Genomic DNA, 72,089 nt, shown 5'->3' with positions numbered 1-72,089 from the left:
GCCAGTAATGATAGTATATTAGAAAGGTCAATAATAATCCTGAAAAGGTTAAAGAATATTTTTTCAGAGCTTGTTAAATGTGTACAAATCTAAAGTGTGAAACCTCCTCTACCCACAATATACTGGGAACCGAGAAATAAGATCACACAGATTCCAAAATTAATTAAAACCCATTAAAATGTTATGAAGGCTAGTGTTTCACAGCAGCACAGAAAGGAAGCTAAATATTTTCCACAAATTCAGAGCATGTAAGTCTGCTCCTTTCATCTGCAAAACATCAATCCGAAAAAAAAGGAGTGGAGAAAAGGAGGTAAACGCGCTGATACCATTTCCAGTCACTGCAAAACATAATAGAAAAAATATAAATGAGTTAAAATATTATTTGAAAAGTGCCTTCAAAAGGCACCTTGAATCACCTGTTGCACACGAAGCCTCTCACTAATCTAATCTCTAGCTTTGACAATTCGGGTTTCCAGTTTCCACCTCCAGTGAGCTGTCATGCCTAGACCTTTGGCCATTGCTTGCTGGTTTGGTGTGGACACGAGCATGGAATTGGAAACAGAGAGCTCATCCAGGCATCAGTGGACTGATTAGGCTGGTTCTCACTGCTACTGCATCTCTCGCAAGTGCTCTTAAAAGAGCTGAGGCTGGAGAGATTGTCCATACTACTGGCCACTAGGCATTCTATTCCTCTCTTTGCCTGTGGAACCGTTTGCTGATCTTTGTAGTTGAGTAGGTTGGAGAAGACTGTCTTTGGCTCATTATGTCCTGATTTTCTAGTCTGTTACGCCCCTGAATCAATATGATGGTCAGTTAGTGCAAGGTGCAATTTTACTGGGCCTTTTGCAAGATGGTGATGCAGGGTGCTCTATTCTTTCTCACAGACCCATTAGATTCAAGCTGGAAGTTTTTACAACCTTTGTTTACAATGGTGAGGAAATTTATCCAATCTATTCCTCCTAATTTGCAAAGTTAATCTAACCCCACGCTGAGCCTGCCATTTCTTTCGCTCCTTTATTAAAGCACAGACTGAAGGTTTCTCATACACTGCTGTGTCACATCATGTAGCTGGTTCAGCTGTGCCTTCGCTGCTTTGACATGTCTAAGTCATTTTAGCATCTCACACGTACAGTACATTCAATGTTGGGTGGCCAGGTCATTTAAGGCACCGAAGCAACTCTCTCATGTAGTTCTCTCTCTCTCTCTCTCTCTCATATATATATATATATATATATATATATATATATATATATATATATATATATATATATATATATGAAATATTTTCAGAGCCACTTGACAGTACTGCCACAACTGCATTTTGCATAGAATTCGTATTATCAGCTATTGTTTTTCCCAACTGCTTCAGTATCAACTGTGCAAGGCTCTTATCCCTCTCAACTCTAGGGACGGTGTACAATAGATGACCCTGCGCTCTGACCCAAGCTTCCATAGAAGCTGGGATATGCAAAGACTACATTTTGTTGTCTTGTACTTGTACTGAGCAATGACAATAAACTGAATCTTAATCTTAATCATCAGCAATTTTGACCATGGTGTTGGTGATATTTGTGGGACGACAGCCATACTTTGTTTAATATTCTGGTATATAAAACAAAAACATAAAATAAAATAAATAAACAGATTAAAAAAAATAAAAACATTGTAAACGTTGTGCAACTAATGTAGATTAGCACATTTTAGACTAGCACAGTGTAAAAGGAGCCTCTAAAGGTTCATACACCTTGATGATCTGACTTCAGCCAGTGAATAATTAGTGGAACTAAGGCAATGTAAAATCAGGCCTTTTACCAAATTACGTTCTAGCATGCTCATGATGTTCTAATGTTCTAGGACACTAATGGAATCCAGAATTCTACTTACAAGCAAAATTTTCAGAACAGAAATATAGCTACTTTACTGCAGCCAGGCTCTGAGGTTAGGATATCGTGTACAAGCTGTTATATTATGATGTTATGTCAGTATGTTATGAGAGACTAGAATGGAGATCGTTAATTTGCAGAATGCCATTTTAAAGAGACCTGAACCACAGAGACCTTGAGCATAACTCTGTGTTCATAATTACCATGTACAGTTTCTCCCCTCCTGGCCTTCAGTGAGATGTAGGTCCACCATTCCCCACCCTCATTCATTTTGATTACTGGTGTTTTGATTACTGGTGTTTTGATTACTGGTGTGTTTTCTCACAGTACTGGTTTCAGCCCTAAAATGAGGATAAATGACCTACTTTTTTCTTTATATTTGCACTGTGCATTAAAGCCAAGCTCATCCTAGTCAACTCATCAGCATTCATATATTTCCAGAATCTTTTCCACTTTTTGCACTGGTAAACCTCTGTAACTGTACGATCTTGCATCTGAGCACTTGTCTCCATGCAAGTGCCTGCGAATGTGCAAGCATGCACGTGCACGCACAGCTCTGGGGCATTTGAGCAAATATCCACCATTTCTCAGATAAGGACCTCTACTAACACAAACATGAATTGCCATCACTCGTGGCTCTCTGCGGTGAAGCAGACAAAGGCACCCACCTTCCCACACAGAAATGAGAAAAGGAGAGAGAAAAGGCTTATGAATAAAAGAGCAGGCATGCAGATCAATAAGACTGACGTGCTTCCTAAATCTCATAAAACGCCATAGCCACACAGCCAAAGCTGGCGCATGAATAAAACATTGCAGGGACTGAGTTGAGAAATGAGAAATGTTAATCTCTAGGGATGTTATTGTGGGCTCTCGCCATCTTTCTTCTCCACTGACATTGAATGTTTGGCAAAGGGTAAAGGGGACAGCAAACTGAATGCAAAATGATTGGAGACAGAGACGTTAACCATGAAACATGTAAGGCAATGTCCTAATTGCAGATTAAAGATAATGAAGAAGAGAAACAGTTCATCTCTATTAAATGGGATGTTGTGTTTGCATGTATATTTGCCAAAAAAAACAAAAACAAACAAAAAACCTTTCTTCTTGGAAGTTTGCCTCTTCTTGATTCTCTGGGATTCATTTGTCTCTGAGAAGGTAATTGAGATGTCATATCTGTGCAGTGTACAGCTAAATAATGTAAACTACACTGCACAGTCCTTAAATCTATGAGCCTATGAATACATGTATAAATTATGCATCTATCATGAAATACTTTCATGTTGGTCCCATCTAAGGGATGAGAGCAAATAAAATCATATCTGTATCACTTATTCATTCTTTACTGAATAAGCCGCTGATTGTTCTGTGTAATAGGGCTAATGTGGGAAAATCAGTTTGTCACATCACTGACCTGAGCATGTCTCCCTGTTAACGCAGTTAAAAATCAGTGGCTGTGCTTTTAGCCTTTTATTTTATGCATGATGGGCGAAATTCTGTGTGACGCTGATCCTTCGAGCCAGGTGGTTGCCAGAGCTAAATCGAGCAGTAATGGAGAGGTTGTATACACAGCACAGGTCTCTTGGGAACTCTGTTTCAACTTGCTGTATGTGGCATTTTTCATCTTCTCTTTGCCCTGGTGTGCCTGGTTTACCTTCAGCACTGACAGTTGGGATATTCCATAATGACTAAAAACATCTTGCATAAGAGAGTGCCTGTAGTTTTGAGAATGTAAGTGTATTTAAGAGAAATGTTCACCTAATATATGCAGTTTTATTAAGCTGATATTATTCAGCTTAATATATAGTATTAATTAACCTGCTATTGCACCCGCACCCACTAACGAGCCCGATCTGACATGCTCAAATAAATCACTTGATAGCATTGAATATTCTTAAAATATATCCAGATAAAATTTCATAGAACTAATATATGTACCTGCTAACTGATTTTCAGCCATCTACGTGCAACCAGAATTCCCACTCTGAATACATCATGTTTATTTTGTTTATTTCCATAATGATCTGTAATAAGTGTGAAACATCTGATACACCTATTGTCACCCACATAATGTAGATTCCTATACTATATGTAGATTCTCAGAGTATAGTATTTAAGTGTGGTTCTTAATAGTCCTCGACTAAAATTAGCATTATGCAACGAGACCCCACCTACAACTACATCAAATAACTAAACTCCATCTACATCCATTCATTGTTAGCTAGGTTTGCAATTCTGAGGGAAGAACTCCTTTTATATGAGACAAGTGTTACTACTGAGGTAATAAAAAAAGAGTTTACAGGGAAAAGAGGTTTAACAGTGGATTATACATGTTAATAACTTAAAACATAAGGGAGTATGGAAATTCTGTGTCTTTTCAGAGTAATGTGTGTACAGGGCAGAAGCCACTGTAGAGGCCACTGCAGGCTTCTGCAAAGCAACCTGGGTAGGCTTCTGCAGACCTCAGTGTAAGATATATGATCTCTCCACCAGGATCAGGACCATATAGAAAAACAATCTTCTTTAGGATAAATTCAAGAGAAGTCTTCTCTTGGAATGTAGTTGTAGCAGATTACAACTGGTGTGGGTATACAATATCAGTTTTTATATATTGATTAATGTATGGTTTGGAGAAAATGGTAGCGAATGCAAACATCAATATGCAAAAGAAGGTGAGGTGAATACATAATCATTTCTGACAAATGTATAAAAATGTGTGTTCTTTGTGTGATTGTTAGACATTCTCCGAAGAATGCCCAATAATGCTTGTTAACGTTAACCTGCAATAAAGGTCGGGACCAGATATTCTCTTCTACTAATACTGAAGTGTGCATCTTTATTTTCTATTTGGAGATTTAGGAACGACACTATCACCCCACCCCCAACACTGACACCACCATCACCACTGACCATGGCTGCCTTAACCCAATATTGGCAACAAAACCTCCGACTCAAATGTGACCATTGTCGTCATAATCTGATCTCAGTAGTGGCACAGAAGACAAAATGTCTTGTAGTCAGACTTACTTTGTGTGCTTTTAATCATCGAAGAATCAAGAATCTGTGAAGTGTGTTTAGGTGTTGTGGACAGGCGCTCCCCTGCATCAAACTCTTGACACTGATTGAAGCTGGCAGCCTTTTGAGCCAACCAGTCTGCCTCTACCCCATACACAACACTTCCCAATTAGGCAGCAGGAATCAATTTGCAATTTTATTGGGTTGACCCATTCAGGCCAGGGTGGATGTGTCAGGCATGAATAAATTGCTTTATCTATAATCTTGGATCCCACAAATTGAATGAGATCTATGTGCTGATGACAGTAAATTAATTTTCATTATTAAAATGTCTCCTGTCACCACCTCTTTTCAGAATGTATTGTTAGGAAATGCATCTGAGCAAGTGGGGGGCTCCCTCATCGAAGTTCTACATAATGTTCAGGTTTATTTTGTTCAGTTCGAGCCTCCTTAGGGAGTGACTCCCCAGTCTACAAACTCCAAACAAGAAAAGTGAATGCATTTTTCCCCAGCTTTATTTGCTAGGATGGGGAGAGTTATGGCTATCCCTGATCTAACACAATTGGTGTAGTTTATTAGCATCTGTTCTCGAAGGAAGGATGTCTGGGATATAAGCACAATCGAGAGCAATAACAGCACACTGTATTTATGTACGGTGTATCACCAGTTCATGTTTTGAATCTCTGACTCAGTGGTTCCTATGTTTCAACATGGAATGTAACCTTGGTAACATGTTTGAGATGCATATTGCCAGTAGTTATTTTCTCATAAAAGGATATGTGTGTGTGTGTGTGTGTGTGTGTGTGTGTGTGTGTGTGTGTGTGTATGTGTGCGTGCGTGTGTGTGTGTGTGTGTGTGTGTGACGTGCATATGGATATCAGCTGCCGTTGCACTATATGTTAGACATCATGTATGTATTGAAGTATGTACTGAATGCGCCATCCATTACAATGTTTTGCAGTCTGAAGTTGCTGGCACAGATTTGTTTGACTGGATCAGGTTCAGCTCAGCTGTGTTGTGTAAAAGAAATCACCACTTAGTAACTTTACTTCTGAAACATGAGCACAAATAAGTATGTGTGACTGGGATTTTTGAACAAGAGAATTGCTTGCCTCCTTATGAATCTCTGTTGCATGTAAACTGACAGTTACAGAGGAGAGGCCACTGGTACTGGGGTCCCTTATCATCAACCCTGTCGCACATCCTGCATCCCTTGATGCTCTGTCACTGTCTCGTTGGATGAAACGGAGCTATATTTAAGCCACTCTCTGAAGACTAACCAAATATTTAGGTTGACAAATGTGCCAGTTGGGCTGCATTTTTATGAAGTAGCCAAGTCTTCAAGTCATGTATATTTACATAGCATAAAAACTAGACCCAAAGTCTTTCCAGTGGAGGCAGATGGATTAACACTGCATAAAAAAATACGTTACATGTTAAAACTAAAAGAAAAACAAAAGCACTAGGACAAAAAGAACAAGAAAACATGAAAACCAAGGTAAAACTAAATTAAAATTAAAAGGCATAATTAAATGAAAACACAATAAAATCAATGGAAAACTAAATAAACTCAACAGATTAAAACACAGTAAGGGGACTAAATTAACTAAATTAAGAGTGGAATTGACAAAAAGCCTCGTGCCAAACATACTGAAATAAAAAGCAAGCAAAAAAAGGTGGGACTTTAAATTTGTTTTAAACTTGTCATTGGTGGGAAAGGATTTAATGTGGGAAGAAATACTATTTCAGAGCCTGGAAGAAGCAACCCAGAAAAAAACAGTCACCTTTGGTTTTGAGATGCGAATTTCGAACTGTGAGGAGTTGTTGAGAAGATGATCCAATAGACCTAGTGGGAGAATATAGGATAAGCAAACTGGTAATCTATAGTGGAGTTAATGCACTGAAGGTTTTAAAAACAAATAGTAAAACCTTTAAGTCAATTCTGTATTTTATTGGTAACCAATTTAAGTGAGCCAGAACAGTAGTGATGTGCTGTCTTTTTTTTTGTTCCAGTTAAGTCTGGCAGCAGTATTTTTGAACCATTTGTAAGTAGACAGAATGGGTCAACCCCATACTGTTTTGAGGTCTTTATGAAAAAAAAAAAAAAATTGGCTATGGTTCTAAGTTTATAAAAACTGTCCCTCACCCCACTACAGACTTGTTTGTTAAAATTCAAAGAAGTGTCTAAGAAGCTATTGATATTTTTAACAATACTAGGCAAATTTGCAGACAGAGGACTAAAGGCATTGCTTAGGCTAGAGACTGTGTTGGGGGACAAATATAATTACTTTGTTTTCATTTTGTTAAAAGGTGTTCCTTGCAATCCAGTATTTGATGTCATCTAGACAGTTAAAAAGGTTCTCCAGTGAGCAAGGACTGTCATGTGTAACTGGGAGATAAAAAATGTGAGTCATCCACATAGCAATGATACAGAACATTGTATTTCTTAATGATAGAGCCAAGAGGAAAGAACCAAAAATAAAAGAGACCCTATGTTGAACCTTGATGTGATGCCACATTTAATGGGAGCAGGTAATTAGTTCTATTCTGACTAGAAGGATTCTGTCACTCAGGTAAGATGTAAACCATTTTAGCACAAGGCCCTGCAGAGCAACTGTGCTTTACAGATATTTTAAAGAACGCCGTGACCACTTGTATCAAATGCTGCGCTGATTTCTAGCAGGACTAAAATGACACAAGAACTGGGGTCAACAGAAAGAAGGATGTCTGTCACGGTTGCCCATCCTCTGGCATCATGATTCCCATGGTGACACTCTGACAAGTGTTCTTTTGTTTTGGTAGTGTGCTTTCTGTTTATTTTGGTTCTGTGCTCCATCTTAGCCACATCTCCAACCCGTGTCTGCCTTGTAGTCCCTCCTCTGTTTAATCAGCCCCAGGCAGCTCTTCTTAGTATCTTGTGTATTTAAGTCCTGTGATTCACTGTCTTGTCACTGGTCATTGTTTGATGTCAGAAGTACCGTTCTATTTTAGATGTTTCTTGTACTGAGTTTATGTCTGTGTTTCTAGTATTCTTGCTTTCATTTTTAATTATTCCCTGGTTTCTTTGTGTTTTTTTTTTAGCCGTCTTTTTTTTTTTTTTTTTTTAGTTTCTTTGCCATGTAATCCGGTTCTTCTGGTTTCTTTGACTGACTCCCCTGGCTTTTCGACCTCGCACCATTCCCTATGACAGTATTTATGGATTTGCCCTCAATAAATGTCGCTTCTCTCAGCATTTTCATCTTGCCTCTAATCCCTCAGCATTGCAATGTCATTATATACCTGCAACAGTGCAGATTCAGGTCTATGCTGAGGTCTATTGCAATTTGTCAAAAATGTGAAATGTACTAAAATAAGAAGAGACCTGGGATAAGACAACTTTTTCCAGAATCGTCTAAACAAATGGTAACATTGAGATAGACCTATAGTTTTTATGATCATTGGGGTTTGTTTAGGCTAGATCTCTTTAGCAGGAGTTGCACAATTGCATGTTTAAAGCTCCATTTGTTAAGGAGCTATTAATTACAGCCAATATAAAAGGGTAGATTATGACAAAAGCTTCCCTGGAGATGCTTGACAATGGATGGGAGTCATGTGTGAGACCACCTCAGACAGCTGGGAGGAAGACACTAGTTGAAATTGCTAGATGCAGCTAACTGGATGACATGTCCCTGAGAGATCAGAATCTGGGGGTATGATGTGAGATCTTTTATTGTCAGTTTTATAAAGAAATTAAAAGAAATTCAGAAATCAATAATGAAATTCATAAACCTCTTACAGGTTTCGGTAAAAGCATGTGGTAACGAGCAGCGGCAGCAGGATTTGAGATAGATTTAATTCTGCTGAAGAGTATTTTAGATCTGTGGGCAGTTTTATCCATTAATGCAGCATAATATTGCGTTTAAGCACATTGTGTCTTAACAGAATTATGAAAAAGCTTTAAGCAATCTCTTAAGCTTTAATAAGTGCGCTGCCCTTCTACAGACTCGTCTAAGAGCACAAGTGTAGTCATTTAGCCAGGGGGTTCCAACAGTGATGCCCTTGTGGTTTTTTAATTTTAAAGGAACTACACATAGTGTCAGAGCAAGTTGAGTTAAAAAGACTAGCTCCTCTGTATTGGTGCAGGACATCTGAGATGCAACGTAAATGGGTAAGCATAAAAGTGATTGAGACAAGTATGACTGGTTGAATTTCTAGATCAAGTGAGGGACTGGGACTAGGATGGGAGGAAATGTATTTGTAATACATTTATCTCTGGTTCTCAAGATTCTTTACTGTTGATCATTCCCCTCTTTGGTGGGAAGGGCAGCTTTTTCACCTCTCCTTGTTGTTTACAGTAATGTTATTCCATAGATCACAGGATGGAGTCACTGGTGCTCTTCTCCAGTCCACTGAGCTGTCCTGCTGTGGTAAGGGAGTGGCAGCTTTAAAAACATGGAGAACATATATCCTGAACGATGCACCTGGTGGTCATCACTATAATCTGAACACTGATGCTGCTGCTCAGACAATACACGGTCCCTGGTGGAGTTTATGCTTATAATAAGGAATATATGATTTTTTTGCTAGATTGATTTTTGGTTTATATTTTGCTTATAATAAAGAATGGATGACATTTGATGTTTGCTATATGTTTGCTTCTTATTTAAACAACTGTAAGAATTAGGAGTTTCTTTTTTTGGAGAGTCCTATTAGGAAGGAACAGGGCTTTGGGTTCTACGAGGTGACTCACAGTTGTCATGGCGATGAGTTTAATTAGTGTGCACTGACACTCAAACGGCCCTTCCTCTATGTATGTGTCTGTATGCTGGCATGCATGCATGTGACTTATGTTGATTTTTAATGGGAAATAAAAAGAATTGTCATGACTATGTGACTATGCAGAATCTATGTTAAATTGAACATACTGCTGTCAGTGTAGAGTGGTACCTTTTATCAGAATCCAGTCTTAGAGAGTCACACCACTGCACACAGCTTAGTCTTTCCCCCAGGGGATGAGGTTTTCTCAAGCTATGTGTCATCCAAGGTCACGAAGCCAACATCGCCACTTTAGACAACCATACAATGGTTGAATGCACAAAAATACTCCAGCACAGAGACACCTACCGTAGAAGATAAGAAACCCAGCACTGACACAGAATAACATAGCAGCATTTCTGTTATCTCTCGGACCATCTTCAGGAAGCTGTCATTCCATTAACATAATTACACATAGTGACATTAACCTGTATTTACCCACTGTTCAGTGCACCTCTGTGTCTGAAGTAGACTTGGGGGAGGGAGTGGTCTTGAGACCAGATTGGTGCCAGACTGCTGTAAGATTGAGATTAATACGCCCCCTGCTTTCTTCCAGCCTGGAGTGCAACTCTCAAGCATGAAAAATGAGAACAGGCTGGCTGCAGACTCCCAGAGCTTCCAGTGAACACACATCAGCAAGAGGAAGGCAGTGGGAGGGCTCGAATTTGCAGTGTGAGCAACGAGAGCTAAGCAGATTTAGTGCAGCAACCAAATGTGCATGTTGAAGGTCCGAACGCGAATCATGAATAATTAAAAACAATTTCTGAGCATTGATTTATGAGTTAATGCTGATGAGCTTAGGGATCCATTGGGGAACTCTTTGGGTTTCTAATCCCTCCTCTACATTCAGTCCAAATATAAAAAAGAAAAGGAAAAAACATCTCAGAAAATGCAGACCTATCTACATCGTCCAGACCAAGGCATGATATGTAATACCAGCTGTCAAACGGAATGAGACGCGTTCGGCTTTAAATGGAGTTTGCACGACTGCTGAAACTAAAGGGAAGGTTTATGCCAGAAGCACCACCTCTCAAGCCATAAAACATATCTGAGTGTGTATGTCCCCTCTGTCAGCCACCCACACAAAACTGACGCGCTTCGTGTTCTCACACCTGCCTCCTCCTCTTCTCATCCATATTTCTTTCTGATTCCTTTATGGGGCCACTAAGAGATGTCACTGGGTACTTCAAAAAAACGGCTTCGTCACCATTAGAAGTTGGATAATCAGATTCATATGTAACTTTCACATATTGTGGGCTACATTGGATCTAAAAACTGGATTCTCTTCAGTCAATATGCCACTGAGTCACGCCCTCTCTGGCTGAGCTAAATTATTGCTTCCATTATGCCTTAAAAGAAATTAAGAAATGCAACTGATGATGTGTCAAAAAAAAAAAAGCCAAATTGTTTTAATAACTCTTCGTTTAGTGTTTTGTAATTGTAATGTACAGTAGTTACAAGTGATTCTTACAAGGTTCTCCTGATAAAGATGTTCTGCACTTCAGCCTCTTGGTGATTGTTTTACAATCCAATGTGTTGGAGAATCAAGCTAAAACAACAAAGAGTGTCACCTGCTGATTACAGGCTGCTCTATATACAGTTGATGCCCTTGCACTGATGTCCCATCCCTTTCTCAGATGCGTTACACCATTCAGGGGCTTGCCATTTTTCATCCTGACAGCATCTGCAGCATGCCTACATGACACAGGTTGCAGAATAAGGCGTGAACCTTGGCGGCTGCTGTGTTAGCAGGAGGAGGGGGAGCCAGGGAGGGGCTTGTCGATGAGCGCTGCTGCGATTACTGCACAGCAACCGAGTCTGCCTCAGGCGCACTGCAGCTAACCTTGTAACTGCAACGAGACAAAGAGAGATACAGTGTGTGTGTGTGTGTGTGTGTGTGTGTGTGTGTGTGTGTGTGTGTGTGTGTGTGTGTAAAATAAATAATGAATAAATAATGAAGCAGAGCTTTATTTTGGCCCCTGCTATTAAAGTTTCTGTTTGAAGTGAGTTCGCATGGCCCTCAGCTGGTAGTGGGTGTACCATCTCTGGCAGAACAGGAGCTCGCTTTGAGGAATTCAGCATCAACCTGACATCTCTCTGCTTATATGTGCCGCAGCCAGCCAAACAGATCTTCACCATACACTCGTTCTCGGCAGTGCAGTGATGTGGTTAATATATTAAAACAGAATTCCCCACTGAGAAACAAGCAGCAACAATCTCCTACTCTTCCTCCTAGTGAGGCTGGCATTTTTTTGTGGTAAGTGTTGATCTGAAAATGTCTGGGTTTCAACATCTTTACCAAGAAAAGGCCACACATTTCTTTCTGTCTAGTCTTTCAGATGTTGAAGTGGGTGCTGTATTTCTAGTAAAATATGTGAAGGGATAATGCAGTGATTTTCCAATCTAGGCGCGGACACAATGTGAGAACGGAGAAACGAAGAGGCGTACGTAGCCAGCAGGGGTTAGAAATATGTGGTCTGGATTACAGAGCTAGCAGGAAGCTGAGAGAAATAGAGAAAGAAGGCGGGGGGGGGGGGGGGGGTGGGCATGACTTGTTATCTACAGGATTTCTGTGTAAGCAGTACCTGCAATTACTGCAGGATTTCCAATTATCAGTTACTATACAGCACAACAATGTCTACAGTGCAAACATTTTAAAGAGACCAAAGTGAAAGATTATTAAGAACCCAGGGAACCTAAATCTGTGAAATCTGTTTTTTAATTATGTTACGTTGGTCTTGCGGGCCTACAATAAGCATTATGTTTGTCTTGTGGGCCGACACACCATTTCATTGCTTACATTTGAATTTCTCGAGAATGTATCATCTTTTAATGCAACTGGGTAAGGCTTTACTTCAGCAATCACAAGCATTGCTCTTTGAATGGGCTTTTCAAGTCCAGAGAAAGCAAAGTAGCAAGTTAAAATTATCCTAGCGTAGTCTGCAGTGATAGTTCTTTTTGTTCTAAAAATTAGTATGGATTAGATGAAACAAGTAGAATTGTGCTATCTCTATATCTAGTATTCAGGCTACTAGGACCAGGCCTGGAGAGTTCTGATGTTGGTCTAATCAATAAATTCAGGAGTTTGAGCCTTATTTTATTATATTGTAATCTTTAATCTTTTTTTTTTTTCCATTTAGCCAATGCTATATACTTAATACTGCAGTTAAGTATATTTATCTCTGATGGAACTGTAATCTGAACTACAATTTGCGATTATTAAATGAACTATTATATGAAGTACAATTTTAAAAATTTGAATTTCTAGTACTTACAGTAGATACATTTATACTTTACTGTAGTTTTGTAGATACATTGCATTGACACAGCATACTTTTACAGTTATGTTGTAATATATTCTTATTTAAGTATGGTATACTGAAGTGTATAAAAATAGTATTATATTTTGACTTGATTTGTGATAAGAATATAAGGTACTTATTTGGTAGCAGTGCTTATTTTAGAATGTGTTTATGTACTATAAAATGAGTTTAAATACACAAGCATTTTTGCTTCCCACATTTAGAACATTGTAATAATCTCTAAGGTGCTACTTAATGTGGTCAACTGCCTTTATACATATTATACTTATTATACATTATTTTCCCACACAACTTTAATAAGTCAATGCTATTATTAATATCATTGCTATTTTTATTTTGCTAACGATGACAATTATTTGGTTGTCAGAGCGCTTCACTAATATACAATTAATTTCATGGTTGAATGGTGAGGTAGGGCTCCAGCTCAATATTGTGCAGTATTATTGTGTTTTATGTTTGCACCAATTGTAAGTCACATTGGATAAAAGTGTACATCACTGTTAGCTGCTAGTTTTTTGTTGACTGGTCAACCATTTCCACTGAGCAAAGAACAAAAGACATCATGCCTAGTTCCCATGTGAGATTTAAATACCTATTTTTGGTGCAAAGAAGAACAACATGAAATGACATCAACTCAATAATGTTTACAAAACTGTGACTTATGGGAGGTTATCGGCACATTCCTTTTTCAGCTGCTTGAGCTTTCTTGGTTGCTAGCTAAGTATCAACACTGCAGCAGACAGCAGCAAAAGAAAACTTAGGGAGAGAGGTCTTAGATCATATGAAACCCTCTTACAGAGTTGCTCTATTCTTGCTCAAATATGTTTGTTTAATTTAACTTTGCGGTCTCAAGTGGGCTCCACGCTTAAACAGAAGAGGAGAATAACTGCCCAAAGTAGTCATTTTGAGTATGTACTGTTAACATAGCAATAATCTTTCACAGCATCTGTCCAAAGAAGCATCCCAGAGAAAGTAAGAAATGCTGCCCCCCAGCGCAGCCCCACTCGCTCACCAGCAGTCTCCATCTGCCGGCAACCGCATGACTTCTGTGCGCATTGTCTCTGTTGTTTCACATGCTTTATGTTTTGTTTTCTTTTGTTTTCGTACATTCTTAATTTTCCTTTGTCTTCATTAAACTCATCAGTTAGAAACGCACGCTCGCTCGCTCGCTCGCTTCCTTTTCTGCGTGCTCTCTGCCAGGGACAGCAGAACAAGTACAATAAAGGAGAAATACCACGTAGCTCTCCATTTTCAGCTCTGCCTTGTCATCACCCTGTGACGTGGAGTTTAAGTAGGATGCGGGGACAAATCGCATAGAAGAACACACCTTTTATTTGGACATATAACACTCACGATGTAGCGTGCAGGCTGTTGGGTTCAAACACCGACAACACAGACACGTAAACAATAGACATTTATACACGTATACTAATGACACAATGAGGAGCAGATGTGAGACACAGGAAGGATGGGGCCACATTGACGAACACACACACACACACACACACACACACACACACACACACACACACACATGAGGAGACGTTTGGGGTGAGGGGCCATACTGTGACACATCCCATTTCAACACACTTATTATTCTCCATCATTGTAGAAAGTTTAACTATAAAACTGTGGTGAATTTTTAAAAACTGTAGAATGTAAATTACTGGATTGAAATAGTTGTTTTGGTTATTATGGATTTTTGAAATGTGAGAAAATAAGAATAATATGCATTCCTACATTTTATTGAAAGCCTTTATTATGGAGGAATGTGGCTCTGAAAATCATTTGGTTTCATTAAAAATTCAGTGGGCATGAGAACCTGGGGGTTCACTGTGGGCCCAGTGGACTGATTAGTGTTCCTCTGTAGGCCAATTCAAAAAGTGGCTTAACTGTGGGCAGACAATATGGGCCCTGTTTAAGCCCACATGTACTAGCTCACAGTAGTCCCACTAATGGCAAGTGGATGGAGGGGGATATATATATATATATATATATATATATATATATATATATATATATATATATATATATATATATATATATATATATATATATATCTCCCCCTCCACTTGCCATTAGTGGGACTACTATACACACTCATAACGTGTCCCCCAAGTTTGTTTTGGGGATTATAGGCTTAGCCATTTGAACAAAAATCTTGGATCAGTGTTTTGTGTTATTTATTTCCTTTTCTTAATTTTCAGCACAACTTTGGTGTTTGTTATTCACTGAAACACTCTGGAAAATTAACAGAGAATATGTTACATAGTGATATCAAACATACATGATTTAGAAGTTGTATGAGGCTGTCTAGATTCTTCCTGCAACAGCTCTCTGGAGTAATGAAACTTGAAAGACCAAACAGAATCAACGAAGAGAGGATATTAAACAGGGAGCAATAGCAATATGCAAACTGACTCACCAAACACTCCTGAAATGGTATATGGAGCAGAATTTATTTTAGCGCAGAATTTTTGTGGAATGTTTACAGTTTAGAGCTGATCCTCAAGGCAGTGCATAGGAGACATAAAGGCATGCACCTTTTTGTTCAAAATTTAATAGGAAAATTGACACATAAAAAAAACATGTATAGGTCTACAGATGATGAAGATATTCTCTCTGAAGAGGACATGACAGTGTGTGAATAACAGGGGCTGTAAGTGCGAGGGCAGTGTGTGCACTGTGTCAACCCTGATAAAGAAATCTCTCTAGTGTTTTCCCCCAAGGATCAGCTTGCCTCACTAAAGGACCATAATTGATAAGTACCACTGGTCTATTTATACAGTCACCCTGTAGTTTCTCAACCCACTCCAGACAGCTTAGCAATAAGGAAGCACAATAGATAAGCTACTCTAAAAAAAGTAAAAAGTCAGTCCTAAATTTGCTCAGTAAATCTACAGGTTGTATAATAATATGAGGTTGTGGGTAAGGTAAACAGAGAGATAATAGTGATGGTTAAATTGTCCCTAATTTCAAAATTTTGACTGTTATTGCCATCAGTCATGGTATGATAAATTTTTAAATATAAAGATATTCCAGTATTCCTCATCTTTCTTCTTCATAATTAGGAATAGCCTAAATATAGAGAGTCATGTAAAAAGAATGCATGCTGACCTGTGTTTTATGAAATCTGAATAATTTTGCTTGCACATTTTATTCATGGAGAGCCACATTGCTCAATATTCTTACTCCAAGGAGTATACCCAAGTCAGTTCACACAAGTGCGTTTACAAATATGTTTCCATATTTGGAATTAATGAACTAATTTAAATATCCCTTTCTGCACCTAATGCTTCTGAGGAATTTACCCAGCAGTTGTGCTTAATCACTATATAGCACTAGTCCATGCTCCAATTGTAATATCTTATTGCATAAATATAATATCTAATAGCTTAAATCACATTCTTGTGAACATATCACCTTACCACTGCCTGTAGGATGAGCTGGACTAGACCAAGCTTCAGTGGCCTTGAAATAGTTGTAATGTTCATAGTAACAATCGTGTGATTTAGAACATTTCAGGTCTAGCATTTGATTGAATTTCATGATCATCCTATTTTAAAGCCCTGTCTAAATATCTCTTACAAAGAACATTACATAACTATCTTGCATATTCACTCTAAAACAACTGTACATAACAACAGCTACAACAACACTAATAATAATAATGATGATTGTGTTATTATTATTATTATTATTATTATTATTATTATTGTTGTTGTTGTTGTTATTGTTATTATTATTATTATTATTGTTATTATTATTAATAGTTTCTCTGCTTTTGCCGGTGGCCATGTCCTAACTAAGAACATAGGGCTTTATCTTAGGACTTTTCTGAGGATGTGTCTGGTCCCCATGAGTGCGAACTTCTGTACCTCACAGGCATTCTGATGGCTTGGGAGCTTTCTAAGGTGCTTTTCAAATCCTTTCTTGATGGTACCAAGAGCTCCTACCATCATTGGCACAGCTCTGGCTTTGGTGCTCCACATTCTGCTCACCTCAATCTCAAGGTCTTTGTACTTGCTGAGCTTTTCTTCTTCTTTTATTGCAATGTTCTTGTCATCCAAAACTGTGACATTTATAAGCAAGCAGCATTTTTTTCTGTCATGGAGCACAATGTTAGATGATTTGCGGACACTGTTTGATTGGTTTGCACTGCCATGTCACACACTATTAAAGTTTTATTGGTATTTCAACTTTTTCAGGCAGGTGCTCATTCCCTTTCACAGGGACTTGACCACCAAGTTCTTTGCAGATCAATCACAGCAGATAGCTGGTTATTTTGTTGTATCAGTTCGTATATTCTTTTGAAGCCAGCACTGTGCAGCCAGAAATGACTGATGGTCTCCACTGCCTTGTTGCACATTTTGCAATTGCTGTCGACTTGATGCTTTAAGTTGTTCTTTTGGTGCTTGGCTTTCTGTCTCTCCTTTATCCTGGAACTACTCAACCATGCAAGACTGGCATCCATGTCGACAAATGGTCTGGCAAGACTTTTGAAGAACTGGCCATGCAGTGGGTTGTCTTTGAAGAGCTCGATCTTTTCTGCTTCAATATTTATTTTAAGCACTTCCTTAGTAGAAGCTTAGTAAGTGGGTTGTGGCAGCAAGTGCTTGATTTCCTTGGCCCCCGCAAGGAGAGAGCACTTTACCTTTCTGAGCTCATGTACTTTCACAAGCTTAGTGAACTTGTCCTGGCTGAGATCTATATAGTCTCCAAGGCCAGAGATTGCCATATTTTATGCACACATGAGTTCTATTTGTTCACAGATACCATTTCATCTCTTGATATACATTCTCTTCACATCAATTATAGGATGGTTGCGCTATCTTTTTCAAGTCTTGTGATCCATCCTCTCAAATTCTGTCTTAAGCCGGTTGATAATTCCAAAGCTGTATATTGGAACTAGCACAGCCAAACTGCTGATTGTGCTGATCTTGTTGTGTAAATTCAGCTCCGACCTGAAGACCTGGTGTATTTGGCAACAGTATTCCCAAGAGATCTTCTCCTTCATCTTCACGTATTGAATACCATCACTCTCATTGATGCCAAGGTATTATTAGGCACCGTCATAGTTGAGGCTCTGTATAACTGCTTTGATGTCCAGCTGGATGTTTTCGCTCTTCTCTTGTTTGCTGTGTTTGAAGATCACAGAGGTGCACTTGTCCAAGCTAAACTCTATTTTGATGTTGTCACTAAATGCATCACAGATATGAATGCCTGCTTCAGCAGAGTCTCATCTCTGGCAAACAACTTCAGGTCATCCATGTACAGCAAATGGCTAATTGTATGCTGTTTGTTGACTCCATATCCAAGACCCTCTCTATTCAGCATAGTGGAGAGTGGTGCAAGTGTGTTGCAGAATAGCAGGAGAGACAGGGAGTCCCCCTGGAAGATTATAGAGGATAGAGGATAAAGGATTTTTAAAGCTGCTTTACAAATTGGCATTATATGTACTATAGAAATGCTATGTGTATTATATATTATCATGATAATTTACACACTGCACAGAAAACTACAACTCCCAATAATTCTCCAAATCATACCAGCATATGGATGTAGTTTCCTCATTTCTTTATTTGCAGTTTCCTAGTTGCTGTGCTGTCTTTGGCATTTATTAATCTTTTCTTGTTGCTATCTCTCCTTTACATGTTCAGACTCTCTGTAATACCCTATGTTTTTTTCTGAGAACCTTTTTCACACAGTCAGCCATCCTATACCTAACCTGTTCATTCCTTGCTGTTTTCAATAACCTACCATCCTACACTTCACCATTCATGCTGGCTGGCCTTCACTGATTTGTTATTCATTGCCTCATCACTTATCATGCTGATCTCATCCACTGGGCCACCCTTGGCTAGAACGGATTGGTTAATTAATTAAAAAATAATGGAGAATCCTGATGTACTGGACTCAGCAAGTACTTAACAAGTCCTAACTGTCAAAGCCACTCATGCCAGGAATCCAACTTTGGCCACACATACAACAGGGTTACTTGATTTGTGAATATATAGATGTTTTGCAGGGAGGTTTTTTTGTGCTTCTGAAATTATGTTCATGTGATCTCTACATTTACCTTTGACCGAATGCTTACATTTCTAGAGAAAACTGACAGCAGAAGAAAAAGTAAGCAGATGGCTCAAAAATGAACTGCTTTCTGCCATCTTGTCTATGATGTCATCTATGTCCAGTCCAATTACTGACTTCAAAAAGAAAGCTTCAAGGTTCTCCTGGTTGCTCTCAGATGATTTTTCCTAAATTCTAGAGTAGTGAACATCTTCTCACATGTAACTTGTGCAACAGATAAAGCGAGGAGGAAACTGTATGCCATACCAATAACATAGATGGTATTGGTTGGTTGTTACATGCAGAGCAACTTCTTTTGGGAAGCTCCATAATTTCAAGACCCTCCGAGCTTTGCCCTGGTGTAACGTGCAGTGGCCCGAGTGCCGCAGGGCGAGAGGCAGGACGCACAGATTCCACCGACTGGGACAAACATTTCTTTACATTTAACATAAAACACTAATGGCACTCACAAGAATCACTCACGCGTAAAACAAACAAAAAACGATTAACATTAAACACGTACGGTGAACACTAATACAATGAACACCGACTGTTACATCCATACATTATATTGACAATAACCAACACCTTGCACTCTTTGCCACGGGTTTATATACATTTAGACAGACGAGGTGTAGGTGTGTGCAGGTGTGGTTACAAACAAACAGCCCTCCCACTGTACGTGGGGGGCCAACCATGAGACTTGGGGGAGGCAAGCGTTCCATGACAGAACCCCCTCCTAAGGGGCGTCTTGTACACGTAAACACAAAACACACAGCACGGCAGTGCCTGGCGCCCACCCAGTACCAGGCAGGCTAGGTGCTGCCAGTAAGGGAGACCTCGTGGCGAGAGGGAGAAAAGCAGCTTCCCTGCCTCTCTCGGGGCAGTCCGGTACGCTCCACAAAACGTTGCGCCTGTAAACACAAAGGCGCAAACATAAACACACGATAGCGCCAACACAAACACAGAGGCTGTGACGTGGCGCCCGCTGTCCCCGCAGGCACCTTGACGTGTCCGTGCCCCCCCCCCAATAATTTTCGGGGGGGGGGGGGGGGGGGGGGGGGGTGTTCCCCTCCGCCTCCGGAGAAAACGCAGACAACGGTCATGGTTCTCTTCCCAATATCCTGGGATCCAGGCATCGGTGCAGGGGGTGTCTATGCACCTCCCACTAGGAAGTCCATTCTTTGTCGAGGGAGAATGCGTCCTGTAGCGGTTGGTTATTCTGTAGCGTGCGGTGGCCCGAGTGCCGTAGGGCGAGAGGCAGGACACACAGACTCCACAGACTGGGACGAACATTTATTTACATTTAACATGAAACACTAACGATTAACATTAAACACGTACGGTGACCACTAATACAATGAACACTGACTGTTACATTGACAATAACCAACACCATGCACTCTTTTCAGGTTTATATACATTCAGACAGACGAGGTGCAGGTGTTTGTAGGTGTGATTACAAACAAACAGCCCTCCCACTGTACGTGGCGGGCCCAATCACGTGACTTGGGGGAGGCGTTCCGTGACACCTGGCACATCAGTGACCTCTCTAATGTTATAGCTGTCCCAAGGGGGGCAACTTCAGTCTCTTCTAATGTGTGGCAATGTTTATCATTTCTTCTTGTAAGGTCTCAGCTGTCATGATCAGTCCCTCCCAGCTTCCGTGTTCCATGGTTTCCCTGTCTTGTGGTTTTTTAGTTCCATTCCATAGTTTTGTTTTCTCCAACCCTTGCTTGATTTTCAACACCTGTCCCTTGTTTAGTTGATAGAATTTAAACCCTGTCTTGTTCCCTTAGTTTTTGCTGTTCATTGTGGTTATTTATTGACTCTGTGCATGCATGTATATTTGAATAATTGTATTTGTTAAGTTTGTACTTTGTGCCTTTGTATTTCTTAGCCCTGAGTTTTCCTAGCTTCTTTTGTTATAGCCTGCTTCCTGTTTGCCTTCGTGTGTTTTTGTTTGTTAATCATGTATTCCCGTACTCTCCACATTGGTAATTTGACCTTGGACCTTTATACCGACTCTGATTATGGATTTGTCCTGAATAAATCTCGCTCTTCTCCACACACGCGTCTGCCTCCTTAGCGCTCACCGTTACATCAGCTGTGCCACACTCAATGAATTTTAAAAGGCATTTGCTGAGCTCCTTCATAGTTGTTTCTGGTAAAACTTTTCCTATTTCCTATTTCTGTAAAATTGTTTGGGTCCATGCAAGCAAAATCAGAGCACAGTACTGCATATCGATGATGAAAGTGGTCAACAATATATAATAGTACTTTGTATACCTTGTATTCCGTCTCAGCATCTTTTATAGACTCATCATCTACAAACTGGTTTTGTGTCCTCTTTCCTCTTCACTTCTGGGGGAGACCAGTTTAAACTGCTGCATTGAAAGTTATGCTGCTCCTGTAGAATGCTAGTTGCCTAGTTAACAAAAAACTACCTTCTGATGTTATCAAAGTCCGTGACACACTTAAGCACTGAGCACTGAGCATTTAATATGTTCATGCTACTTGTTTGTGTGTACTTGGACATAGGAGAGTTCTGCTCAAAATTCCGAGAAAAACCTCATACTTTAGGAGGGCATCAAGGTAATCTCTTGCTGTGACTCGAACAATAGGTTTGATAGCTTCATTGGTCTTCATCATTATGATAATCATATCAGTGTAAAGTGCATTGTCTGCTTCTCCAAAACATCCAACACTTTAGTTAAGGCCTAGTCCTTGGCCCACCAGCTTGTCTCTTGGATTGCAGCAAGCGGTCTGTGCTGCATATCCTCACTGTCTTCCTCCCATAACTTCATGTGCTTATAGGACTCATGAATACAGCAATATCATCTAGCAAAGAGAAAAGGCATGCACTAGCCACTACAGTTTCAGTGACATCAGTTAAAACTAAATTTAGAATGTGTGCGTGCATAACACCATATGTGGACTGCAATTGGTGAGTCTTCTGTTTACATTGCAGAGAAGCCCCTGTCCCTGCCTTGCAGGTTTGCAGCTCCATCTGTTGAGTGGACACCACATTGCTTGAAGTCAGTGTCAGCTTTCTGCAGAGACTGTTTAAGAATCAATGACGATCAATGACATTGATGAGTCTCTCAGGGATACCATCAGTGACGTGGCATAATACTTTGCACACTGATCTTTGGTTGTCACATCTTTGGTTGTCAGTTTGATCTGAGAACATCCCTGCCTCCTTCACTTGAATGATAAAAGTCTTTTGTATGATGAATCTCAGTATCCTCAATCACTTTGTTCAGTGTTGTTTTAGAATGCAGTTACAAGCAACCCTCTTCCTTTATTTTTTCTCTTGTGCTGTGTCTTATTTGTTGATGCAGTCCTCGACATGTTCTTATAGGCAAATGTCATATTTGCTAAGCAGCAATCATGTTTTCTGATTACCTTAATTACATCAGTTCTACATTCTAGAATCTGCTTGGAAAATTGTCACAGTAGTAGTAGCTGCACAAACTAGACCACTTTCATAAAGTCCTCTTTCAGAATGTGCACTAAGACGTTTGCTTGTTTCTTTCTATTTGTGCATGTTGCTCCATGATTGGGTAATTGCAATTGTGCCATTTGATAAGATTTGGTGTGAATTTGTGCCTCTAAAACACACACAAGACATGAAGGACTCAAGACTCAGAATCAGAATAACCAAAATTTTCTGCTACTGCAAAAAACAGCCACACACACGTCCTGGTAAGAGTTTAAGATTTAACTATTTAACTGATAATTCAGGACTAAACTTCAGCTAAATAATTTACATGATTTTACATGTTATCCTTTTACATGTTATATTTTGGATTTGATTTGACATAACAGACATATTACACATGCACAAAAATTACTTTTACAAGTGTGTGTGGGTGTGTGCGCGTGCGTGTGTGTGTGTGTGTGTGTGTATGTGTGTGTGTGTGTGTGTGTGTGTGTGTGTGCGCGTGCGTGCGTGTGTGTGTGCGTGCGTGCGTGCGTGTGTGCGCGCGTGCGTGCGTGCGTGCGTGCGTGTGTGTGTGTGTGTGTGTGTGTGTGTGTGTGTGTGCGTGCACGTGCAATAAAAACTTTCACAGCCAACTTACATGCTGCTCCAGTTATAGCATACTTCCCTACTCTCCCTTCAAATCCTGGATTATACATTAACATTCTGGTCATGCCAGAAATCCTATTAGGTGTTTTGAGAATTGATTGCCAGTAAAGGATTTGTGTTATTATCTGCAGATGCTTTTAGCTTTGTATGCTGATTAAAGATCATGTGGTGGTGAGCAAAACAACTTAATGAATGTGTGACAGTTTGTTGGAGATGATATGTAAACATGAAAAACAAGCCAACAATACTAGCTGTATTATGAATTGCCCTAACCAAAATTTCACTATAAATAAAAAGTCAATTAATAATGCTATTTTGTGTTGTTTTGTGAAAATCCTCAAAAACATATTTGTATTTTCAGAAAAAAAGAATTACATTTTCTCCAACTTTTTCCACCGAGACTCCTCATTTTTGAGTGAATGCTGGATATTGGTGAATATTGACAACTTACCTTCTAAACGTCTTGTTAAGGTGAACATTTTCTTTTAAATGCTTTTAAACCCTCTTAAGCTTCAGGCGTTTCCATTACAGCCAGTATGTTCTCACACGCCACTCTTTTATTTCAAGATTTTTCTCTGTAGTTTTGGTACTTTGTTCACCCCTATGACTCTGTGACACGCCCGGGATGTTCTTTTGCTGTAGTGCATTGCTGATAAGCAACAAATCTACATTTCCCCAACAGTCCCTATCTTGCATCAATAGGAAGTTAAGTTTTGTCAGAATGGGGGCTTGCTCTGAACTGCTTTTGTGTTCTCTTGTCTTTGGAATTTCTGAAACCTTTGTCAAGACTAGAATAAGTGCACATTCCCTGCCATCAATACAAAAGCATAAATTGATTGTCTGTCTGTCATGAACTGAGGGTTGTAAATGATCTTGCACAATTATGTATTCCCTTCTAAAACAATTGGTGTCGCAGTCCAAAATGGACATGTGCAAAATTCAGTCTGTGCAATCCTGACCTATACACCTTCTTGTGTATATTTTTGGAAGACACAGAATATCATCTCCTGCCTTCCTGCATTTTAAACTTCTCATTGTGTTTCTCTTCTCTATTATAGATCTTCTTTAGTCATCAGGTACTAATGTTTTTATTTATTTTTGTGGTAACTGAGTTTACTGCATTTTCTGGCATTTTACTGTCTATATTCATTCTCTGAAAATACTAAGCATTGATGGGGCATAATCTAAGAACACTGAATCCAAATTATCTCTCGGTCACATTCCCAAGGCAGTAAATCAGTGAACTCCTAGACATTATTCCCACAATGACATGCTTGTCTTTAGTTATTTCCTTTAGTAATGACATGCTAATAGATGAAATTAAAAGTTCCACTAAAGACTGCCTGGCATTAATTAATTGGTTTTAGGTTTCATTCTTGGGAATATTAAACAAAACAAAACCACTCCTTAAAAGAACTCTTTGTTCATTTAGTCACAATGGATCCAGTGCTCACAGGGAAAAGCTTCAAAAACATTAAAATACACATTCAAGTATCTGTCAGTCGCCCACTCAGTACGGTCACATCACATTCCTACAGGCTCACTGGCTCCCATTTGGCCTCGTGTCCATGCCTCAATGGAAGTCTATGGCAGTCGATAACCAAAGAAAACTTTCAATTTAAAAAAAAAAGAAAAAAAAAAAGATTGGGATAACAGATCAAAAACAACATGCATGAACACAGTCCCACATGCACAGCAAATGAGCATGGATTACTTTATTTAATGAACAGACAGCTTCTGACCACAGGGCAACATCGTAACATGCACCAGCCCAGATATGTTTGTGTCATTGCTGTTTGTTTGTGGGGAAGTTGCTTAAAAACACACTATCCCTTAAGTTGGTTAAAATAACACATCTAATTTTTTAATTGCAAAAGATAGTATTACCACAAGAGCATAGTTCTATCATTACTGGCTTGTTTGTGATATAGGTTATCTAGTAAAAATGCTTTCAATCAGAATATCAAAAAAGGTGACTGACGTGTGAAGTACATTTGCCAGATCATTCAAAGTAGCAGTTAGAGACAAAAAGAAATGCTGTGGATTTTCAGTTTTATTCAGTCTTGTTCTTTTTGAAATTGCAGCTGGCATACATAGTTTGTCTGAAGAATGCAAAAATATGCTGAAATAACCATTTTTAGCTCTACCAGCCCTTTGGTCTAGCAGCCCTGACCAATGTGCCTAATACTTGGTGGCACTTCACTACATTCCCCAGAATCCTCTGGGGAGATCATCATCCCCTGAATACTAATATTATACACCTATTAACCTCAGGACAAGATCAGAGCATCAACCTTAGATGATCATGTGTACTGTATAACCGCAGTGTGAAGCCACTGAAAAGATCCAACATGTAGAAACATACCCTGCGCTTTCTACCAGAAGATATTTCATGATAGGTTAAAGTACTTGACTTATAATCAGAAGGTTGCTGGTTCAAGCCCCAGTGCTGCTAAGCTGCCACTGTTGGGCCCCTGAGTGAGACACTTAACCCTGAATTGCACAAGTTGTACTCAGTCATAATTGTAAGTTGCTTTAGATAAAAGCATCAGCTACAAGCAATAAATTTAGCCCCAATTTTTTATGTAGTGCCACTGCCAAGTCTTCTCATTTACCCTTAGAATGTCTTACAGATCTTACTAATGTCTTACAGATCTTACTGATCTTTCTTCATTTTTCAGCCCTAAAACGTTTGTTCAAACCTACTGATCTGTGGTGCTGTCACAAACAATGAATCCTGATCCAAGGATACTAAAGCCTCCTTGGCCCCCATAGGCCTGGAATGGATGGACTGATTGGGTGCTGTAAATCTCAGTGTGTGTTTGTGCCCAAAGCTAGATGTCTTACTACCCAACACATAGCAGGAGCACAGAGATTTGTGGGATAATACACACTCAAAAGGCACAGGGCACACAGATATTTCTTAGAAGCAACGTGGGACATTAGCTGTTGGGTGGATTGATTTCCTAAGGTGCAAAACTACATTGCTTTCTGTGTGACACAGTGGGGACACTGATTCTAATGCATCTTTTCTAGGCATTTTTCCTTATAATAAGGGGTATCATAAAGAGACTTATGAAATTTTTTACATTTCTCTATCTCTCTCTCTCTCTCTCTCTCTCTCTCTCTCTCGCTCTCTCTCTCGTACATACAGATGCAATAAATGGGATTTCATCTCTCATCTCTCATCTGTCATCTTTTACATGTAAATTTTACATGTTGCTTACTGAACTGGTTGTTTTTGTTCCGCACTCTCATTGACACTTAAATTAAACAGTGCCTTCTATGAATTGTAGAATGTCCGTTTAATTCAAGATATGTACGTCTATACTTAGTGCTATCCACATAGGACTGACTCACTTTTATACTTTTTATTTACTGATAAACTGAACAGCAAAGCCGAGCCATTTTCTCACTTGCTATTTCACATAATATGGTGTTCATATGGACTGTTTTAAGCTTGGGATGTATATGAGACTATTATAAAAGGTCACTTCACTCTATGGACTCACTGGTAGATCGGCTACTTGGGCAATAGGTCTTATTTGCACTCAACTCAATAAATGGTTTTGATATGGACCCATCAGGAACTTGTTCAGGCATGGTCTTCAGACAGAGTACTTATAGAACGGTGGATAATACGTGCTTCGATTGCAGGAGTCTCTTGTGAGTTAATAGAAGATAATTACTTGTTCTTGGCTTTTAATTAGCATGTGAGGATCTCAGTGTTGGGTACCGTAGCCCTCTACACGCTTGAGTATTTACATTTCATGCCTGGTTATTTAGAGCTACTACATTTCAGCTGAAGCAGGAACTTGCATCCAGCACTGCTCTCAGGATTTCATGAGGACGCTGTCTTCTGAAGCAGGCTGTTGGTGTGTCTCAGCAGGTCATGCCACCATGTTACATCAACTCTTCAGTGTTCAGGGCCTAGAGATCGAGGGGAGAAGGAGAAAGAGGTGATGGAGAAATCAGGTTTGGTCTGCTTCAGGCAGAGCTCACTTCCAGCAGAACTCATGCTGCTCGCCTGAGGGAGTGAACACATCGTTCCATTAGGTTTGTTTTTTTGTTTTGTTTTTTTTTGTTTCATGCAGCACTCTATTGTGCCGCTTCAGTGGTTGGGAACATTTCAGGTTCATTTATGGCTGTCCCTGATCTGTTCATAGTGAGGTCTGCCGAACGAATTGTCCTTATCTGGAAGAATAAGCAGTCAATTAAAAAAGTCAAGTAAAAGAACACTTTTGAAAAACAGTTTCAGTTCGTTTGAATAAAGTGAGAGTAGTCATTATACATTTATGTAACATTGTGTGAACATCATTCCTACACAAATGTGTACCTTGTAAATCTTCTGTCTTGTCAATGTGTATCCTTCCTTGAGAAACTTTTTTTATTCTGTATACTTTTTGATCTTTATACTTCCAAAAAATATACCAGTGTGCAGCTCACACAGAAACACACACAGGACACCTTAATGCTCTCTATTTCTTTGGTTATCGCCGACAGACACATTCTCTCAGACAGGATGTGTGTCTCTCCAACAGTAAATCAATAACATTGATTTTATAAGAGTGCAGGCGCCAGGACATGATTGAGCTTTCTGATTGGTTCGCCCACATGTTTGAGTATCTGGCTTGATGAGATGGGTACCACATGGTCTTTAATTTGAGCAAAAGGTGACAGAGTACTAAAAATTTAATAGTAGTCAGTTTTGGTGTTTGGCATATGGCATGAGGCTAAATTGAGTGTTACAGTGTCAACTGCTGCCAAGCTCTTTAGATTTAGTACATGACCTTCTGCATAATCATGGAACAAGGAAAATGCTGAAACCAAGACAAGATCAGATTAGACTTTGGGTTTAGGGGTTTTCTCTGTTGACAACTAAAAGGAAGGTTCTCTCACCCCAAACCCCAAGCCATTTTTTCCTCTTATGTATAGTGTTGACATTGTTTAAACTAATACATTGTTGTTAAAATTCTTTGTAAATATGGACACTTAACAATATTATGCATTTACACGTGACTCAGTTATAGTAAATCATACAGTATCATTAGAGAGAATATAAGTCAACCAATTCAAAGTAGAGACAGAGAAGATCAATATAACTCCCATTATAACTCCCAATCCTCTATTATTAATTCTAATAGTTATATTATGTAGTTGTCATGGAAAGCTCGCCTCCCGCGAGTCACATGGTTTGGCCCGCCACGTGAAGCGAGAGGATCTTTTGTTTGCGGCCACGCCTGCACACACCTGCACCTTGTCTTGTCTTTATGTATATAAACCCTTGTCCTTGTGTGCAGGGTAGTGGTCATTGTACTTGTAGATGCTAATGTAGCGTATTAATGTTAATGTTAATGTTAAATGTGCTTTGCGTTGTTGTTAAATGTATCCATGTTTATTTCATGTTAACCATGTTGTGTTCATGTTCATCGTTCATAATACATGTAAGTGCCGTTGTCTTTATGTTTTAATTAAATGTTCAGCCATGCCAAGAGAGTCTGTGCATCCTGCTCCATGCCCTGCGGCACTCGGGCCAACACGTTACAGTAGTAACATAATTATACATTATTTATTGAGTGCTCCACATGGCAGTGCAATGGAACTGCATTGTTGATATTTGACTGCTATGTTCAGGGTAGCATGTCACTGATTCCTATTTACATATGCCCAGTACTGTGTACTGGACTAAATAATTGCACTGTCTACTCATTTTGTATTTGTCCTGTCCTGTATTTATTATTGTTTATTTAATGTTTATGTAATGACATTTTTGCACTATATTGGACTGTTTGCACTTGTGTAGCATGTTGTCTGTTGCACTGTTGTTTTGTGTTGCACCATGGTCCTGGAGGAACATTGTCTTGTTTTTGTTGTGTACTTGTATATATCTGAAATGACAATAAAACCTCTTTGAACTTTTAACTATTTGTTTGGTTTTCAACATAACCACACTTTGACGTAACAATCACAGAAAAAATAAGTAATGGTTTAGGCATTTACATTTTCGCACTTTCAATCAATACATCTTTGCATGGCCTGCCACATCTGGGATGTACCATTGAGATAGACCATGGGGGACACAAATCAAACGGTTACTTTGTGCATTGACATGCTAAATGTCATCTCGGGGAGAAAACAGAAAAAATATGTTTGACCCGAGCTGTGATCCACTGACAAATGCCGTGGGTCAAAATGTCAGAGTATCTTGGCGCTCTGTACAAAGAGTGCTTTTATGTGCGTCTTGGTACTTTGTACTCTTTACGTGACTATATATGAGATTCAAACAAAAATCTGAAATTTAAAGAATAAACGAAAAGGAAAAAGTCAAGCCAGGGTTTTAAACTGAGTTCCCTCCCATATTCACTGAACTATTCCTGGATAATCTTGGCACTGTGGGCATTTTCCATTTGCAGATATGCTGCTGCAGCGATAGGATGTATATGGCAGTGGTGTTCAAATATCTTATTCCACTGAAATACTGCTAGTCTTCCATCTCAGGGGTCCAGTATCTTCCATCAACTCCCTACCCACACCCTCACGTTAGCAGCCTGTAATGTTGACACATGGCATGCTAAATGTAAGCACTTCACTATGGACTTCACTTCTATACTCATAGTCCTCTCACCAGTCAGAGAGTAAACACTGCATTGTGCTTTTTGTTGAGAGGAGTGCAACTCTGTAAGATTGTGAGCCAGGGTGACTTTTCTGTTATAGGACTGTTATATCAGTGTTGTACTGGACTGTCAATAACCATCTACTGATGTGCACACAGCATATCACACTTCTACCAGTTCATTCATCAAGACTTTTTTGGCCTGCTGTTTTATATTCTATGTGCATTGAACTATACTAGATACTGAAGGGAAACTGAAATTGAATAACCCAGAAAAATTAGGATTCTTGAAATACCTAAACCAGCATGTCATAGACTAAATGTGTATTTTTTGTTTATTTTCTTTTTTTTTCCACTGTAGACACCACCCATATTTGAGCTAAGGTTATTTGGAAATGAGAATCCTTCCCTGCAGCAATTTTTGGAAAATCTATAATTAACTATACTAATATTACATTATATCAGGTCATATTATTAATATTAACTACCACTTTCTTTCATCTGGTAATAATTAAGGTGTAATAAAATCTTATACAAATACTCTACCAAGTCTTTTAACCTTTAATACAGTTTTCGACGGATATATTAAGTGTTACTGCATTCTGTACTGGGTGCATAACAATGTTGCCTGTCAACTAACATTCTGGGTTAGTAACGTTTTTTATTTCTCATGTATTTTAGAGGGTTTTTTTTTTTTAGTTTACAATGGTTTGCCAAAGACAAAACAATGGTTTGTCTATTTCCTCTTAGTGTAGAAAGGAAAGGTGGTCAAGGATGATGAAAACGCTGATATGATCAAGTTTCATCTGTCGTCAGTAGCCATTTCAATTCTGAGGGTAGTGTTTTTGTTAAGGGTTAAGCATAAAACTGTTTAAGAAGATAATGGAACAGAAGCTTTTATTTCTCTTGCTAACAATACATACATAAAATATTTGTATTGCCACAACCATTCATTTTAATAAGCTGTATGCACAATGCAGCATATAACTGCTTAATAAATCTATATAACAAAGACATCTTACATTAGTAAGACATAAACACATTAGTAAGACAGAAACACATGCCTAGGTATCCTAGGTGATGTTCTTGTTGGCCTTTACCTACAGCCACTCTTAGTTCTGGCTTGGATCTGAGCCCTTAGGTCTTTTGGTCTTATGTGTAGTGGATTTAGATCAGGTAACTGACTAGTCAATAAAGCCTGCCTCGTTGCCCATGAAAAACGTATTGGCTGCCAGCAAAAAGAAACTCAAGTGACCTTCTAATGTTGGGCCTAAGTCATTTTTCAAAGTTACATCTTAAAATCAGTTGTTGTGCATGTTGACATTTTGCACGTAGATTAATATGCATGACTGTCTTGTTTATATGCCTGTACATTTATTGGTCGAGCCATTTGATCTTTACCTCTATTGATGTCTTCTATCATATCGGCTATAGAATCCTCAGGACCCAGACATTGCCTCTTCCGCACGCTTACAAATAGAACGCTGAGCACACGCGCATGCATGTGCGCCATCTACTGTCATCTGCTTTTATTCTCTGAATTACTCATTAAGTAAAAATTATCATATTGTAAAAGCACAAATCAGCTAATGTACTTTTGACTGTGTTGGCGGTGTTTTTTAACGTCGCATTTAGATTACTGACAACACATGATTATAATGTCACACAATGAAAGTGGCTTAGAAGCGTAGCGGAGATAGGTACAGAAACGTTATGTTTTGTTGCCCTCTGCTGCTGCATGTGGGTAAGTTCTGGAAAATCTGGTTTATACGGGTTTTCGTCGCCAGTATCTTCCCAAAATATCCCGTGTCTTCTATTTGTGTTGAAACATAATGTAAAAATTAATTAAGAGCACAGTCTACAGTCTATTCATTAAGGGGTTTAACGCTTTTATGTAACATGGACGTTTGAACAATGCTCGCAATGATGACCTAAGCTTTGCTTTTTAAATCCTTTAAAGGTTTAGGAAAAGTATTCCTTGCTGTAAATTGCCGCTGTCCATAAAAACAGAATTAAATTTCTAAGATATTAGTCTCGCTCGCAATCACAACTCTGAAAGTGCACGGCTAAAATCCCTTCCTTACCGCCAGGTGGCGCGTAAATAAGCGTGTGTGCGATACACATCATAGGATTCGAAGTTCACGCTCTATCTTGCTCTCCTCTCCTCTAGGTTTACGGAAATCTCCGTCTCTTCATATGAATCATCTGCCTTTTGTAACTCTAAAGTGTAGCTAACAGTGCGGCTCTGTTAAACCATAACCGAACACTATCGTAATGTGTCTGCAACGTTTGTTTTCCGTATTAAGCACGATTTTTTAAAAACATATGCAGCAGTACTTTGATAATCCAACATGACAGTAAAGCATTAGGAATATATTGTAGCACGGAAGTAAAAAAATACATTTCGAGGAACAGGCTCAACATTGCAATTCGCGGAGCCTTTAGAAAGACTTGCATAAAGCAAAGCAAAATAGTATTGACTTACAGGGAAAAATGAATGGTTAACAGACAGCAAACAGACCACAAAGACGGTAACACATTTCTTTCACAGTAAGGAAGACACAACTGAACTGAACTGACACAATCACAGACATGTTAAATGATGCATTTAAAACATAAAAAGCAAAATTACCAAAGTCTCACAGTTTCCTGAGAGTCCTCACCATGCTTGCAATTAGCCCACTCCCTAAATCCAGTGGTGGACACCACACAAGTCCCCAATCCTCCAGGCCGTAATCTCAGAGCAACAGGCACCCAACAGTCTGTTTTGAAGCTTGGACCCGATACACTACTTCACTTACACCCTATTTGATGGTGTAGGGGCCATCCCATGGTGAATGTGGTGACAATGTTCTTTGTCATGGCACAGTTTGCACATCCACGCCCACATTGCTGCCGAGAATGGCTGTTCCTGGCATCTTAATTTTGGTGACTAGTGTGACTAGTCTAGTCTAGTCTAGTGTGACTGCTACGGTTGCCCTTTCCCATATCATCACTCTGCCATGATTGGCCTATACTTCTAAGACTGAATGACTCCATAAATTCATGTTGCATACATCAGATCGGTTTATCAGCAACCACATGGTACAAAAGGACCCTAAAGTTTCTTACCCTACAACTTCTTTTATCTCTTCAAAGCCCCAGTTTTGATGTTCCTGTGAATTTTTGGTGTGGTCGTGCATAAAAATGCCAGGACAAGAGCCCGGGAAAGGCTAGATCCTGCATGCCTAGAGCCAATTGTCATGCTATGTTTACCATGACTCAGGTCACTTGTTTTTCTGAATTACTACTAAGGTCACAACATTTTGCTTGAAGTGCAGGTCTGTCTGATTTATACCTCACGCTGCAAATCATGTAGTGTATAACTTACTGAAAGTACAATATGTGTGAACATGCCAATCTCAAGATGATTTCAAAGATGTTCTGATGTTCCATTGCCAGGTCACGTTCTTGATCATGTGACCAGCCTCATCAGGGGGGTGAATACCTACCAATTTATGGCAGAGGCAATCAGGTACTGTTGCCATCCAGAAAATACCAGCAAACTCTGCAGCTTCCTGGGCAAGTTGTCCTACCACACTGTGAAGAACTTCACTGGTATCACTTATCCACTTCGTACCCTGACAAAGAGAGGCTCCCACTTTCAGTGATATTGAAACAGTTGAATTTTGTAATTGACCTTGCTAGCCACGAATTCAGACTAATGGCAAAAGCATTTAAAGCATTGGAAGACATCGTGGCTAAGAAGGGGCACCGACACACAGTGGGTAGGATGGTGAAGAGGTGAATGAATACTGAGTGGACTACAGCCGAGTGGACTTCACACAACTATTAAAAAAATCTGTGTGTATTAGAATCATGTGAACCCTGTGTGTTGAGGACCTAGGTAAACTAAATATTACTTTTCAGTATGTAAATTTCAGTGGCTGGTACTTGCTTAGAGGAGGAGCCAGGGCAAGTGGCTGGGCAAGTGTAGACTGAGGGCTACTCAGTGTCAGCCACACATCCGCCAACTTTGGCTTGCATGAATCGATCTGCAGATCAGACAGGTGACACATGGAATAGTTCTTAAAATTATATTTCCCCTTTTTAATCATGATTGTTGTTGGGAGAACTGACAGTGACCTCTTAACTGCTAAGAATTCCCAGCTTTATTCTGCAGTCTGCTTTCCATCCACTCTCTGCAGTGAGTGAGCCAGGCTGTCCTAAATATGGATTTTTGTACTGGTGCTTTAGGCACATATTCGTAGGAACTCCAGTGGGAACAATGTACTGCATTACTGAAGCATGAAATTCATTTGTTTTAAATGCTGTTCCACTGGCCAGTGGCAATTTGAGGTGACCCAAGAAACAGGATGTTTCGTACAGAGGTCCTTCATCACCTGCACAAACAAAAGTGCTTCTGAATTAGTGGGAGGAGGAACCAGTTCATATTAGAAAAAGTAGATGTTTAAATCATGTTGTTCCCTCATAAATTGTTATGTACAAAAGAACCATCAGGGAACCCAGTAAGGTACACTGATGGACTGTATTCCACAGCAGTCCATCAGTGTGTACTTGGCATGCCTGTGATGTCATCAGAAGACTTGAATTAATATTATGCTTATATAGTAGAGGTCAATGGACAGACCCTGGAGGTCTCCAGCTTTCAGAACATTCATGGTGGAGATAAGTTCCAAGTATGGCTATCTGGGGTCTGCAAATACAAAATCTGTTCACAGTGGGTGGTGCTTAGCTTGTCCAAGGACACCATGCTTAGTTACTATATTCAGGGTCATGACTGTATTGAATGGTGAACTAAATTCACTGAACAGCATAGGTTTAAGGGGTGCTAGATGTTTTGAACTTTGTGGATGGTTATGTTCTGAAAGGCTTTTGCATAGCAGAGAACCATATGTGTATTAGAATCATGAAACTGTGTCATGTAATGTTGACCTTCACATATAACCAAAAGGGCCTCTCTACATAATACATTATTATTAGAGCAAGTGCAATGAGGTGGCAACCGTTCAGGCATCTCATTATGGGTCGCATTGGCACTGGAACAATGGCATTTGTTATAATCTGGGTGAGGACTATAGCCTTGGGTCAGAAGAATACTGAACCATATATGAATAATACATGACCACAGTCATGTTTGGTAGTTTGTGTTTATGGTTATCAGAGATATTCTCATGGAATCTGGGAATGAGAAAAATCTGTTTGACTACATTTTTGCTGTGTTTGGTTCAAGCAAACCAAAAGCATTTAATATGTTCTGGCAGAAATTATTCTCAGGGTTTGTGGTTTGTGTCTTGCCTCTTAGTCAACGATTAGCACATTTGTTATGGTGTCATGGCATTATTACTAAAAATTATGTATATGATGGTCGATTCTGTTTGATACTTCCTGTTGCCGGAATTGAAGGATTTCAGTACAAGTTTTCAGCAAGGAGCATGACTCTCTACTCATCCACGATTTCTGATTGGCCAAAATTTGTTCCTGTGGTTGCAAAGACATCACATTTCCTAAATCACTGTTACTGCTGATGCATAAGTGTCCATAATAGAGTCTAACCCATGAGTGAGAGCTGCATTGGTATACAATATCAAAACAATGGTACAATTAAAGCATTGCACTTTCTGCATCCTCTGGTTCAATTCACTACAAAACTACAAAACAACTCACACAAACTTCCATTGTTGCAATTTGACATGCAAATGAATATCATTCTGGATCATAAGCATTAGGAAAAGAAGTAATGAAACCTCTATGTGAACTGTGAAGTATGAGTGCCACAATCTTGGTCAGTTATCAGCTGATATCTATTTAACGTGTTAAAGCAAAATATAATAGAATGACAACTCTCTTCTTCCTAGGCTCCTACTTTTGGAATCTGGTGTGTCTGTGGCATTCAAAGAAAAAGGCATTTTTAGAGCCAAGCCAATTAAGAAAATGTATTGATTGTCATGGCACACAAGTGTGCAGAGTAACAAAATGCTGGTTTTGTTTGTTTTGATAGTTGTAAAATATAATGGGATTATTGCATATCACTAATAAGCAACAAAAAGAGAATCTCACATGAAGTGGAATAAGTGCAGATAAATTTAATTACATTTTCCCATATTCATCCTTATGTCTACATATTTGGTGGATTTTAAATAGTGTTATTTGGGAGAGTTTTATGATGGTCTCACCATTCAGCTTCATGGTAAAGTTTTGAGGCTTTTCATGTCTGCAGTACTCAGTCAATCTGACAGCTGACTGACCTGTTTCTCTCTGTCTGGCTCATGGACCCTACTTCACTTACACCCTTCACTTACACCCTGTTGCTCTCTCTCTCTCTGTCTCTGTCTCTGTCTCTGTCTCTCTCTCTCTCTCTCTCTCTCTCTCTCTCTCTCTCTCTCTCTTATTCTGTTGTTTATAACCTTTCTGCTGACAAGTAAAATAGATGAATACCCCAACTTGATGATGACCTGTTTCCTGTTTCAAGCTCCCTTTAAGATTTTTAGAGCAAGCACAAGAAACCGGGAATAACACAAATGCTTTCAACAGTCTGTGAAATATCAGTACCCTTTAGCAGAGTTTAATGTTCAATTAACATTTATTTACATTGCACTTATCACAACACAATGCAGCTTTACAGAAATCATTTGTACAGGGAGTCCAGAACCAGACCTATAATCAGCAAGCCAAGATGACAGAGGCAAGGAAAATATCTCTGGGAGCAAGAGGAAGAAAACCTAAGAGGAATCAAGGCTCAGAAGGGGATCCCATCAGGTTAGGCTGGTCTGAAGTGCAGACAAGCAGGAATTCTCCTTCAGGAGTGAGATGGCAACAGAAACAGGAATGAAAAGAGGTGCAGTTGTACAGCTTGTCAGAGAAAAACCACCCACGGAGAGGGTTAGCTCTCTTTGGAATGCACTGGACAGCGATATATGATTGACAGAGGGCAGCAGCATTAGCTGTAACTGGAGAGCCAGAATGTGACACAGACAAGAGGGCTTTGTGGGACATAAGTGCCCCCCACCCCCACTCCACCATCAACAAACCTGTGTGAACACATTAGAGCGACAGGACAACACCACCAATGTAACAGTTTACCATAATTCACTATGTCTATAAACTCCAAGGATTTCCGTCATCTATCCAATATGAAAGCTATTTTCCTAATTCTTAACTAAACAGATTTAGGGTGATTTGTGGACTTCTTTCCCTGCCGTCAGTTTTAATAATTCTGAGTACTGGAGATTCAGTACTTTGTGATCTAAGGAGGCATGATAGTGAGTAAATAGAAAAATAGAGCCCCTTATATGTTTTTCATATATTTCATATGCCCTTCTGGTTCTTGTAACCATGAAATCACTGCAGCTTGTTTAGACTCTTTCTAGAACATCCAGCTAGCAGTGTATTACTATCACACCATTCCAAGCTTGAGGAAATAAAAGCGTGACCCTTTTGGCATCACGTATGAATGGTGAATTTCTTAGCTTTGCAATATTTGAAAGAAGGCTATCGTAGTAATATTACCTACATATGTATCAAAGGATAGATTTTGTTTAACACTGTTGTTCCTTGTGCAACAGGAAAGCTGCCAAAATTTGGCATTAATTCTGGTAGTTTGTTTCTAGCATCTTTAGGACCAAGAAAGACTCCTGTTTTTTTCTGGGTTTAGTAGGAGGAAGTTACATGATATCCTGTATGCAGTCCTCAATCCTTTTAAATTGAAGTTTATCATTTAGACTCTGATACACACAATATATAATCATCTCAGCAGTGAGAACAAATGCAATGTTTACAAAATAACACCATCAACAGTGTTATTTGTAAAATATAAAGACTAGAGGTCAAAGCATTGAAGGATGCCATATTTTACTTTTGTCTGGATGGATGCTTCACTGTTTGCATTCACAAACTGATAGCATTCAGTGAGCTAGGACCTATACTAACAAAGGGCTTTTCCTATGAACAAAATAATGGTCTCTAGCCTGCTTAGTACAATATGTTGTGTCAAATGCTACAAGCAGGTCAAGCAGAACCAAAGATATGTAACCTTAATCAGAGTATAGTAAAAATTTACCTGTCAACCTTTACCGAAAGATGTCTCGGTACCAAAATATGGCCAAAATCCCAACTAATTTTTTTAATCATGTGATTCTTATGAAAGTACAAGCTTAGCTACTGTGCTACAGCTGTCTCCCAAAATCTTAGATAGAAACACTCAATTAGAAATGGGTCTATAATTTGAATGCTCAGAGGTGTTGAGACTATAGACTTGTTTAGCCTGACTATAGACTTGTTTAGCCTGACCTTAAAAAGTGTAACACAACTTCTCATTTTGTGCCACAATAATGACTGCTCTGTGGCCTCAACTGTGTTAATGTTAATAGTGTGAGGTGCTTTGACACATTACAAGAATAACTCTTGTTGATTTAGAATTTTACTGTAAATTTGTATTTTGAATTTCCCTCCTCTAAGTGAAATTCAGTTGCTCCTAGGATATAAAGTGTAAAGTGTACATATATACCTGCATGCTATAAAATGCAACATGCGTATAGTTAAAGGGTCTCTACAAAGATTTAAAGCCTTTCATGAATTGTGAACTATTTAAAAATGAAATGTAATATTTATTTACTTATTATCTACGCAATAATCCAAATGAAACCGAATAGTTTTTTAATCAATTTTATTTACAACATAAATCTCAAAGCCAAGTATTTGTATGCTTCACTTTCTGAAAGTCCGCTAAATTATTATCCACTCAGTTATATCTGCCATGTCAAGTTTTTAAATTATTCCAGTGTTTCCAAGTATTTTGATAAAGACAGTTCCAAGTATTTAGTAATTATCCTTCCCATAATTTGAAGGGAATGTATATTTGTCAAACATGATGCAACATCGTCTATTTACTGAGACAACACTTGGCAGCAAATGATTTGTTTTGACAAGCAGGCCTGTACAAAAAAAAAAAAAAAAAAAAAAAAAAAAAAAAAAGAATTTTATATATATATATATATATATATATATATATATATATATATATATATATATATATATAAAATTCTATATATAATTCTCTCTCTCTCTCTCTCTCTCTCTCTCTCTCTCTCTCTCTCTATATATATATATATATATATATATAGTCACGGGAACATCTCCCCTCTTCTAATAAACAAAAAGGGCTGACGACTGCGTATTTTGTTCAGATAATATGTTACAGCTTTATAGTATGTTGATGTAATACTTGTAGCTTAATTGCTGTGGATACGTTATTAAATACCCTTTTAGCGGGAGATGTTCACTTCATTGGCACAAGAGGGAGACAAATGCTCATGTTAGATTTAAGCGACCTAGACGTTCTCCAATTTTGACGTGCATATCCTGAGACTGCGTTACACATCCAGCCATGAAATATTACTTTCGAAGACACAGACCCGCAACAATCTTCCATAAAGCTGGTACATTTAAGCAGTCCGACATTCTAACATCTTCTTAAAGGCTTTTCTGAAGCTGTCGTCCAAGAAGGCATAGAGGAACGGATTTAGGCAGGAGTTCGCGTAGCTCAGGCTTGTGATGAAGTAAGAAATTCCAATCAGAAGCGGTGTAATTCGTAGATCCGTGGTTAGAGCTACGATGGTGCTGAGGTGGAACGGGGTCCAACAGAACAGACAAACGGCAAGAACTATAAACACCATTACGGTCACTTTCTTTTTAGCTTTGTCCAGTGCCTTTGCGTTGCTGTTCAACCTCATGTTTCGCAGTTTGTACAACATCATAGTGTAGAGTATGCAAATCGTGGATACGGGAATAGCAAAGCCCAGTATGAGGGTGTAAATCCGGCTTGCCTTGAACCATGAACCTTCGGGGCTGGGGAAACTTAAAACACAACTTTTTCGCGCAGAATCTTCTGGGCTAATGTAGACTCCTGCGAACACCGTGAAGGGTACCACGATAAGAATTACCAGCACCCAAACGCACAGACTTACGATCTTGGCAGCCCTGTAAGTGCGATACGGCATGCGCTTCGAGCGCACTGTAGCCAGAACTACCAGGTATCGGTCAATGCTCATAACAGTTAGAAAATATATACTTGAGAAAATATTGTAGTGGTCAATACTTAAGATAATTTTGCAAAGCACTTCACCAAAAGGCCAGTAGTGTAAAAGATGCTCAGCAATGTTGATGGGTAAAACTAACGTGAAGAGATCATCAGCAATTGCCAAGTTCAAAATAAACATGTTAGTGACAGTCTTCATTTTGGGCGCTTTCAGTATTACATAAATTACCGCTGTGTTGCCAGTCAGTCCCACTGCACATATGATGGAGTAAATAACTGGGAGTACCACATACAGATCTGCATTAAAGTCCGAAGGCGGGGTACAATTTAAATCAGTCCGGTTAAGAGAACCGTAGTAATAAAAGTCCACGCTCAAGTTGCATTGTGGGTTCGTGTTGGTGGGGTTTGAAATGTTACCCATATTGTAAAAAATATGCCTTCAGATGTTTACTTCTTTACTTCATTAAATCTCGCTGCTGTCTCTCAAATCTGTGCCTCGAATTTTAAGGGTTTGAGGTCGTTAATGTATCACTGCGCATGACGAAACCTGGAAGAAACAAGCGAAAGCCATCAATTGCCTCGCAAACATTGCAATGTAATAAAGTTACTGGGCTGGATTTCACTTTGGTAACCTAAACTATTTAATTTCACAGAACATTCAGAAAATAAATTTTGCAAAACGCAAAATGTGCATTTCCAACCACAGCGCATCTCAACATATTTCATATATATTAACAAACACTTATTTAAAAACAAACCCAGTCGGCTCGTACTTTTGATTGACTTTTTCTTATAATCAAAGCGAGGCATAAACACGCTAAATCAATTCGCATTATGTTACGAATGGCTTTTTAGTTAAAACTACGTTTCTTACCGTTTAAGACAGACTTTTGCGTGCGCGCCGTCCCTGTTCTACAGGCAGGCAGCGCGTCTTCTTCTCTTCCAAGCAACTTGAAGAATGAAGCGCAACTAGGTTACGTCACTACCGTCGGCACGTTTTCTCTCTTCTGGATGCTTACCGTGTATTTCCCTTTTTTTTTCAGAATTATGATTCACCTAGGGTACGTGAATATAGGTTTTTTAAACGGGACTCACGCTTGCGTATTTAATGGACCAGACGCATTAAAATGTAATAAGGATCATAGTGCTAAAGATCAGCATTTTTTTCTACAGTTTTGCATTTAATCCAGTTTTTCATATCTGAAGCATATCTAAGTTCTGATATCTAAATTCATGAACACAGTATAATGAAACACATAGACAGGTTTAAAGATGGTGGACTCTCATCTGGTAAGTTTGGCAATTTATTACTAACTCATTCATTTTTTTCTATAGAAAAAGTCTTATATGGTCATTAGATAATTTAAGAGCCTAGTAGTTTTCATTAAGTAATGAATATAATTCATGTTGAGCCCTGTCAAGATATAATGGAACTACACGTTCATTACTATCCCAGTCATGTCTAAGAGGACATTTTGTTCAGATGTAAATACGTTAGGCGGCTGTAAACTTCTAGAAAAACTGAAGACTTAGAAGCAATAGTGCTATTAATACACCCAGTGCATGCAAGAGCACATATGGACAAGCACTGCTATTTTGCCCTTGAAGAACTCAATTAAAAGTCACAGTTTAGAACTGCAGGTGTCACGGAACTCAGAGCTCGCCTCCCGCGAGGCACGTGGCCAGCCACGTGCAGTGGGAGGATCTTCGTTAGGGGCCACGACTCCACACACCTGCGCCTCGTTTCATCTGTGTATTTAAAGCCACGTCAGGGTGTGCAGCGTCGTTGGTCATTGTTAACGTAACGTGTGAATGTGGTGTTGGCTTCAATGGTGATGTTAAGCGTTATATTCGTTTTTGTTAAGTGTATACGTGTTTATCGTCTGTTCTTAGTGTTAACCGTTTCTTGTTTGTATTAATCGTGTGTGATTCTTGTGAGTGCCGTTAGTGTTCAATGTTAATAAATGTACGTCCCAGACGTTGGAGTCTTAGCATCCTTCCCCTGTAACGTGGGGCGGGCCGTTACAGCAGGCAGGTGTTATCTTTACACATTGGCTTGACCGTATGGTATCAAAAATGTTTGGATTTCATTCGTGTCACTGATTAATTGCTTTTATTTATTTTCCTAAAAGTTAAACCTTTTTCATTTAGTCTTGTTTAATCATTAGTAATGAGTTCCTTTAACCTAACTAATGACTCATTCACATTAATAAAAGGCAATGCAATGGGCAGTCAATGCAGAGAGCAGGAATCAAGCCTAAGTATTGGCCAGGGTCTTAGGTTTGGCCTGAAATCTGTCACTCATACCTACTGTGTTTGAGAACAGCCAGTTCCAGACTTATCCATGGAAGAACATAAGGACACAGAAGGGTTCTAACCCATCTTTGAGCCCTTCTACATACAGCATGACCTGCTGATGAAGGCAACAACATGTATTCAACTGTGAGGGGACAGGGTTTGGGGCAAGCACAGTCCCAAGGAGTCTTTAGCATCAAATGAAAGGCAGTGTAGTTCCAGGCACCAACAGACAATTACAAACCAAATCATTGGGTACTGCTGTAGTGTAGAGAATGGGTGCATTCATCATTTACATCTACTGCCTCTCCAGCACTGCATATGCCATATGTCACTAAAATAGCCACCAGGTTGGGCTTAGTTCAGCAGAACAGTTGGGTGGGAAAAAAGTTCTCGTGTGTTGAAGTACTGTTATCCCAGGGTTGCCAAACCTGACAACATCCAGGTGTTTTCCAAAAAGTTGTAGTCCTACATCTTTGTCACAAGGTAGTTAACCAAAGAGTGCAGGGGGTTAATCGTGTCCCAGATATTCCTAAAATTCCTGCAGTTTGTGGACACTGTTGTGACGTGGTGAGGCAAAGCCAGATGCGGGGACGAGTCATGTCAAACACAAAATATTTTATTGTAACACAAAACAAAGACGAACGCGTGGCTAGCAAGCTAACCGAGTTAAACATCGACAACACTCATATGCAAACACAAGACTTGTATACATGCACACTGACGATACACAATGAGGAGCAGGTGTGAAACACAGGGAGGGCATGACCATAGGGACGAACGCACACACACAAACACACGGGGAGACATTTGGGGGGAGGGGCCATATCGTGACAGTTGTGTTCCACAGTGTGTGGATGAACTGCCACAGATTACACCAATTTTTTTCCAACAGAAATTTTATTAAATCAAAATGTTACAATTACAAATACATTTCATTTATGCTAAATATTCAAAATGTTTTGTCCAGTTAAGCATGGTTTATTGCAGTTTTTTTTTTCTAATTCATTTTAAAATATTGAATTTTGTTTTGAAGTTATGTTTATGGATAAGCTAATTTAATATGTGGCAATAAAGTTCACTGTTGGGCAGTAAACAAGGTAACTGTTCATAAGCTACCCAATTAAGATGTTATATATTGAAGACCAAAATGGACTTAAAATCATTGCCATGCCCTGTATACATATTTATTGCCAGTATTTATTAAAAATGTTTGTCTGTTATATTGGAGTACGTTTAGTCTTGGAATTGCACTAAATTGCAGTGCCAATGGTGAATCACCACTGAAAATCTTTTAAGTCTAGGTTTAGGCTTTGTTTAGGTCTGGGAGACTGCCTTTCACTTTCAGGTTTTTATTTTATGCTCTCAGCGAGTCATCGTTAAGTGGTCAGGGTTTGTTTTTTTGGGGTTCAAGCATGTGCGTAGATGCCCATTGTAATTTTTGTTTTTTTTTCCTATTGTACTCAACTGACTTCAGTAATGCTTTAAAAGAAAACTAATTCCCATATTAACATCTCAGAAGACAGGCTGGAACAAGCCTCTTTATTTGTTATTTTAATTGTTAAATCATTTGCGTTCTCATCTGCCCAAGGTCTAGCTAATAGGCCTAAGCTTCTCAAACAGCAATGCAGTTATTTCTAAAGGTATAGAGAGACAGATCATGACCATATTTCATTGTTTATCTCACACTCACTGGAAAACATGCCTGAACATTCATTGTCTTTCCTTAAGTATTCTCTTCTTTTGTCATCTCTTCCTCCTGAACCACCGTGGCTGTGTTTGCTGTGATGTAGACTCAGTCATCTATGAAAGCATTTGAGATGTGACTGGCATGCAGTCATTGCTGCAACAAAAGTGATATTTTAAATAGATAACCACTAAGGATCGCATTGTTGGTTGAGGTGTGATGATCGTGAAGTTTAATAAGTGTTAAATGTAATGCTTAGAGACATGAGGCTTTTTTCCCCCCTCTCTTTCATTTCTTTGACATCCTTCTTGAGTAATGTGATATCTCTTAGGGGTCCTATGCATCAGTTAGCAGACTGGTACAAATTTAAGGAGCTGAAAGGCCCGCAGAGATGAATTAGTGCCTGTTAAAGCTACAAACACCTAGTCTGTCATTTCTGTTTCATCAGTTTCTAATTAGGTACCCTGACTCACTTGGATCCACAGCTCTTCCACGGAAGTAGTGATTAAAGCAGAAATGCACTTTCCTTTCTGCTCTGTCTCCTTCAATCTATTGATGCAGATGATTAATTACTACACAAGTTGGAGTAAATGAAAGTGGAGAAGGCATGTGTCTAATTACACCTTGACTCTTTGTAGAGCCAAACTAATTAGTTCACCGACATAGAAAAGAATATCAGGTCTAATGGTACTTGATCAATAGTGAATGTTATGGCAACATACCGAGACTAAAGTGCATTTTCCTTATTAGAGATGGGTACATCAGGGCTGCTTTTTTCAGTAAGGATCAGCCTTTAGTGGTTTATTAGTGTGTGTTATGTCATGAATCATGTACTCTAAAACAGTTTTAAATACATATTTATGTCTGCATCTCAAGAAGATTCTATGTTGTGTACTTGTATGTAAAGGAGTAACCACATTGTTTAATATTGCAATGAATTGAAAGCCTTGTACTGAATGTTAATAGATGGCAGATGGGGTGAAGTGTGAGATTAGAAATTGCTTGTTGACACAGATAAAAAACTACAGGTCCCACAGTATATTGCATTAACTAAGCTAAGACTGAACATGTATTCGGTAAATAATCAGATTATTTTATTTACAATTCAATTTTAGGATGCAGCGTATAAATAACTGGATGAAGCTTTTGAAAGAAAAAAGCTAAAATATGCAGACTTAATGGCTGAGGTGATGGAATGTGGCAGACACATGTAAGACTGGTAGAGTCAGGTGTTAGGGGATTTGTAGCAAAGTCTGCCACATCTGCTTGTGCAGTTCGGCATTAGAGGTCATAAATTATGGTAGCTGAGAAGGAGTTGTCGGAAGTTGCTGAAAGGGCTAATCAGTGGTAACGGATAAGGAGAGTTCAGTCTGTTTGGGGTAATGCCCCATAAAGGCAGAGTGGCTGAGGTTGTCATGCCATGGTGTAAAGTGGTAAATGGAACCGGTGGCCTAGAGCAAGCACTGATGGTGCCAGCTTTCATCACTAGAGAGCTCAGGATGGATTTGTGTTGGAGATCGCTTGTAGGTAATATCCATGTGGAACTGGCAACAGTGGGCATCCATTAATGGTGCCAGTGGGGCTGCGTAAGGCCTTAGTCACTGGGAAGGCCGTCATGGATTTTATGGTTGTGTTTACTAGTGGCATAGTGTTTAAAAGGTGCAGCTTGGTTTAAAGTGGAGCTTGGATGGGAGTGAGTTTGAGATATACCATACCTCACTGTTGAGACTCCTGGAAGTGTTGTGGGTTTAATTCAACAAAAACAGACAAAGGAAGGTGCCTACCTGATAACCCCTGAGGAGAGCTCACGATGATGTGGTTGCTGGAGTGAAGAAAGTAAGCAAGTTTCTATGTGAAGCGCTAATGACGTTGTAATGGCATAAGATATTCAACATCTTATCCTGTTTATATATACACACAGTACTGTGCAAAAGTTTTAGGCAGGTGGGAAAAAATGCTATAAACTAAGAATCCTTTCAAAAATAGAAGTGTTAATAGTTTATTTTCATCAATTAACAAAATGCAGTGAATGAACAAAAGAGAAATCTAAATCAAATCAATTTGGTGTGACCACCCTTTGCCTTCAAAACAGCATCAATTCTTCTAGGTACACTTGCACACAGTTTTTGAAGGAACTCGGCTGGTAGGTTGTTCCAAACATCTTGGAGAACTAACCACAGATCTTCTGTGACTGTAGGTTTCCTCAAATCCTTCTGTCTCTTCATGCAATCCCAGACAGACCCAATGATCTTGAGATCAGGGCTCTGTGGGAGCCATACCATCACCTCAAGGACTTCTTGTTCTTTATGCTGAAGATAGTTCTTTATGACATTGGCTGAATGTTTGGGGTTGTTGTCCTGCTGCAGAATAAATTTGGGGCCAATGATACGCCTCCCTGATGGTATTGCATGATGGATAAGTATCTGCATGTGTTTCTCAACATTGAGGACACCATTAATCCTGACTAAATCTCCAACTCCATTTGCAGAAATGCAGCCCCATACTCGCAAGGAACCTCCACCATGCTTCATTGTGGCCTGGAGACACTCATTATTGTACTGCTCTCCAGCCCTTCAGCAAACAAACTGCCTTCTGCTACAGCCAAATATTTCAAATTTTGACTCATCAGTCCAGAGCACCTGCTGCCATTTTTCTGCAACCCAGATCCTATGTTTTTGTGCATAGTTGAGTTGCTTAACCTTGTTTCCATGTCAGAGGTATGGCTTTTTGGCTGCAACTCTTCCATGAAGACCACTTCTGGCCAGACTTCTCCGGAGAGTAGATGGGTGTACCTGGGTCCCACTGGTTTCTGCCAGTTCTGGGCTGATGGTAATGCTGCACATCTTCCAATTTCAAAAGGAAATAAGCTTGATGTGTTTTTCATCTGCTGCATTAAGTTTTCTTGGTTGACCACTGTGTCTACCATCTTCAACGTTGCCTGTTTCTTTATGCTTCTTGAGCTTGAACAGTACCTTTTGAAACCCCAGTCTGCTTTGAAATCTTTGTCTGGCAGAGCCTTTGCTGATGCAGTATAACTACTTTGTGTCTTGTTGCTATGCTCAGTCTTGCCATGGTGTATGTCCTGAGACATGAAACTGTCTTCTACAACTTCACTTTGGTAGCAGTTTGGCTGTTCCTCACCCAGGTTTAGGCCTCCTACACAGCTGTTTATGTTTCAGTTAATCACTGTTTCAAATTGATGATCATTAGCACCTGTTTGGTATAATTGGTTAAGCATACACCTGACTATAAAAATCCTACATCCCTGATTTTGTGCAAGTGTATCTATAAGAATTGATGCTGGAATCATGTTCAGCTATTCCTTGGCCTCCGATGATGATGTCATCGACAATGATAGAGCATGGCTGGCCCACAAACAGATGTTCCATAGAGCGCTGAAACACTTCACTAGCAGAGCTGATTCCAAGCGGCATTCGCAGAAACTTGTAGCGCCCAAACGGAGTGCTAAATGTGGTTAACAGTGAAGACTTCTTGTCTAGATGGATCTGCCAGAAGGAGTTCTTAGCATCTAGGACAGAAAATACTGTTGCTCCCGCCATCTGGGCTGCTACTTCTTCAAGATCAAAGTTCAAGTTCAAAGAGGTTTTATTGTCATTTCAGCTATATACAAGTACACAACAAAAATGTTCCTCATGTTCCTCCAGGACCATGGTGCAACACAAAAACAACAGTGCAACAGACAACATGCTACACAAGTGCAAACAGTCCAATATCGTGCAAAATGTCATTAAATAAACATTAAATAAACAATAATAAATACAGGACAGGACAAATACAAAATGAGTAGACAGTGCAATTATTTAGTACAGTACAGAGTACTGGGCATATGTAGAGCGAGTTGTGCATAGCAATTAGTGACATGCTACCCTGAACATAGCAGTCACCGGTAGCAGCCAGAACAGTTCGGAGTACAGCACTGGTTTAGTACAGTACTCTAGCAGCAAGTAGGATAATGTGGAAGACTGCAACAGGAGTGCATAGTTTATTTGTGTGAGGTTTGTCTTCAGCACTAGTCCGATGCAAAACAATGTGTGAGTGTGTGTATAGATATGTATGTGTGTATGTATGTGTGTGTGTGTATGTATGTGCATGTGTGTGTGTGTGAGAGAGAGAGAGAGAGACTGTCTATAAGCATGTATAAAAGTGCCCATTTTGGAATCTGAATTGGAATTGGAGTTAGCCAGAGTTCATGAGTCTAATGGCTTTTGGGAAGAAGCTGTTGCACAGTCTGGAGGTGCGGGACTGGATGCTGCGGTACCTTCTTCCAGATGGCAAAAGGGTGAACAGTTCATGTGAGGGGTGTGTGGGGTCTTTCACAATGTTGGTGGCTTTCCGGATGCAGCGTGTTATGTAGATGTTCGTGATGGAGGGGAGACCCCAATGATCTTCTCAGCTGTTCTTACTATTCTTTGGAGGGTCTTGCGGTCAAAGGAGGTGCAGTTCCCAAACCAGGTAATGATGCAGCTGCTCAGGATGCTTTCTACAGTACCTCTGTAGAAGGTAGTGAGGATGGGTGATGGGAGAAGGGCTTTCCTCAGCTTCCGAAGGAAGTAAAGATGTCGCAGGGCTCTCTCTCTGGTGTTCAGGGTCCAGGTGAGGTTCTCCGCTATGTGAACACTAAGGAACTTGATGTTCTTGACGATCTCCACTGAGGAGCCGTTGATGGCAAGCGGGGAGTGATCTCGCCTTGCTCTCCTGAAGTCAACAACCATTTCTTTTGTCTTGTCAACATTCAGATACAGGTTGTTCACCTTACACCAGCTCACCAGTTCTCGCACCTCCTCTCTGTATGCTGACTCGTTGTCTTTGTTGATGAGACCCACCACAGTCGTGTCATCAGCAAACTTGATGATGTGATTTGAACTGTGCATCGCTGCACAGTCATGAGTCAGCAGTGTGAACAGCAGAGGGCTGAGTACGCTGCCCGGGGGAGCACCAGTACTCAGTGTGGTGGTATTGGAAGTGCTGCTCCTAATCCGGACAAACTGAGGTCTACCAGTTCAGACATCCAGGATCCAGTTGCAGAGGGAGGTGTTCAAGCCTAGTAAGCTCAACTTTCCAATCAGATGCTGAGGAACAATGGTGTTGAATGCTGAACTGAAGTCTATGAACAGCATTCTTACGTAGGTGCCCTTTTTATCTAGATGTGTGAGTGCCAGATGAAGTGTGGTAGAGATGGCATCATCTGTAGAGCGGTTGGGGCGGTACGCGAACTGCAGGGGGTCCAGAGAAGGGGGAAGCTGGGTCTTGTTGTGTCTCATGACGAGTCTCTCAAAGCATTGTAATCGCCTTAAACACTGTTTCAGGGCAAGAGATTCTACTTTAGACTAAAATATGAATGATGGAAAGAATCTTTCAAAGATTTCATTTTAAGTGAAGACAATCTGTTGTATATACAATAAGTACATTGCAACATGATGGATATGAGTGCGATGGGACGGTAGTCGTTGAGACACAACACCGTGGGCTTCTTAGGCACGGGGACGATGGTGGTGGTCTTGAAGCATGTTGGGACCACGGCGCAGCTCAGAGAGATATTGAAGATGTCTGTCAGGACATCTGCAAGCTGGTCAGCACATTCTCTGAGCACACAACCCGGGATGTTGTCTGGTCCAGCAGCTTTCCGTGGGTTAACTCCACACAGAGTACGCCTCACATCAACCACCGTCAGGCACAGCACCTGGTCATTTTGCGGAGGGATAGACTTTTCTGCTGCAATGTTGTTCTGCACTTCAAACCATGCATAGAAGTCATTCAGTGCATCTGGGAGGATGGCATCACTGTCACAGGAAGGTGGTGTTTTCCTGTAGTTAGTATTGGCCCGAATGCCCTCCCACATGCGCCGTGTGTTACCAGTGTCTTTGAAGTGTCCATGGATCCTCTGTGCATGTGCACGCTTTGCTTCCCTGATCGCACGTGACAGTTTGGCTCTTGTTTTCCTGAGAGCCTCTCTGTCACCTGTTCTGAAGGCTGAGTCACTGGTCCTCAGTAGCATGCGCACCTCAGCAGGCATCCATGGCTTCTGGTTGGGGTGTGTGATGATGGTCTTGGAGACAGTAACATCATCAATGCACTTGCTGATGTAGCCAGTCACTGATGCTGTATACTCTTCCAGGTTAACAGTGCCACTGTCACTAGCAGCCTCCTTGAACGTGATCCAAGTCGTCTGCTCAAAACAGTCCTGAAGAGCAGAGATGGCTCCTGCTGGCCAGGTTCTCACCTGCTTCAGAAGCGGTTTCGAGCGTCTGACGATCGGGCTATATGCAGGAATCATCATTACAGACATGTGATCAGATTATCCGAGGTGGGGGCGGGGCTCCGCTCGGTACGCACCGGAAATGTTTGTGTAAACGAGATCCAGCGCGTTCGCTCCTCTCATTGAAAAGTTCACATGTTGATGGAATTTAAGCAGTATTGACTTGAGATTTGCGTGGTTGAAGTCTCCGGCGACAATAAACAGTCCGTCTGGATGAACATTCTGCAGTTCACTAATCGCTCCATACAGCTCCTGGAGAGCCTCTCGTGTGTTCGCGCTGGGTGGAATGTACAGCGTGATTATAAACACAGAGGTGAATTCCCGCGGTAAATAAAAAGGTCTGCATCTGACAATAGCAAACTCCACCCGCGGTGAGAAGTACTTAACGACAAGCACAGAGTTTTTACACCAGGACTCATTGATATAAATGCATACTCCTCCACCGCGTGTTTTGCCGGAGAGAGCATTGTCTCTATCAGCACGGATTGTCACTAATCCATCCAGATGAATGGCGGCGTCTGGAATACTGTCGCTGAGCCACGTTTCAGTAAAGATTAAAACACAGCAGTCTCTGAACTCTCGCTTTGTAGTCTGCTGGAGTTTGATGCAGTTCAGTTTATTATCCAAGGAGCAGACATTTGAAAGGAATAGAGACGGTAGAGCTGGCCTGCTGGGATTAGCTTTTAGCCTAGCACGGACCCCAGCTCGCTTCCCCCGCTTCTGCTTCCTTGCACACCGCTTGCGGTGTCTCCCCCTTTGGCATTCGGACTTAGGCGACGCCGTGGTCTGCAGGCCTGGTACGCATAGCAACCCTCAAAGAGCATCTGAAGCACACCGTCCTACACTACGCATAGGGTGATGGGGTCTCTTCAGTGCTGCGTTGAGGTCTTTTGGATATATTTAGAGTCTAATTTCCTGCTTGCCCTTCTTATGTGCTGCCACCATTGAGGAGACCCAGTCTGTAGGCTTGGTGACTAGAGTTATGACACCAGTACTCTGCAAGTGTTCTAGTTCCGCTTTGACTCTATCTTGCATCACGACAGGGATGCAGTGGGCTGGTCGGATTACAGGCTGTATACTAGGGTCTATGGTCATGGAGTATGTGACTGGGAGTTCTCCAAGCTCATCACTGAATAGGTCTTTATATTGGGTGAAAATTTGTTTGTTAAAATCTGTGTTGCTGTCCATGGTGACCTGATGGACTTCTGGGCTCATTTTGACTATACCCATGCTCATACATGCATGAAAACCTAGTATTGGTTGCACTTCTCTATCGACTATGTAGAAGGGAAGGGAGTGGTACTGCCCGTTTAAGCAACATGACAGTGTGACCATGCTATCGATCTTAATCGTGGTGCCTCCGTAAGATACAAGGCTGGCTGTTTCCTTTTGCCTTACTAATTGTTCCCCCATTAGTTATGCGCATGAAAGTCCCTAGCGACATTACGTTGCATTTTGCTCCTGTGTCGACTTTCATTTCGGTGAGCTTGCCTTTTATGCGTATCGTGATGAATCCTTCGTCTTTTTCAGAAGTCGTATAGTTGACACAGTTGACGCAATCAGTGCGCTCGATGCCATCTACATAATATGTTACATCTCCGCACTCTGTGGGCTATTCTACTGCCACTTCATGCACAGATGGTTTGAGGGCTTTACTGGATGGAGTTCTGTGACTCCGTGGTCTAGGCTTGCAACAGCTTTTGAAATGGTTCAGTTTTCCGCAGTTACGACACTGTTGTCCGACGGCTGGACACTCATCTCATCTAGCCACATGACTGTGCCCACAATTATTGCAGTTCAAGACGTTCGGGACGAAAGCCCGGGGTTTTCACTGATGTTTTCTATTCAAAATGGGCTTTACTGCATCAACGCTGGTAGCCTCTGTGGCTAGTGTCTTGTTACTTTGTTCAATCATCTCGTAAATGCGACAGATAGAAATGGCCTTTGCGAGTGTCAACTCACTATCTCTCAGCAGAGATTTTCTCAGTGAGTCACTACTTATGCCACACACGATTCGGTCACAAATTAGCTCATCAGTCAAGTCTCCGAAATGGCAACTTTTGGCCTTGATCTGTAAATCACTAATGAAAGACTTGATACCCTCACCTTGTTTCTGGTTTCTAGAGTGGAATCTGTGCTGTTCCATTGTTCTGTTGCTCTGAGGGTTGCAGATTTCGCAAAACTTTCTCTTTAGGCAATCCGGGTCCTCTCTGGACTCCGCCGAGGAAATGATCGCTCTGTCTGCTCCAGGCGCGCGTTCCTCATCTGCATAGACAAATGAGCGTTCATGTTCAATGGCCTCTGGTCCTGCAATGTTGAGGAGAATATAGGCCCTTGTCTTTGCAGGCTTGTCGAAATGTGCTGCTGCGATGAAAATATCGTATTCTCTTTCAAAAATTCACTAGTTTTCAGCAGCATTTTCATCAAAAACTAGGGGTTCGGGCCTGCGAAAACCATCTGCCATTGTCAAAGTAGCATTGGGCTAACTAGCTGGCTAGCAGGAGGGAAAAACAGACAAGTGTTCGGTGGCAAAAAAAACCTGTCACAGGCGTAAAGTTCGTGTGGGTTCTGACATCATGTAAAGTTGTTGTACCAAATTATGATGCAACTCCGCATAGACTGTTGACTTCACTTTTATTTAACAACTTTGCAAGAGAACATGTGAGTATGCCAGTCATGTCTTACAAATACGTTATATTTATCTGGCCACAGGCAGACTCCTGCGTGCTGATCGATCCAGCCTGTAGCAGACAAAACCGGACATTTATTCAAACGCTCTACAATGATCAATAAATACACAGAAGCAGCCTTTCACTTCTTCAGGTTCAGAAAAGTAAAGTCACATTGATGTGATCCCATTTCCAGTCTGTGCCACACTGAGTGGGGTGGTTACGTTTGACACAGAGGCTGTCAATCAATCCATTAGGGACCATGTCCACACAGCAGAATGGTAAAAGGCAAGAAAACTGAAAATTCAGAGCATTCCTTTTAATGTCATTTTAGGAGAAAATTGGAAGGTAACTGGAATATATAACATTCTTTGCAGAAATATGTATTTTTCACATATTAAAAAACAGCTGTGTAGGGCCTTTAAACACCATCCAGTTCCGAACTGAGATTTAATTATATCTTGGAAATCACCATGTTTTCCTCTCTCCCAGAATGTCCTCCACTCCACATCTAAAGTCAAGTCAAGTGGAGTCAAGTGATACACATAGACACATCATCAGACCTTTGAAGATGTGATATATTCAGAAAGATTGAAAGTTCGGGACTTCAAAAACGCATTTTTTAGAACTTCACTGCTTTAGCCTTCCTTTAATGTGGCTCAACCTTGAAATGAAATATGAGTGTTCACCCCAAGCACCTATTTTTGCTATCTCTCTTTTTCACTCTTATTTAAGCTAGCATCTCTACATTTCCTGTGAGTTTTCTTTTTAGTTATCTCTTGCTCTTTAATTAACCAAACCTGACCTTGTCTTTCTAATCTAATCTCCTTCTCTGCCTTTTATACAGTATGTGACAGTTTTCATTGTTTTGGTACTATAATTTAAAAGGAAAATGACCAAGAATTTAAAGGAAAATATGTCAGTTTTAATTCCAAGATATCTATATTGATGGCATATTATACATAGTTGCTCCATTTTAGTGGAACAAATGTAATTGGACAATTGACTTTAGTCCTTATCAGTTTTGTGTGATTTTATCATTACTTCATGCATTACTGCACTAAGCCTAGGGTCAGTTCTGCAAATGACATTTGAATATGTAATCTGTTGATGTGGATTTTGATTTTCAGTATTTAGACAAAAGCTGTGCCAGTACAGCAAGCATTAATGAAGCTAAAAAATCATAAAAAGAGGAAAGAATCGGTTACTTTGTTAGTAGCTGAACTGGAGTTTCTAGCACCAATAAATGAACTACAGACTTAGGCGTAATTTACAGTGGGGATGCTGGGGTCCCCACTACTTACTGAAAAGGCTAATTTTGTACTTACGTTTTGAGAGTGTACTCTGGAAATGTGGCCAAAAATGAAAGGTAACAGAAATTGGTAAAGAACTTTTCATCACCTAAGCCTGCCACCCTATCATGGGCATAAAACATGGGAATAAGGGAAGAAAAGGGAAGCAAACATGAGTCTCTAACTGAAGAGTTTAATGAAACGTTCGAAAACGAAAGTGAGCATAAAAGTGCCCTAACTGGAGCAAAAGAAAGCCAATGTAAAAACAGTGATCGACAGTATGGTCATGGAAACAAAAAGGATAAACATAACAGTCCCCAGTTGGTGCGGCGAATGAGGCACAACGCACACCGACAATAAATCTAAACAGAGAGAACACGAGGAACAAAAGGAGTGCCACCACCATCTAACAGGTGACTGGGGGGGAATTCTAAAGGATACGAAAGCACGGATCCAGACAAAACTTAAATGCATCACATGGTGGATCACATTACAACAGGACCACAAACATACTGCTAATGCAAGGTTGAGGGCCAAAACTTGGACTGGCTTTTATTTAGTGTCTTTATGCACAGGCAACATGGCCACTTTTAAACTACTCTTCAATTAGCACAACCCCTTAATCACCCAGTTGCATTTGTTTTGACATAAAATCACCACAATCTAATAAAACAGGAATTGTATTGATTTTTTAAATTTTTAAATTTTTTTATTTTTTTTGGTCACAAACTAAACATATGAAATATATTTAATATTTCAGTTGTTTCCAATATCAAAATCATATCAATAATTATCCAAATTCCATTCTGACTAAATGCCTATGTTTTATACTATGATATATACTGTTGCATTACATTCATAATTTCCTTGCTCTTTGGGCTTTATGTTCCTAACTTTGTTGTCTTTGTATAAAAGTTTCTCTGAGTCTTAGGTCCCTTGCTCTAATTGTTGTTTTCTACTGGACTCTCAGTTTTCTCCTGCTTCTGCTTCTAAGCCTTCACCATTACAGAAGCATTTGGGCTGAAGAAGCGTCAGAGTTTGACATAAAAAAGTGTCAGACAAGTTGATTGTGACTGTGACACAGGCCAGTGAGAGTGTTTTCCACCAATTACAATCAAGAGTCAGTTCACCTGTGATGCTAACTGGCTCAAGCTGGATTTCAAAGATTTTAGAAAACAAATTCTACCATAGCTACATTTCACAGCATTTATTAAATGACACTTAATTAGCTAGCAAGGAAATAACTTGGCCTTGCTAGGGCAGCCTGTAAAATGCTAAATCAACTTCCAAAACATAACAGCGATGTTTGTTATTCCAATGAAAAATTTGTCAGAACCAGGAATGTCCTTGTTTAATAAATGTAAATCCACATCAGAAATCAAAAGGTGAACTTGTATAGGTCAAACATGTCCAGTTAAGGCCAGTTAACATATCTGATCATTTTCCCCCCAGATTTCCTGCATTTTAATGAAAATTGGATATTTCAACACAACTGCATGACTGAGTGTTTGAGTGTCGTGCCTACACTTTTAAGCCACATATTTCTAATAAAACTGCATTTAAGGAATATAGCATGAGTGAGACCTTCGATCTGCAAGATGCTAAGTTTATCCATGCTTTTTTTTTCTTTCCTCAAGGAGCACTGTAATCCATTACAACAAATTACAACAAACATGTACACACACACACACACACACACACACACACAAACACACACACACACACACACACACACATGCTATATTGCCAAAGGTATTCACTCACCTATCCAAATCATTGAATTCAGGTGTTCCAGTCACTTCCATGGCCACAGGTGTATAAAACCAAGCACCTAGACATGCAGACTGTTTCTACAAACATTAGTGAAAGAATGGGTCAATCTCAGGAACTCTGTGAATTCCAGCGTGATACCGTGATAAGATGCCACCCATGAAACAAGTCCAGTTTGATTTCCTTGCTACTAAATATTCCACAGTCAGCTGTCAGTGGTATTATAACAAAATGGAAGCGATTGGGAAGGACAGCAACTCATCCATGTAAAATGACAGAGCGGGGTCAGTGGATGCTGAGGCGCATAGTGCCCAGAGGTCGCCAACTTTCTGCACAGTCAATCGCTACAGACCTCCAAATTTTATGTGGCCTTCAGATTAGCTCAAGAGTGTGTGTAGAGAGCTTCATGGAATGGGTTTCCATGGCCAAACAGTTGCATCCAAGCCTTACATTAACAAGCGCAATGCAAACTGTCGGATGTAGTGGTGTAAAGTACGCCGCCACTGGACTCTAGAGCAGTGGAGACGTGTTCTCTGGAGTGATGAATCACGCTTGTCCATCTGGCAATCTGATGGATGAGTCTGGGTTTGGCGGTTGCCAGGAGAACGGTACTGGTCTGACTGCATTGTGCCAAGTGTAAAGTTTGTTGTAGGGGGGATTATGGTGTGGGGTTGTTTTTCAGGAGTTGGGCTCGGCCCCTTAGTTCCAGTGAAAGGAACTGTTAATGTATCTGCATACCAAGAGATTTTGGACAATTTCATGCTCCCAACATTGTGGGAACAGTTTGGGGATGGCCCCTTCCTGTTCCAACATGATTGCGCACCAGTGCACAAAGCAAAGTCCATAAGGACATAGATAAGTGACTTTGAGGATAAGTGACTTGACTGGCCTGCACAGAGTCCTGACCTCAACCTGATAAAACACCTTTGAGATGAATTAGAGCTGAGACTGCGAGCCAAGCCTTCTCGTCCAACATCAGTGTCTGACCTCGCAAATGCGCTTCTGGAAGAATGGTCAAAAATTCCCATAAACTCACTCCTAAACATTGTGGAAAGCCTTCCCAGAAGAGTTGAAGCTGTTATAGCCGTAAAGGGTGGGCTGACATCATATTAAACCCTATGGATTAAGACTGGGATGTCATTCAAGTTTATATGCGTGCGAAGGCAGAAGGGCGAATACTTTTGTGTGCTATTTTTTTCCTGGTCCAGTAAAAATGTACAAGGTGTAAGTAAAACTGGTCTACTGACCCAGGTTTTAAATGGTGGGTAATGCACTGGCACACAGATACATCTTACTGATTAACATGGATGTGAAGACTTTCTAAGCACTACTTTTGTTTTTGTTCAGATAATTAAATTATGATGCCTCTTGGAAGCTTAGATAGCTAACATAAATGTTAATTTGTCTACTTATTTTTGATCCACTGAAATGGGTATGTATAAAAAGGGCTTTGATTCCTACATGATTCATACACAACAGATTTTCAAAAATGGTTAAATTAAAGCATTCTGCACTCTCTCTGCACATTAACTTCACTGGCATAGTTTCATTGACTCCGACATGTTGGAATACAGAACCATAAAATGCATACATACATTTAAAAAATGTGTCTGGGAAAAATAAAGTTAAATATTTAGGATTTCATTCCATTAAGAAATTGCATGTACATAACAACAATGTATGCTTCCATAAATGGTCTGAGGTACCCAATTTGATCTATCCCTGAATTTATCAACATGCCTGATTTAATAGACATAAATGCTTTACAGCTACCATTGTGAGACTGTTTATCCATGCTGGTTTCCAGGCAACATTAGCCAACAATGACAGGCTTGGCTGAAGGCTAATGATTATTCCTGTCAAGCTTGAATGTTTTTTGTTGGTAGCAGAACTATGCTTTGACTGAACATACAACTCATTTTGATGTGCTAAGTATTTTAAAAACTTTGAAACATTTCAACTAGCCAGTCAGTACTCTGTGACCCCTCTACAGCTGATTGTCATGGTCTCCCCACAATGCTGTTCTCCTTGTTGCTGTGCTGTGTTTTTGACTTGGATTCTGTTTTCTCTCTACCGCAGTCATATGTGTATGTTCAGTCCACCCAACACTCCCCTCCTAAGCATAGTTTCCCTTCATTAGTTCTGGTATTCATACCGCTTGGGTTTCACATATTTCTCTTTATCATGTCACGGGCCCCCTCCTCCTAGACTCCTCCCCATGTCAAAATGATGTCATTTTGTGTGTGTGTGTACATGGCCACCCCCCCCCCCCCCCCCTTGTTAGTCGGTTATGTGTTACAGCTGTCCCTCATTAGTCATCGTTAACAAGTATATTTATGTTCTTGTGTTTTAGTTGTTTCTTGTCGATGTTTGTTTGACCCTTGTATGCTGTGTTCGGCTACCCTGTTGTGCGCTAAGATGTTTAGTCCATCATTATGTTCCTATGTAGTGTTATTTCTGAGTGTTCTTCGTGTTTTGGTTTCATTTTATTTGTGTGAAATAAACGGCCGTGTTCGCCAAAATGATGGCTCGCCACTGTATCCTCTCTTGCCTCTCTATGTTACAGTATCCACTGCATGGTTGTTTTAGATACCATAAGTCATGGCATTGCCATAAAACATCTATATCATTAAAACTATAGCGTATTAAGAATAAGGCTGATCTTAGTCTCTATGAGTTGCTTGATTTTTGCAAGTTCTAATTCAGCAAGTAATATGACAAACAATCTCCTTATTCCCTGCTGTTACAACCAAGGCCTTTCAGATCAAAAGAATCGCTTATTTTTTACTTTTGGTGTGATTATTTAACATGATATAACACTTTTTAACAATTAACTTTTTGTATAAAATCTTTCATTACAAATATGTTTTAATTGCTTACAAATCTTTTCAAATGTGAAATGTGTTCATTTTTTGTTTTGTAGCATTAAATGTTTTCAAGTGTTAATCTAATGGAAGAATCTGTCATATTTCAACAAATATTACAGCACTGAAAATGGACATTAAACATTTGTCCACTCCCTACATCATTTAAAGTTCAGAAAAATAAAATGAAATGCCTAAATTGACTGAAGTGGCTAACCACAAGTGGTCTCCTGGTTGGTAGTTGGAGTTCACTGCCCAGAGTCAATTGGGTTTCTTTTTGAAAATGGCAATGGCTGATTGAAGCTGGCTGTGCGTCCCCTTGCAAACTCTGGTTGTTCTTACACACAGGAGAGGTGTATGGCATCTTGCTTCTGACACACTTCAAGCACTAGTTGATGTGCCTCATCACGTCCTTTGTTATGGATGGTCACCAATACCTTGCTGCCAGGAACTGTCCAGTGTTGTCCGAACCAGGATTCCCTTTAACCAGGGGGTTGCACTACAAAATGAACAAATAAACCTATGATAGAAATGAGCAAATCCTAGAAATCACTGTTGCTTCTTGCAGGTGAGGAGTTCAGGCCAGTGTCTGACTGCCTTGACCTTACTGAGTTTCATCAGTAAGCAGGTCTAGGTATAGCAGGTGTCTACTTGCAGTTCATGGAATTCACACTTTTCTAATTTACACTGCAAATTGGTCAGCAGGAGGATGTAGAGAATCTGATGTTCATGACACTTATGTTTAGTCTTGCAAGCTGATTAGATCAAAATGTCATCAGTGTAAGTGATGACCGATGTTCTCAATGAATGGCTTAAAAATGGTGGAAGTGGTTGCTATGCCATACAGATGGATTAAGTACTCATAATGGCTGGAGGCTCTACTGGACTCATGTGCAGTCACAGATGGCAAGTCAACCAGACATAATACCCACCCACCCCACAGAACAGGGTTAGGTGCTGCTAGATCCTCCTCTATCTCCACAGGAGTGAGGTGGGCACTAGTGAGCTGCATAGGCTACACAAAAAATGCTCCCATGTTTGTGCAGACTGGGTCCACGGTTGGGCAGGAGAGCAGAAATGAAGCTGCTTCTCTCCTAAAAGCTGGTCATGCATGATGGTTTGATTGACCACATCATCCAGAGAGGCTACCTCCTCACAACAGAACAGCTCCACTTCGAACCTTTTTTTGAGCCCATCCACGATCAGTGCTTCCTTGTTCCAGCGCAGAACTCAAGTCCACTGTTGAGTGAGTGTCCTGCTTCAGGCAGACCGTGCTCTCCATCATGCCCTTCCACACTTGATGGAAAACCACCCTGAGTTGCCTAATGAACTCAGGGTGGACCTGCCTCAGCAGCGAGTTGTTAGTGAACATTGCGGAGTTGCAGGCCTTGACTCTCCCTGTAAGATGGCAAAATTAACTCTAAAATTAACTGAAACTGTACTCTGTGCTTATGTGTACAGGAATCATTTAGTGATAGAATAGCCTGAAAGCAAGGAAAATGAGGCAAGGAATGAAAAAGCTTTCATGTATGTTTATTCTAATAAAAAATAAGAACATAGATGTGTCATAGGTGCAAAGCACTACCATTAAAGAAACAGTGTTTTTGCAGTGCTGAGCTGAACATCTCTATAAGAGTACATTTAGGCCTGTTCTTCATAATATGTGGGAGTGGCTTTAGTTTTAACAGCAGTGTGCTAATTTAAGTGCTTGTTCTTCTTTTTTTTTACACATTACTTAATGTTCTCTGGTACTTAAAGGGGATGGCAACCCCCACCTCTGTAAAACATATACATTTCTCTTTGACTTTGGCTTTTTGTTCCTCTCCAGTTGCAGTGCTCCCGTCAAAGGAACATTCTATTTGTTAAAAACACTACTGATATTAGACTGACATCAAAAAAGGTAGTGGTGTGGGTTTTAACATATGTTTACCAAAAAAAAAGATGAACACATCCTTTCAGCTGCATTCTATTTTCTGTGAAATTGCTTCAGAAGAGTTTTTTTTTTTTTAGCTTTTATAGCACTTATCATGATAGACTTTCAAATCAAAGATGTTATTAGTCCATTCTTTGACAGGTAATTCAGTAGCATGGTCTTCTTTGCTGTAAGCAAGAGAAAAAGTCATTTTTAATATTGTGACAGGGTTCAACAAGTAGTCATCATTCAGAATGACCAGAAAGGGAATTTGTCACAATCATGACATTAGATATCTCAGACAACATTTTGCCTGAGGTAGTGGGGCTCAATTTCATGGATATGGTTGTGACCTAATTTGAAGTAACTGAATTTATGTACTAGATTTCTATGGGGAAGTAATGTGTTGTCATGTATTTTGTGCTAATCTGCAAAGCACTGAAGCTCTTTCTCCTGTGCTATAAATTATGTACCATTATTCAGAGAGACCTCAAAAATCAGATGCTCAGCTTATACATACTGGAAACCTTTGTCTTTGAGGTTATCTAGGGAACAATCAGAAGAATGTTACAGGTTCATATCACAGAATATCATAATCAGAGAGAAACATAACCTGGAATGAGTGAAAACAAATTTGCAATTTTTGATTCACATTGTGCATGTATGTCAGTCTACTCCAGATTCAACAACACCTCTATCCCTTATGCAGAATTGTGATGTTAGAGGATTATGTGAACACACAGAGTTTAGTAATATTTGTGCAAGGTTTGCATAATGTTGTAACAAAGTGTTAATCAATTTATATAGACATAGGTCTTTACATCTGGCCATTAACCCATGCACAGATAGTGGTTTCTAGTGAATTAGATGATTCAACCCCAGGTCATATTTATATTCCAGTCATTTTTCTCCTTCTTTATTGAGTTCTTCAAGTCCATTTATGAGCTTTTATCTAGCCATATTAAGGGCATGAGCTAGAAAGTCAAACACCTTTTTCCTTATATATTATAGAATCTACATAAATTAATTATGGTTCTACATTTAAGAATTTGTAGCTTTTTGAATATTCATTATTTTAAATTGAACTGTCATGCTGGCAGCCATGAAAGACATGAAATGCCTTTTAACATCCAAGATGCATAATGCACACAAATTTACGGGGAAACTATGCTTAGAGCATCTCAGGAAGATCAGTCTAATAAGATGATTGTTAAAGCCTGATAATTTATTTTTCAAAACATTTAGAATAACAGCAGCAGGACATTTTGGTGGAACTCTCAGCTGCCACAGTACAATATGTGAACCTTTGCACAAAAGTGATAGAAAGAATGTTATTTAATGGATGGATTTTCATTTACTTTGAGGGGTTTTGTGTGTGTGTGTGTGTGTGTGTGTGTGTGTGTGTGTGTGTGTGTGTGTGTGTGTGTGTGTGTGTGCATTTTGAATCAGATAGTGAGGGCTTTTGATGACGAGATTTTTTGATGAGTTCAATCTGTAAATAAGAATTTCAGTACTGTTTTGTCAGCTTACATCTATACTGTAAGCAGCACATTAGTATTTGAGAACAGTCTCAACATCCAATTAAATGGTAAGAAAATTAAGAACGTAGCTGCGAGCTTGTCCGTGTACATGTAGTGGTGACATGAATCTGCATACATTTGGATAACAGCAGAGATGGCCTAGATATGCTCTTTCTTGGCTATTTCAAACCCTCTGAGGGCTCCATTCAGGGGTGCCCCTCCTTCACAGTCTACAGGCTTGCAGAACACTCGGCCACAGCCTTAGGGAAGAGCTAGAACAGGCAGCCCACCCCTCTGCTTGACAGCCTTAGTCCAAGACCACAAATGGTCAGGACCACAAAAGCTGGCATGACAGGAGGCTATCGAAGGTTTGTAGGTCTGCAGCTCTTGGCATCATCGATGAGCCTTTCAAAATACCCTGTTCAGGTGAAAGCAAAAACTTCAATCCTGTCATTTTTTTCCTAGCTGTATTTTTGTCGTTTGCAGTCACATTTCTGTTCGATATAAGCCTGGAAAAAAAATAAATCCCCCAGAATGATAGAAACAGAAATCACTGTGAATGACGGCAGCAAATCTTGCCAAACTGGTGACATTTTAAAATTAACTCACAATATTTACCAGCTGGTTATTATGCCTGATCCACCTGTCTCCTGGTTTGAGTGCTTCTGTCACACTAGGAACAGAGGTGGGAGTCAAGTGCTAGTAGCAGTGGTAATGTGGTTCTTTAATCAGACACATGGGTAGACGTACTAAAACACAACACCAGCAGACATAAGCAGGGCAGAGAAAGAGCGGTGATAGTGAAGTTAAATGAACTGCGTAAAAAACAAACAAACAGAGACACTAGACAAAAAGACCTTAACAAGAGAACAACAATCAGAGGAGCAAAGGAGTCACACAGGACAAAAGGCCCAGAATCATAGTGGGCAAACGTGTCATTTCACTTTATGAAGTCCCTATCACAACAGGGATAGGGAACAGGTCAGGAGAGTTGGATCTGTGCTAGAGGTGGGTGGTGGTGGCTTGTGTTGAGTCCAGGGAGACTGGGCGATGTAAGACAGGCCACTGAGTGCTGGCAAAGTTTACATGTCACTCTCCACCATCAGCATAAGCTGTGAGAGACAGTTTCTGGTCTCTTGCTGTTATCTCATTTAACAAAGTGTACTTCCTCAGTTTCTTTGCAGTAAGTCTGATTTTTGATATGTTTTACAAGCAAATGAATGAATTTTTTTTTTTCTAGTCATGTTCTTGCTTTTTATGGAGCAATGTTGACTTTGTGAAATGCTATATTTAAATTTCATAACATTGTGGTGGTGTTCTCAACAGAACTCTTGGGAGGAAATTCTGTTTTGCTAATTACAAAAAAAAAATAAAAATGGTGTGATAGAGGAAAATACTGAGATCCCACTGACCCTTACCTGCTGCATTGTGTGCTGGTGTGCTGTGCATCCCAGCTGAGAATATCACAAGCTATTTGCTATTTGACCCTTTATCATATAAGCATCTGGTCACTTAGGGGAGGACTGTGGCACCCTCAAAGCTCTTATTTCGGTGCTCCTCTTTTCTAAATGTCATAGCCAAACTTCTGTATGTGCAAACCACAAAGCACCTGCAGTAGGATACTTAGCAACCAGGCTCGGCCTCTTCTAACATCAGCACTGCTGATTATAAATAAAGTAATTAGTGTGCCGCAATTGCATTCCTATAACCATTCAAGAGCGAAAGAGCCTCTGCAAACTCTGATGTTATTAGTCAGGAGATGTTCGGCGAACATGTTTTTTATTTGACATCTAATGAGGAGCAGACACCAATTAGCCCAGAAGGAAATATCTGTTCAGAGAAAGAAGTCACTACTGAAGAGGGGAGAAGGGGAGACATTTTTGCAGAGGAGGTCTCTTCTCAGCTCCTGCAGGGTATATATTTCTCAAATGTCAAAGAGAGCACATACAAGTCAAAATATTGGTTAAATATCATCAGTCAATAACTAATAATAATCTTGAAACAAAGAAAATGATGAACAAGGTACTTTAACAAAGCAAATTTGAAAACTATATTACAATGTATAAACCGTTTTAAAAAAATAAAAATTTTAAATTCCACACATTTCTCTCTAGGATTGTGAAAACTTGTTTATGTAACTAAATGTGCTCCAAAAAAAATGTTTGAGATTCTCCTAAATCTATTTGAGGCTTTAGGTTATTTTTAAATGATCTGGTGTAGACCATTTGCATATTATAGTGTGATATGCACAATCATATCAGAATATTGACCACTTACCCAATAGTGGGAAAAACCACCCTTTGCTCAGAAGACACTAGTGAGACATTGTGGTAGGGACTCTATTAGGCATCCGGAACCTCTTATGTCTATTTCAACTGCAGCAGAGCACTGAGGTCCCTCAGATTGTGTGGTTGTGGGTGATCATGGTGAACCTGGAGATCCAATTGTTCCCAGATGTCCTCCAAGTGGGGCTTTATCTTGTTGATAGGAACCATTACCATCATGGTAGAACATCAACATGTGTGGGTGCACATGATCTGCTAGGACTGCCAAGTATCCATTGGCATTCAGAGACTCATACAGTGGTATTAGTGATCCAAGATCATGTCAGGAAAAAATCCCCCAGATATGTACGCTGCCACCACCACCCTGCGTTTGGGGCACAGCTGTCGCTTGGAGGTGGTTTTAATGCATTTGGAAGCGTGTATGCCACCATCCACCCACATGCAGCAAGAACCTGGAATCATCTTAAAAGGCAGCATATTTCCAAGCCTCCACTGTCCAATTACAGTATTCCCGTGCAACCTGGATGCGACATTGATGATGAACCTTGGTTAACATTGCCGCCTTAACCATGCATCTGTGGTGTCGAGAGTATACCAAGAGCGGTGTGATTGAGGGAAAATATCTAGTGAAAGGGGATCCTAAGAATGTAAATTTGTTGACAGAGGAGGGTCAGAGGAGGATGTCAGGAATTGTTCTCATGAACAGGCAGTGCACAGTCAATCAAATTGCAGACAAATACAGTGCTGGTGCTCCAACTATTGTCCAACTAACTTGTTCCTTAGCACAGATATAACAAGGTATAACAAGATGACCAGTTCAAGTGCCATTGCTGTCTAAAGGAAACAGAAAGGCAAGACTGGATTACTGATCAGTGAAAAAAACATCTGGATTAATCCAGATTTCTGTTGCGTCATGGTGATGGTAGGGTCAGAATTTGGCGCAAGCAGAATTATTTAATCAGCGCTTCCTGTCGGGTGTCATTAGTGCAGACTGGTGGAGGTGGGGTAATGGTGTGGGGAATGTTTTCTTGGCACACCCTGGGTCCTCTGATACCTGTAGATGGACATTTGGGCAGTAGGGCTTACTTAAGCATTCTGGATAACCAAGTTCATCCCTTCATGGCAGCTGTTTATCATATGGCAGAAGGACACTTTCAGTAGGACAATGCACCATGCCGCAAGGGTCTTATAGTCTTGGATTGGTTTCAGGAACATGACATGAAGTTTTCCTTGCTTCCCTGGCTTTCACCATCCCAAATCTTATTCCTATAGAAAATCTCTGGGGTGAAGTAGAACAGGCTGTTCAGAGCACATCACTACCTCCATCTAATTTGTGGCAACCCCCAAGATGCTCCTGTCTTCATAGGCCAAGATTCCTGCAGAACGATTTCAACACCTAGTGGAATCTATGTCATGATGAATTTCTGCGGCTCTAAATGCCAAAAGAGGTACAACACACTACTAGTTGGGTGTCCCTAAAAAAGTGGCCAGTATATATTATAGTAGTGTGTGTTACGTCAGTCAAGATTATATAATATTATTGTAATTTTCTTGGTGAATCAGTAAATGAGTCAATTTAATAACAGAAATTGCCAATTTTATGAAAGTTTGAACGTCTTAGCAGAGGACCATTCTGAATTATTTTTTAATATTAAAAGTCTACTCTGATACATCAGGAACAAATTTACAATAATATGGTATTGCTTTATTTGTTTTTTGCTTTAAAGGAAAACATTTGTACCCCAAACGTACCTATATAGCCCTTCAAAAGCCTCTGTGTCCAGGTGTAATTTAAAGAACAGAACAACATGGACAAAGACAAAGTTATTTATATAGTGCCTTTTAGAGCATATGTTGTCACATAACAGCTTTACAATGTGTCCAGATTCCTAATCAGCAAGCCAATGGCAACCGTGGCAAGGGCAAACTCCCTGGGCAGATAAGGAGCACACCTTGGGAGGACCAAGACTCATCCTTCTTGGGCCAATTTATGAACAGACTGTGCTACACTACATTATTTATAGTACATGTAGCCAGTGTAGGTGCCCAAGCTTCTCCAGTGGGTCTAGGGTCTACTGTTTCTGCATCCACTGGAGTAGATGGAGAGGGTGGAGGACTATGGGTGGAGTTTGCCTACTGGTATCACCTGGATATTTTATGTCGTCATCACAGATACTGCCTCACTGATGAGTAGGTCTAATACAGTGTTGGCATCATCTCAGCAGTAACAGTGCAGATAAAACAGAAAGATGTAGTTAGATATATAAAGATAAGCAACAGGTGAACAGTCCATAGACAGTAGAGGTGTGCCAGGGAACAGCATGCAGCTCCAGCAGAATAACTGTAACAGCATAACTAAAAGGGAAGGCCAGAGGGTAATCACAGTCCTAAGGGCTCTTTGGTGTGTCAGTCCTTTGATGTGTTTGTCCTCTCTGTGGAGGATTTGCTTTGTGTGTTTGGCAGTCAATTTCAGTTGTTTTTGATCATTTACCTCTGATGGTGCAGAGGTGGATATTAACAAAATTTACGACATTGCTCATAAAAGGACAGCCTCTTGGCATAGATAAATCATCGTGGTCAGAACAGTATGTCCAAAAAAGTCCCACATTCAGTGACTGACTGTTTTTCTTGTTGTTATTGTTGTTGTTTCTCTGGCAGTTCAGGCATATACCAGACTGTTCTGATCCATATATTATTTCTTTTAAAAACAAGGCATTCCCTTCCTCTCCTCATGCCCACACACAAATATATAAACACACACCTGTTTGGACATCTCATAGTCTACAGGTCACCTTGTGTAACCTGTAATTAAAGTGGCTGACCCAGTGTCAGTTTGCCCTTCTGGACCAGGCCACTAAGAGCACCTGAAGGCATCACTCATTACTGCAGCCAATATATGAGACCTCAGGTCTCCAATCACTTCAGGTCACCTCAGGCTAAGACCGAAACTAAGTCTGAAACCTTAAATCAATAAATATGCTACAAATAGAGCCATATGTAATATATCAAAAAGATCCTTTCACAATCATAACAATTAGTCATATATATGTACTGTACTCCTGTAAATACAATGCAAATTCTAATGTGATTTTTGATAGTTTTAACTATATTTAGGTAAAGAGGTTATATAGTAATAGTACATATCAAGATACACAGAGGTTATTTGTCAATCTTTATGCAAAATTAAAGTTTTTTGGACACTTCAGACAAAGGGGAGGCCTGAGTGACATTTAATGGCAATACTTAGAAACAATCATTAAAATTGTTAAAATTAATTTAAATGATTAAAACAAACTTTATCATTACCAAACAAAAGATGGCCAAGTGAGTCAGAAAATCAGTAATGGAAATAAGGCTAATTTTGTTTAAATAATAAGAGTATGACTAAAATGAAAAAGAAGAAAAATGTGTAGAAATGTTTATTCATATCATTTGAATAATGAATGTAACACGTCTGTGTTATGTGATACTTTAGGTGTTACTTAGATAGCTAAATCTGGGCACTGTTGTAGTCTACCTCCTCAGGATAGCAGCGGTTTATCTGCTGTTCACCTTCTCAGGACAGGAGCGCTTTATCCGCTGTGCTTACGGGCAGATGCTTCAACATTTGACAGTTGGACCTTCTACATATTCACTCTAAAAACCAAACAATTGATATTACTCAAATATTTTACACAAAGTTCCTCTAGAATAATATTGTATGTATTTGTCATCTTCTTTTGACTCTCCCTCTGTCATATCACTCTCCAGCCTAGGTGATTGTAAAGCATTAGAACAGGATATGTGTGGCTGCCCAAGGCAGAACCTAGAGCAGACAGTCTCCCACTCCTAACCCTTTTCTCTACTCCATTAGCATGCCCAGGCTCTCTCTCCCTCTGTGTGAAGAAACCACTGAACTGGCTCATCCTCCATGATTACATAAGCCCAAGCCTGGGGACCTATCTGCAGTTCCAACAAGCATCTGCTTGCTGTCACCAAGCTCAGGCAATGAAGGGACATCTCTACACTCAGTGCTCAGTACTGCTGGAGCCTAAAGCTGAGTCTTAACTGTATAGCCAGTAGACTGAGTCACAGTGACCCAGTGTCTAAATCACACAGTGTGCTGACAACATTTCAGCTAAGTTGTGTTATTTTGGTATGTTTGGACTGAATTTGAGGGACATGTGACCTTTTGCACTTTGTGTTCAGGGCTAGGTGATTGAATGAAGCATTATTACTGGTCCTCAAAGCTTGGGGCTTTTGATTGGTCTTTTATTGGTATAAGTGATAAGAGCAGTAACATGCAGTAGAAAGACACCAGATTAGCAATGGGAGGAAATTAAGATGTGTAATTAAGAGCTCATATAGGTGGGAATTTTGTATATGTGTGTGTGTTAATTTGCCCCGGTGTGTTTGTGCATGTGTGTCTTATAAGTGAGCGTCTGTGAATATGTGGTAAAGGGATCAGTGCTCATAACAACCAAAGAGATACGAGTGTTCTCACAGGCCACTCTCATCATGATGTTGTCCTGTCCCGCCCATGGCGTCCTTCACATGGCCCAAACCTGCTGAAGGGCCCAAATGCCAAACTCGTTCATGTGCTCCGTATTTGCCAGCCTGCGGTCACTCCCAGAAGCCTTCCTGTTTATCCACATACAACAGCGATATGCTTCAGCTCTCGAAGGCTTACCAGAAAGGTTCCTAGCCATTGCTTCTTTTGTCTGTGCACAGAAAGACTGTAACTGTAAAATAGGTCTCATGTTTTAACAGTTGCTGTGGCGAGGCTTTGATATTAAAACCTCATTTGTTTCTATGGAGATGCCTGTGAAATGAGGTCACAGCATGAACCTGATCATTAGCACCCTCTTGAGTGAAGAACCAACATTTTTAGTTTATTATTTTGGATGGCAGTCATGCAGGTCTGAAATGGTTTGTTTTTTCTTATGTTTGGACTCTTTAAATCGGTCCACTACCATGGGCTGAAATTACTATCTTGGGGTAATTACATGATGGGAGCTAGTCTTAGAGTTGCAAAGTCATACAATAAATAAATATAAAAACATGGCAACATAGACACATAAAAAAGAAACACACACAGACACACACACACACACACACTACAAAAGAAAATAAAAGTTTCCATAACCAGTTACAGTTGTAGAGAAAATACAGAAATCAGATTTGGCTTTAGAAAAGGCTTTAATTTAAAGAGCTTACTGGTAAAAATACAGCACAGAAAACAGAAGCAATCTGCAAACAACACTTACTTAATATAAAAGAATACACAAACAAAAAAGAAACAGGAAAAAAAAAACAAGTGTAGGTAAGCTTGATTGCCATTATTTCTTCAGTGAAAAATACAATGTCCAGTTCAATTGGACAATGGAGTACAATCAGAATGCTGACACAATGTCCTTCCAACCCTGGCTGCTCTGCAGCACAGGTGCACTGATGTATGAAGAAAGTCGAAATGCGTGACATGTGTGGGGAAGAAATCCCTGGATGATTCCATGAACATTATCCCCACTCTTTCTCATCTACCTGTTTGTACAATACAAATTGGCAAATTGCAATCTGGTGTGTGTGTGTGTGTGTGTGTGTCTGTGTCTGTGTGTGAAGAGACTACATATATACCTCTAGTTCCAAATGCCAGAGGTCATATATGTTTTATGGTCCTCTCATTCTGTTAAAGAAAAGGAAGAAGAAAACCGCCCAACGTGTGCTAGACAGACAGAAGAAAACATGTTTCAAAGGTGAGGGGAATAAAAGCCCCCAGAGCGGAGGTGGGTTAGAAATGGAAAATGTGAGTGATTAGGCGTAGGCAGACACAGGGCGCAGCTTTCCTGGCCTGGGGTGCACTTCTTTAATGGTAATTGCTTGGCATTCAGAATCTATTCCTGACCACGCTCAGAGACCGAGGCGTGGGCCTGCAAGAGCATGCCGGCAGCTACCAGCAGGTGCCGGCTATGAAAAGAGCAGGAGGGTCACCTCTCTGAAGAGCCACTGTCAATCAGCCAAGCCATTAAAGCCAGCAGCCTCTGCAGTTAACAGAGCAGTGCACGGGGAGACACACAGCCAGGTCTAAGCCTGCCTCCATGCACAGGGACACTTTAAGCACTCTAACACCTTCCAATCAAAGAAAGTAAATTGGAAGAACATGGCTCCCTGTGCAACCAGTAGTCACATGGAGTTTGAGAGAGCGAGTTAATTAAAGTGATCTTTTGTCAGGCCATCTCTGTTTCAGGAGGCAGGTGTAATGCTCTGGATAAGTATCTCTTCTTCCATATTAGTCCATGGACTCTAGCCAGCACTTGGAGATACGAGAGATGGATGTGATGAAAGATCCTGCCTTTCCTCTTCTCCCATTTATTCATTTTGATATGGAACCAGCCCAGGTTAGTTCATCTGTGGCCAGCAGATAATAAAAGTTTAATATTCCCTAATACTGCTTATGAGCAAAGTCAGGGATTATCAGGAAAGGTTTTTTTTTTTTGTTTGGTTGGTTGTTTTTTTTTTGTATGTGCTTTAAAATATTTTACCATTTCTTAATATTTCAGGGCTTTTAGGATTTAAAATATTTTAGGATTTTATGTTTTTTGTTAGAAACTGTTAGAAACATATTAAAACATGTTAGAAACATATTGAGTACTATAGAATTGATTTTAAAAGGACATGATATAACTCTTTCCCTTCTTCAGATGATTTTGTTTATCTGTATATTATTGATTGTGACTCTTAGGCAGCAGTAACTCTTTCAGTGCTTACATGTATGGGTGTACTTCTCTGTATACAGAACCACAAGACAAATACAAACACCTAGTGTGTGTCCTGGTGTGAGGTCAGTTCAGACAGAAACAATTAAAATATGACCAGACTTTTATTAGGCTTATTGCAGCTACATACGGTGTTTATAGCTGTGTTCATTTTTATTCTATCATCCACTTTAATACTTTCTGTCATCCACTTTAAAACATTGAGTGAACAAGTGAGTTTTGAGTGGAAAGACCACTACAAGCTCCGAGGTGCTGTGGTAGTGAATTCCAGAGTTTGGGGGCGATATTGCAGCAAAACTGAAGGATCTAGCTCCAACTGTAGTGTTTTGTACAAGGGATGACGAGAAGGTTTACGTTAAGAGATCAAAGATCTCCAAGCATTAACTGGTAACTACAACAGATTAGCATCCATTACCTAAAACCCATAATTCAAACAATGCCTGTGACAAAACATGGTAATTAACCAATAAACATTTAATTAATCAATGAAGTAAATAATGAAAAAATGTCAGTATAAATTCTCAACAAGACAAGCAATCACTCGTTCATGTTACATTGCTAATGAGAGCTTGTACCAAAAGAATCCTCGATGTATCGCTGAACTTCCTTCGGAGAAGAAAAATGCATACTTGAGATTTGTGCTGCACTTTCAGTCTCGCTGGAAAAAAGAAAAGGCTGCAGATCTTTATTTTTTCAGTGACACCAGGGCTGGTTGAAAGGCTTTTTCATGCATTACTGTAGGTTAGACTAATCTGGGAAAAGCATAAGACGAGCTTGCCCATGGGTCATCTGCACACCAGACTGCTAATAAGCTTTCAGAAAATCGTAACTGTTATTGTAACACTGTAGCTTGGAAATCAGCATGTGAGGCCTACTCCTGTAGGCATCCGAGACCCCAGTGTAAACTCAGTAGGCCCTTCCTATCTCAAATGGGCCATTCCCA

General features: G+C 40.0%; 1 protein-coding gene across 1 annotated transcript; it reads right to left on the bottom strand.

The window, feature by feature from the left end:
* Positions 1–38,930: 38,930 nt before the first annotated feature.
* npbwr2b (neuropeptides B/W receptor 2b) lies at positions 38,931–40,766 on the bottom strand. Its single transcript, XM_027021634.2, has 2 exons — positions 40,698–40,766; positions 38,931–40,370 (listed from the first exon to the last, which is right to left on the bottom strand). The coding sequence occupies exon 2, from the start codon at positions 40,242–40,244 to the stop codon at positions 39,231–39,233; it is 1,014 nt and encodes a 337-aa protein (XP_026877435.1). The 5' UTR covers positions 40,245–40,370; positions 40,698–40,766; the 3' UTR covers positions 38,931–39,230.
* Between the last annotated feature and the right edge of the window lie 31,323 nt (positions 40,767–72,089).

This window comes from Electrophorus electricus, chromosome 24 (genome assembly GCF_013358815.1).
Source record: "Electrophorus electricus isolate fEleEle1 chromosome 24, fEleEle1.pri, whole genome shotgun sequence".
NCBI lineage: Eukaryota > Metazoa > Chordata > Actinopteri > Gymnotiformes > Gymnotidae > Electrophorus > Electrophorus electricus.
This window is presented reverse-complemented; position numbering and strand designations above follow the sequence as displayed.

Coding starts and splice junctions, on each gene's coding strand:
- npbwr2b (XM_027021634.2), bottom strand. CDS start 40,244: ATGGGTAACATTTCAAACCCCACCAACACGAACCCACAATGCAACTTG.